Source organism: Hordeum vulgare, chromosome 6H (genome assembly GCF_904849725.1).
Source record: "Hordeum vulgare subsp. vulgare chromosome 6H, MorexV3_pseudomolecules_assembly, whole genome shotgun sequence".
Lineage (NCBI taxonomy): Eukaryota > Viridiplantae > Streptophyta > Magnoliopsida > Poales > Poaceae > Hordeum > Hordeum vulgare.
The window spans coordinates 208745553-208817641 of NC_058523.1; positions in this window are offsets into that span (position 1 = coordinate 208745553).

Consider the following 72089-nt stretch of genomic DNA (forward strand, 5'->3'; position numbering starts at 1 on the left):
GCTTTTAGCTTCAATACACAGTCATCATGGAGATTGGCAGATCGAGGACCTGCAGCAAGGAAACACAATCATAAGTCGCCGATGTGTTTTCAAAACATTACTTTACAAATAAGGACATCGGCGGATACTTACCAAACACAACATTAGCCATTTTGGAGATATGAAGTTTCAGCCCAGTCAGTTGCTGAACGGCGACTTTTATTTGATCTTCGGCTTGTTCGGCCCTTTTCAGCAAGGCGGCTTGCTCAGCCTCGGCTTTTTCTTAAAATTATTTGTGATACGCCTTCATTTTCTCCATATCAACAAGTGCAAGGTGGAGTTTTTCTTCAAAATTAGCTCGGGTATCTTGTTGATGTGCCAAGCTTTGCTTCAAGCCGGACACGGTTGAGTCGGCCTGGATCAACGATTCCTAAACAATCCAGATGTTTATGACAAGTTTCATGCAGATTGCAAGCAATCTCCCTGACACTTGGGGGCTAATGTATGATTCTATTTTCCATGGCTATACCTTAAGCAAGACCTGGCTCATCTTCAAGAAGATGACCCGACCCTTGGGGGCTACAGGTTGAAACTTTCTTATAATGTTACAGTTGTCTACAAAGCTTTGTCACAAAACTCCGACTCATCATTACAAAGATGAATCGCCTTTTGGAGGGCTAATGGGAGTACATGTAAAGGACGATGACAGGTATCATACCTAATGTTTTTTCTTCATCATGTTGACCAGCCTTGTTTCCATGTCGCAACTCGCCACCAGGCGACTCAGATAGCCAGAATGTAATTCATCAAAGTCTAGCTTCTCAATATTGGGAACCTTCAACTTGGTCATGCCCTTCTCTATAAGGGTTGGGGTATCCTTGGGCATATGCTTGGTCAACACTGTGGATGCAGGTTCAGAATAGCCTATTAAAGTAATAACAACTTGATATGGGTCAAGTGTCATGTCTTTAGTCGTTTTTTTGAGGGATTGGGGGTTGAGATCCTCAACAACTTCCTTCTATGGCATCAACGGCTCATCTTCAAAATCAGGGAGATCGTCAGGAGCTTTGGCATGAGTCTCAGCCGGCTCTTCCTCAGCTTCTCCAAAGAAAGTACTTATTCCCATTTTATCAAACGCCTTGGGGTTAGATGATGACTCGCCAGTTTTCTTCTTTTTGGCTTGAACCCTACAAGGGTGGTAGTTATGTTAAAATTGAAAGACTAACGTCCAAAGAACATATTGGCAACAGGGCTTACCCCTGGAGGCGGATTAAAGGAGGAAGAGTTGAAGAAGCTGAGTCGCCAAATGAAGGAGGTGAAACCTGTTAGACATAAGATTCAAAAGATTGAGAAAATCGTGAGAATTGGCTACACAGGAATGAAGGACATTTAATATAAACATATCTCGCTCTGTCGCTTGCGACCGGCCGTTTTCTCGGGCAAGCCGGACAAGACATCCCCATAATGGCTTCGAGTGTGACGTTTTGGTGTATAACCTGCCTTCTTTAAAAGGAAATTGGGATCCAGATGAGCATCTGGGTGAGACAGGGGGACTTTTCTACAGACTCGCCTTGCCGGCTTGGGAGAAGAATAATTTGAGTCGGAAGAAATGGAAATTACCTCGACGTCTTCATCTTGGCTCTCCATGTCATCACCCTATAAACGAAAACAGAAACGTTTAAGTACAGACTGTGTTGGAATAAGAAGAAGGACAAAAGCATTTACCTCCGAGTGTTCCTGTGCGGCCCAAGACTCGTCCACAATGGATGACTCTACTATGGCAGCTTTGCCCTTGGTTTTCTTCTTTGGGACGGTTTTCATCGGCACCTTCTTGACGGCGGTTTTCAGCTTTCGTTTCGAGAGATGCGAGTTTTTCTGATTAACATAATCAGAACCCGAGTCAGAAACAAAGTTATAAAAAAGCAAGACAGGCGAGTTGAATTATTTCACCTCTAGAGCTAGGTTGGAGAGGCAGAATGGCTTTAAACCAATCTTGGAGTAAGTCTCAAGTGGTTCTCCACACAGCTTCACAATATTGTCAATGTCTTCCTTGTCAAGCATGACGTTGGAGAAGCATTGCGGATGGTTTAAATCGTCCTTGTATTCGCACATTCAGCCATTCCGGTGGCTCAAAGGCATTATCCGCCAGTCCACCCAACAGCGGATCAAATCAACGCCGATAAGCCCGTTGGCATGCAAGGCCCTAAGCTTCGCAAATATAGGGTCGATTCAAATTTCTTCCTCATCAGTTAGCTTCTCGAGCAGCTTAAACTCCATAGGCACACGTTCCTGCCTAAAGCCTGGTAAGGGGTTCTTAGTGGTTGCAGCAATAAAACCAAGCCTTCCCCAACCTTTGGGGTGACTGGGCAGAGCAGCAGCCAGGAACCCGCATTCTCGTCGTCTCTGAATGTTGACCCCTCCGAGTTCCATGTAGGGGCTGTCGGCGAACTCAGTTTGGCGGTTAAAAAAAATAACTTCTTGAACAGGAGCACGATAGGCTCCATTTGCAATTAGGCTTCACAGAATACTTGGAATTGGCAGAGGTTGCTGATGGAGTTTGGGCCTAAGTCTTGGGGATGGAGATTCAAAAAGTGCAGGGCATCTCTGAAGAATTTTTAGTCGGGCGGTGAGAAGCCCCGCTCTATGTGGTCAGTAAAGACCACCACTTCCCCACTGGTGGGCTATGGACGTCGCTCTCCTAACACAGGTCACCAGCCGATTGCTTTGTGTGGTGCTAGAGTTCCCACCTTTACAAAATCCTCAAGGACGGTGTCGTTGATCTCTGATGGCAACCAATTACTTTTGGAGATGGTGCCCATGGCCGCAAACTCAAGAAACAGGGACAGAAATCTGCATAAAGGTGATTGGCGGGTCGTAAGGATCTAGAGAGTATTAACTCGCCAACAAATGGCTGGGGAAACATTTAAACAAAAGTTATGACTCGCCGCAACCTAAGGACGGGTTACATTTTAAATCTCCCTTAGAAAGTTTCCTGGATATGAGGCAAACACAATTTCAACATGGTGCTAGAAATTATGGATCTACATGTGGCTCTCAAAAGAAAAAAAATCGCAATTTCAAGAACATTGAGGATATAGGAGCACTGTAAAATCTGTGAGGTGGTCTTGCGAAGAAATAAAGGGAGCAACAGATATGCCGCAAACTATTGATGGATCTACCACAGTCCTTTACTAAATTACGAGATTCAAGTAATGCTATGACGTTAATGGCGCGATGGATGGGTGCTTAAAGAACTCCGGCGCCGCCCTAAGAATAGGGTGATTTGTGAACCAGATCTACAAGGGAGAAGAAACACACCTGATAAGTGCAAACGTTCGTGTCGGAAGGCTGCTGAGATCCGAGACGAGTATCACGCCTGACCGATCCGGGAAGCAGCACATCCGAAGTGGAAATTGTGCGATGGCGGATCGTTTGTAGCATGAGCTTGACAAGGAAGAAGAAGTGGAGCGATGATGTGGACGAAGGTGCGGGACCCCCCCCCCCCACGACTATTTAAAGACCCGAGGCTAAAACTGAAACGGCATTCGCGGGAGTCAAGGAGGCGCATTAAAAATCAAAAATGATGGTGCGTGGATTTTCGGGGTGACAGGATAAGTCAAAAGATCCGTTGAGATGACGTCTCTAAGATCGCTGAAATGATGGGGCAGATGACGTCATCCATAACTGATCCGGTGATTTAGACACAGCATGAAGATTGGCGGCTTATCACTTTTTTAAGAAGCCAAGTCAGAGATTCCATGTGAGTCGCCATGGTCAAGAATAAAGGTTTATTGGCATGAATGAATTCAGGTCAAATATGGGGCCTAATGTTGGGGATATTACCCGCTGTATGACCTGCCCTATTGGGCCGGGTCCGGTTCATGGCGACTCAATATTCATGATTCAAAGATGGGCTTAGACCCATCATGTGTAAGGCATGAGGTGATCTCCAGTGTGAACATGAATATTTTAAGTTCTTATTCAATGTTATCACTAGTTTTATCAAGGAGCAAGTCATCATCTCCTAACAAGTCATCCTCGTCACTATCAAAGTAAAAGTACTCGGGTGTGATACCTTGGGGCCTTTTGCCATGAATTAGTTTCCAAATCCTTCATTTGGTGAATCAAATAAGTCATAGGAGTCGGAGGACACGAGAAAATTGTCGACAACACCTTCATCTTGACTGTAGTCAGAGTTGAAGTGATAGCTTCTCTCGGATTGGTTGTCAGACTCGGAGCGAGAAACCCATTCACCAACGTGAGCTTGATGTCATCTTCTTGAACTGTTCTTTGTGTACTTGTCCTTCTTCTCCGATTCTTTTCCTCTCCGGGAGTGTCTTTGTTCATAATGATCTTCCCCACTCCTTCTCCTCTTCGAGGTGACTCATCTCTTGAGCTTTGTCTTCTAGGTGACTTTTCTCTTCATTTGTGGGGAGCTGAGCACTCATTGTGCTGGGGATATTACCCGCTGTATGACCGGCCCTATTTTACCAGGTCAGGTTCATGGCGACTCAACATTCAAGATTCAAATATGGGTTTAGACCCAGGATGTGCAATGCGTGAGGTGATCTCCACCAAAGAGTTGGCCGAGCCCGAGGGTCCAGATGGCGACTCCTGCCCAAGAGGAGGAAGACTCGCCGGGTAGTTTCCTTGCTTGAGAGACACGGCGGCTTAGAGATATGTCAAGTCACGGCTTATGATGTGGCATGGACTCTTGTAAGCGTAGGGCCTCGACCTGTATATAAAGGTGAGTCTCTAGGATAGATAGATTAAGTTACAATCCATCGAGAGCTAGGTTAGGCAAGTTACGCACCCTTATATTCGATTCCACCATCAACATACACAAAGCAGGACGTAGGCTTTTACCTCCATCGGAGGGGTCGAACCTGGGTAAACCAGAGTCTCTCTTCCGCTTAACCCCTTTGAGTCGCCACCAAGGTGCGATGGCTCCACGTCTAAGTCCTTTCACGAGGACATTTGCCATGACAAAACCACGACACATCAGAAAAGTGTTCGGTCTTTCCACAGTTCTAGATGTTTCGGTCACGACTAGACGAAGGCTTCTCATCATATCTTGAGCTTGAGCTTCTTTGTCTTCCTCTACTCTTGTATAACTTGTTGAATTTTGTGACCATGAGGCTGATCTCTTAACTGGTAACAAGGTTGTCACTTGAAGTAGTGGGAGCATCGATTGAAGCTTTGCCAGCACCGCCTGATGTGTTGTGCAGCTCATCTTTGTCCTTGAGAGAAATTTCATGAGCAACAATCCTTCCTATGACTTCAGTTGGCATGAGATCCTTATAGTTTGTCATTATTTGAATTAATGTGCACATGGTGTCGTATCTTGCATCTAAGGCTCTAAGTATCTTCTCAGTGATGAATTTGTCGGTCATCTCTTCACTTCCTAAGACGGCAATCTCATTTGTGATGAGAGCTAGCCTACAATGCATCTCAGCGACTCCTTCACCATCCTCCATCTTGAACTTGTCAAGCTGACTTTGAAGCAGATCCAACTTAGATTCTCTGACAGAATCAGTTCCTTCATGCATATATATCAAAGTATCCCAAATTTCCTTTGCAATCTCAAGGCGACTAATTTTGTTAAATTCTTCGGGACACATGCAGTTGAACAGGATAACACAGGCTTGAGCATTGTATTGTACCATCCTTAGCTCATCGTTGTCGCATCACGATCTGGTTCTTTTCCTTCTCCGAAGAAATCACCTTGCACACCAACACGAACAACAGCCCAAATGTGAGGATTATGACCAAGAATATGCATTTTCACCTTATGCTTCCAACAAGAAAATTTTGTGCCATTGAAATATGGACCTCTACAGTGATAATTTCTCTCACTAGGCGCCATACTCTCCTAGGTTGTGAAACCAATGCAATGGAGACCAAAGCTTTAATACCACGTGTAGGATTGAAAGTATGTCTAGAGGGGGTGATTAGACTACTTGACACGATAAAAACTTACCCTTTTCCAAATTTTGAGTGTCGTCCAGTTTAGCAATTATGACTAGTCAAGTACACCCTACACATGCACATCTAAAAGTATAGCAACGGGAAGTAAAACATGCAAGTATAAAGTAGAGAGTAAGGTAGGGAGATCAAATGAAGAGGTTGACACGGTGATTTTTGGCATGGTTCCGATACGTGGCGCTATATTACGTCTATATTAATGGAGACTTCAACTCACAGAGGGTAACGGCTGCGAAAGTCCACGGAGGGCTCCACCCACAAGGGGTCCACGAAGAAGCGACCTTGTCTATTTCACCATGGCTTCCGTCCATGCAGGACTAGCCTCACCCACGGTAGATCTTCATGAAGTAGGTGATCTCCTTTCCCTTACAAACAACTTGGTTCAACTCCACAACACGAAGTAGGAGGCTCACAAGCGACTATATATAGGCATCTCCCAAAATCCAACCGTTCCATCATGACTGCCCAACTCAGTGACACCGAAATTTATCTCGTTGGTACTGAGTTGCACTAAATGTGGCAACTTTTGAATTCTTGGTGAGACCGATATGGCAATCTCGATGGTACCTATATAATGACCTAGACCAGTTTCCAAGTCTTGTGAGACCGATTTCAACCTCGGAAATTATGATTCTTCAAATCTTCTCAACAGAAAGTTGGTCACTAAATCTCAGTGGCACCGATAGAAATGTTGGTGGTACCGAGATGGTAGGGTTTGGCATTGGTTCTATCAAGTGGAAAATCGGTAGGGCCGGAAGGAAATTGTTGGTGGCACCAATTTTGTTGGTTAGTTTTGGACAGTGAAATTTTGTGGGGAAGTGGTTGAGTATTTTTGGTGGCTATCTCTAAGCACTTGAGCAACCAATTTATCATAATACCTCATCCCCTTTTAATAGTATTGGCTTTCCTATGGACTCAAAGTGATTTCTCACAAAGTTTAAAATGAAGAGTCTTCTTGCTTGAAGCTTGAGCCAATCCTATTCCTTACTTCATCAAGGGTCACCTCCTCACAATCCTATAGTAAAAGCATCTAACTTATCGGAAATATACTTGGATAAATTCATTAATACAATGATGCTTATGTTGTGATTAATTACCAAAACCACCTTAGGGAGAAATTGTGCTTTCACATTCTTTAGGTTTCGTATATTTTGAAAGTTGATGAATGTGTTATTTATGTTTATGGATATTACTATGTTGATGTTTATTAGTTCATCGTTTCTCAATGATCATACATGAATAAGATTACATGTTAGGTAGCATGTCACATCAAAAATTCTGTTTTTATCATTTACCTACTCGAGGATGAGGAGGAATTAAGCTTCGGGATGCTGATACGTATGCAACGTATCTATATTCTTTTTATTGTCCCATGATATTATATTATCAATCTTGGATACTTTATATGAATTTTTATGTTGTCTTATATCATTTTTGGGAACTAACCTATTAACCCAATGCCTAGTGCCAGTTGTTATTTTCTACATGTTTTTAGCTTTTAAGGAAATCGGTACCAAACAAAGTCCAAATGCTACAAAAATATTTGATCATTTTTTCTAGACAAAAATAAGACCTAGAAGCTTCGGGGGGAAGACCAGACACCACAAGGAGTGGTGCCAAGCCAATAGGGTCCACCGAGGGGGTGGCTGCACCTTGATGGCTTGGGACCACCTCTCGCAGCCTCCTGACCTAATTCCACCTCTATAAATCCTAATATGTTGGGAAAACACCAGAGAGCCGCCCGAAACATTGTTTCCGCTGCCACAAGTCCTTGTTCTATCATGATCCCATCTGGATCCCTACTGTGGTGCCCCGCCGAAGGGGGGATCAATCACGGAGGGTATCTACATCAACCTCGCTGCTCTCATGGTGATGTGTGAGTACTCTACCGTAGACCTATGGGTCATTAGTTAGTACCTAGATGGCTATATCTCTCTTTATGATCTTCAATGCAAAGATCGCCATGATTCACGCGGTGATCTATCCTATATAATCTTCTTTGCGGTGTGTTTGTTGGGATCCGATGAATTGTGGGTTTATGATCAGATTATTCCTGAAAATATAATAAGTCTTCTCTGAATTCTTTATGCATGATTATGATAGCTTTGTATTTGTCTCTGGTCTATCGGTTTGGTTTGGCCAACTAGATTGATTTATCTTCCATGGTACTGGTACGATGTGATACGTTCAATCTTGTGGTGCTCAATCCGAGTGACTGAATCAGACATAACACATATTTGTATTATTTCCATTAAGGATAAAAAGATGGGGTTTATGCATATTAGTTGAGTTTACTTTGTCTACATCATGTCATCTTGCTTCAATCATTACTCTGTTTTTACTTAATACTCCACATGCATGTTGGATAGCGGTCCACGGGTGGAGTAATAGTAGTAGATGCACGCAGGAGTCGGTCTACTTTCTTATGGACGTGATACCTATATATATGATCATTGTTGTGAATAAATATTTCAACACTATGCGCTTTTCTATTAATTGTCCAACACTAATTTGTTTACCCACCAGATGCTTTCTTCGAGAGAGAAGCCCCTAGCGAAACTATGTCCCGGGTCTTGACAAATCATATTAGAAAAACACCAATAATATTGCTGCCATTTACTTTCTGTTATTTTATTTTATATTTATATTATCTCTTTATCACTACTTATCACTCTCAAGTAACATGTTCAAGGGGCTTGACAATCCTCTTTCCCGTGTTGGGTGCAAGTGTTTGCTCTTTCGTGGGTAGGTGCTGACGACGGGAATTTGCGTGGTCTTCCTATTGGTTCGTCAACCTTGGTTCTCACTGAGGGAAATACTTAACTCTATTATGTTGAATCTCCTCTACTCTTTGGGGAAAATACCAATGGATTTTATAAGTAGCATCTACGTATCCATGGGCGAAAAGAAAATAGGAAGGGTGGCTAGCCGACCCGAAAGGATTCGGTGTGGGCGTGCGCGCACGTGGGCTTCGCTAGTGCTCGGCCGTGGGGCTACATGGGCTTCGTCCATTTTTACTTTTCAAAATAAAGTATAGAAAATAAAAAGAATAAAAATTAAATAAATAAAGGTTTTATATAGACATATTACATATCAAAATTTTCACAAGAAAACTTCCTAAGACATGAACATGTTTTCAAGGAGAAATAAAATACTTCTAAAAAAGTTTTTGCATTAACTTCAAATTGGTTTTTAATTTGATTTTCAAATATTTTCCAAAAAAAATTCTATTTACAAATATTATTTCTTATAACGAAGGAGTCGTATTTTCCTTCTCTCATTATTTCATTTGAACATTGGAACTCATACTGTACACCAAAATGGGGAAAATGCATAGGAGGATCCAAATGGAATTTCCAAATGATTCCTCATTATTTCCCACTCTACTTATAAATTTTGAAGAAGTCATGTTATCTTACCTCACGAAAACCCTTGAGTGGCATGAAGTTTCTGATTTTGAAATTATTTCAAATGGAATTCAAATATTTTCAATCCCTTTTCATTTTTTAATGGAAGAATTCAGGTCATCTGCACTCCAGGGTTTTGTATTTGAAATGAATTTGAATTCATGAAGATCATACGAAAGAGTGGAAATTTTGGGGAAGTCTTTTTATTCCCTTTCACTTAACTTCCAAAATCTTTTCAAAATTCATGTAATCACTCACACAAGCAATCACAATTACTTTATTAATATAACATTCCAAAATTTAGAATTTTGGGATGTTACAAACAACCTCTGGGTTTCAAAGATCGCAAGTTCCCCAATCATGTGTACAAGCTCGGTAAGGAACTATGTTGCCTTAAAAAATGGGTCATTTACATGTGTGTCCCTAACTCAAACCCACTATTCAGATTTGCCCCTAATTACGAAGCCTGCTCAAATTTGCCCCTCTCTCTTCAAGTGCACTTATAGAATTACCCTTCCGTGTCTTTTGAATCTGGTCAATGGGTATTGAACGTCTCATGAACAGTAACATAGTGAACAGTAAATTCCAGAATAATAGCAAAGAAATTCATAAAAATGTGAAATTTTGTGGGATCAAATATAATCGGGTGCGCAAGGTTCGTGCAAATTTCCGTGCTATTTTTACATTCCAGGAGCTTGTACCAAAGGGAAAAAATAAAATTGTACGCTTGTGAATAGTAAATTCAAAAAATTCTGAAAATTTTCGGCGTCGAAGATTTTAGGTGCGCAAGGTGCACACAAATTTTTGTTGCGTTTGCACATTGTAGGAGCTGGTGGAGAAAAAACAAGTTTTGGCTCAACAAAAACTTTGAAAAGATGCACTATTTTGTTTTTTTTGCTCGAACTCCTCCCATGCTATTTTATCACAAAAATTTGCACAAAATCCAGATGTTTTTGAATTTCCTTGCTATTTTTTTGAATTTACTGTTCACACGTGTACAGTTTTAATTTTTTTCCTTTTGTACGAGCTCTTGCAATATCAAAATAGCACAAAACATTGCATGCACCTTGCGCACACGATTATCTTCGACCCCTCAAAATTTTAGATTTTAATGACTTTTTTGCTATTTTACTAATTTACTCTTTACCGAGTTACTATTCACCGAGACGGTCAAAACCCGTTAACCGGACAATAACGGCACAAAAGGGCATTTCTATAGCGGGGCTTGACTGGTGAGGGGACAATTTGAGCATAGCTAAAAATTAGCGGCAAATCTGAGTAGGTGGTTCCACTTAGCGACAGAAATGCAAATGGCCCTTAAAAACCCGTGTGTATGGTATGAGTACCTTACCAAGTTTTTGCAATATGGTGGGTTTGAAATTGGGAAAATCGATGCTACTCTTTTTACTAAGAGGCTTAAAGGGGATTTGTTCATATGCCAACTATGTGTTCATGATATTATCTTTGGATCTCCTAACAAATATTTCGATGATGAATTTGTCGCACTTATGACCAAAGAGTGTGAGAAGTCTATGGTGGGAGAGTTGGAGTTCTTCCTTGGATTCGAAGTCAAGAAACGTAGAGAAGGAACCTTCATCAACCAAGCAAAATATACTCAATACATGCCCATCAGGTTCAAGTTGGATGATGTCAAGCCGGCAAAGGCTCCTTTGCAACTCAAGTGCCAACTTGATATTGATCCCAACGGTGAAGTCGTGGATCAAAAGGTATATTGCTTCATGATTGGACCTTTGCTTTATATTTGTTCATCTAGGTCGGATATTATGTTTAGTGTGGGAATGTGCGCATGGTTTCAAGCTGCACCTAAGAAAAGCCACTTTGTGGCGGTCAACCGAATCTTTCTATATTTTGCTCATACCCCAAACTTTGGATCATGGTACCCCAAAGGTGCAAATTTTAATCTCATGGGACACTCGAACTTGGATTGGGCGGGATACTGTGCGGGTAGGAAGTCAACTTCAGGAGGGTGCCAATTCCTTGGTCACTCTTTGGTGAGTGGGTCTTCAAAGAAACAAAATTCTTATTCTCTCTCTACCACTACGGCCGAGTATGTAGCCTTCGCAAGTTGTTGCGCTCAATTGCTATGGATGAGGCAAACTTTAAAGGATTATAATGTCACTTGTTACAAAGTGCCTCTTTTCTGTAATAATGAAACTGTCATCAGGATCTCCCACAACTTGGTTCAACATTACAAGATGAAGCATATTGAGATTCGCCATCATTTTTTCTGGGACATAAAAAGCATGGATAGAATGATCTTATATATGGAAACACTCATGAGCAACTTGCACATATTTTCACCAAGCCATTAGATCAAGCAAGACTTCAAGAGTTAAGGCATGAGCTAAATATCATTGATTCGAGCAATGTGGCTTGAAGTAATCCACACCCCACCACACTCATCATTTTATCTTGTTTAGATGTAGGCATGGACATAGATGATTCTTGTTCTCTCCATGGACTCTCCCTCCCCCTATTATGCAGAAATAAGCCAAATCTTTCACATTGACCACTTTTTATGGTACTTGTGGTTCAAAGACAAGTTTTGGTCATGGACCCAATGTTAAAATCTTTGTGGTGCCATACCAATTATCTCAAACATAGGTGACTTCGGTCACCGCCCTCTCCTTGAGAGTTTTGGATCTGTTTGGTTTGACTTGTGTCTTCTCGGTTCTAGGATTTTGGATGTTGAACTACTCCATGTGTGCGCTCGTTTTAGTTGTTTTTAACCATGGAGTATCCCTTCCCATTTGATAGTTTTATTGATTCCAACACAATAATTGTCTCTCTCTCCATTTCTCTCAAACCTCCTAGAATTGCATAAGCCTTTTTTCAAAACTTGATCTTGGCAGTTTTCTAGGCTGCAAGCGGTACTACCATTGGTAGTAGCCGGTACTATCGTGCCTACCTCTGGTACTATGACTGAGGGAAGTGACGTTGGCCTCCAGTAATAGCACTCTGGGGGTACTGGCGTTGGTGTTGGCCGTTACTACCGCTCAAGCGGTACTACCGCTACCACCCATGGTACTACTACTTCGAGGACTCTTCGATGGGTTAAGTGGTGGGCAAGGGTAGTTTTAACTCCCCCATAGCCATTCACTTCTCCTTCTCTCGAGTTCTCTCTCTCACGCGATGAAGAACTACTCCAGAGACCAGCTTCAACCCTTAGATTTTGTATTATCTTCCTCATTTCCGATAGGTGGGACCGATCCCCATATTCTCCTCTTGCCATGAACGCCGGTACTGCCCTTGCTTTCCTCTCCTATGATTCAATTTTTTGAATCTTAGTTCTAGGGCAATGAATGTAGTCTTCATAGATTTCTGGCTAAGTCTTGGCATGATCAAGACATGGAATGACTGCTAGAAAGGAAAATAGATAAGACTTGCCGATAGTTTGAATTTTTACGTCACCGGTACTACCGGATCCATGTCGCGGATGTATTCCCTCGAGATGGGCGGTACTATACCACTTGAACCCAAACGATACTACCGCTTGTGTAGCGCGGTGCTACCACTAGAACCTGAATAGTACAACCTCTCTTGTACCGTGGTACTACCGCTTGTCCTCAGGCGGTACTACCACTGCTGGGCATGGTACTACCGCTTCTGATGCAGAATTCAACCTTTCTGCAGTGCCACCTCTATCCTCAATTTTGTTTCTCTTGGCTTATGCACTGGATTTACTCCTACTTTTCCTTTGTTATGTGTTGTGGGTTCTAGGTGGTGGTGGCTCCGCACACCAAGCTTGTTTCAAGAATCCATACTGTGAGGGTGGCTCCAAGTGCTTTCGTACCTTAGAAGATGTTGCTACCGGTTCCAGTAGCCCGCCCAAGAAAAATATCAAGAGGACTGCCAGCAAGCAGAAGAGAACGCGTCCCGATGAGACGTCTTCTAAGGAGTGTGTTGCCTTTTGTCAGCCCAGCTCTTGTTGGTCGTCCCTTCTAGACCAAGGAGCAATCTCTTATCTATGTGGACATCCTGAAGTAAAAGAAGTACATGTATGTGGATGTCATGTCCATCGACATGACTCACATGGAGACTTAGCATGCATAGTTTGGAGAGGCTCGTGCTTTGTGCCAAAAGTGGGATCTTTTTCCTATCATGGCTTTCAACAAGGACTTTGACTATGAGATCATGGCAAAATTATATGCCACAATTCACTTCCATTCCGATGAGGAAAGGACTATGACTTAGATGACTGGTGGGAGGAGGGCCGAATAGAAATTGTTCATGAATGTTCTGGGTTATGTTGATGAGGGGTGGACAAACCTCTTGGTCTCCGGCCTCACAAAGATAATGCACCGGCTCATAAGTCCAAGTTGATCCGCTACTCTAGGATGGTGATGACCACCAAGGGCCCTCTTTGCACTATGCTTATTCCTTTCCTGGACATTATGCATCGTGTCATTCGCAACACTCTATTCCCTCACGTTGGGAACCTGGGTTACACTCGTATCTCGTGGACTTGCTGCTACAATACATCAAGGAGAAGGGTCAAGATTCTACTTTGGATGTCCCACATTATGTGGCGTGAGCTTTGTTCAGCGGTGCTTGATACAAAGGTGCCCATCTATGGCCCTTATCTCTTTAAGTTGATTGAGGATACATGAGCTGCTGAATTTCCACAGGAGCCCCTTAACATTGAGCATATGGTGTCTCACAGTGTGCTCAAGTTGCGCCTCAAGGAGAATTAGGGAACTGCACCTCCTCTACCTGAGATGGAGATTTATCCCACTGACTCTAATGATGAGGTTGAGCAAGACTACGATTTTGTTCCCCCTCTGGAGACTAAACCATCATGGGCATCTAAACTCAAGTCGAAGAAAAAGAGGATTTTATGTGTTCATGCGCACACTCAGTACAAGGCTCACATGACAGGGAAGAAGGCTCATAGTCTTGACAATGCGATCATGAGGCAGCTTGGCCAAGAAATTGCGAGCGGGTGTGAGGACAAGATCACGGACGAGGAGGAGTGGACCGCAAAGCACTGCCATTGGACGGACTCAGAGGATGATCTGCCTACTACCACAGATGAGGAGTCCGACAAGCACGGGGAGTGGTGATGATGATGTGGAGGGTGGCTACCACCTTGGACCATTCTAGTGCTCTTTTCCCTTTTTGTGTCTCGATGCCAAAGGGGGGAGAGATTAGGTATTTGTCGAGTCAAGAGTGTGTCCTATTTGCCCGTGCTTTCTTCGCTCATGAACTATTTTATCATTTGCTTTGGTTTGTGGTTATGAGACCTTTGAGTACTTGTCATGCGAGTGAGACATATTCTACTCTAGTACTTATCTATTTATATCTACATACTTTGTTAGTGTGTGAGATTATGTCTATCTGGCGCTCTATCCTTATGCTCACATGCTATCTCTTGCATCCATGTTTATCTCTTATATTATGTTGTTGCAAGTGTTACCGTGTCTATAAAATATAGTGGGGGCGTTGATCCTAGGGTGTGCTATTTGCATTCCAAAAGCATACTCATATAGGTCACACATCTAGCGGGAGCCCGTCTATATTTTATAGATATGGCTTATGCTTAATGATTTATTAGAATATTTTGTGCAAATCTCATGTTGTCCTCAATCCACCAAAAGGGGGAGATTATTAGGGCATATTTCTCCCTAAGTGGCTTTGATGATTGATGACAATGCGCTTTGCGGACTAACCGTGTGCATTTACCTTTCATGATTATCAGATCGCATGTGACCATTTATTTCCCCTCGGTGTTTAAGAGAGAAGACGATTATTTTCTGATTATTTCTTTTTGGTGGATTTGAGTCATAGGAAATCTTTACTATCAAGAGAGGGTCCACTTTTGGAAAGTTTAGGGTGGAATCAACTTGTACACAGTCACTTCTGCACCCTTATTCCTTCCTGGCAACTTTGATCTACTCTTGTCTTCTGCTTACGGCTTTCCACAAGCACATAAGCGGAAGTACCATGCTATGCAGAAGTGGTACCGCTCCAGCGGTACTACCACCGTCTAGTGCTTCGGGAACTACCGCTTATGATTTTTTTTGTTAAAATGCGACAGTTGTGTGGTAGTCCAGAGCGGCAGTATAGCTCGTGCAGTGTTGCGGCTCTCATTACTACCTCACAACTGCAGATTCACTGAACCACAAAGTGTTAAGCAGAAGTATCATTGTTGTGGAGCACTAGTACCGCTTGAGTAGTACAATTGTCCTCCACATCCACTTCTACTACCTCTTAGTTTTCTCTTATGTAGTCCTTTTCCACTCGAGCACAAGTAGAATATTAGTATGCAGTGGTAGTACCGCTCGGTGCGGTACTTCCACACTACCTACCTCTACTACCGTGGGTCCACCTCTATGAGTAATGCTAAGTGGAAGTACTGCTCGCGGGAGCGGTAGTACCGTTTCGGCAGCACTACCATGTCCTTCTCTTTGTCAGTTGTATGTTGAGGACGAAACTGTCTTGCACGGTGGTAGTACCGCTCGCCAGAACTGTACCACTGCTTGTGGGCAGAAAACGGGCAAATTCCACCCCCCCACCACCACCACCACACACACAATATATAAAGGGGGGTCTTCTTCCCCAAATTGACCTACCTCTTTTCCCCCAAGCTCCATTATTGATCACAAGATCATTTTCACGATATTTCTCTTTTGCAATCGAAACATGTTGATGCTCTAGGGTTTGGAACGAAAGGCCTTGATCTACACTTCCACCAAGGGAAATTTGATTCCCCCACTAATTTTTTGCACATCGTATTACTCTTGGGTGTTTGAGCACCCTAGACGGAAGAGGTCACTTCGAATCCACAATCCATTATGATGAAGCTTCATGGTGGTGTTGGGAGCCTCCGATTGAGTTGTGGAGATTTCCCCACTAATGAGGACATCAATACAAACTGGACCAATTACTAGAGCTCGCACGCCAATTGAATTACCAGGTACTTTCGTTTCTTGCAAATCCTTCTAATGTTAATGAACATATGATGCTGCCTAAATTAGATACTATTGTTTTAATTATAAAAGAAAGACCTAGCATGGACAAGAAGCATGGCCATTGGAGCAGGATCAAGCATGGAGAAGAAGTTGCGTGCACGGGAAAAACAATGGAGTTTGAAGTGGTAATTTTTCACTTTGAAGCCACCATGATGAGAGCCTCAAGGCTTGGATGAAATATACAAGATGCCACTTCATAAGTTTGGCCATAGGATATTATAGGTGTTGCGTCACCTTATTATTGGGCCAGGTCCATGTAATTTCGAAATACCACATTATAGGTTGTTTTTAGAGTTTGTATGTGTGGGGAAACCAAGTTAGGGTTGCTTTCGGAGCCCTCCTCCAAGGGGTCACGAAATTCCCCTCTACTCCTCCATATATACAACCCTTAGGGAATCGCTTAGACTTGGGTTTTGTTTAGAATAAAATTTCATCATAGCTACAACTTCGTGTCCTATGCTTGTGTTCTACGACCAGACCAAGACGTCACAGAACCCCACTTTCATCAATAAAGCTCTCCTCTTATGTTCGCAATATTCATATTGCAATTTTAGTTTATTGCTTGTTATTAATATGCGTGTAGTAAATAGACCTTTGTGATCATGTTGATTGTGCTCATGTGTGGTCAATAACCTCTCGGAGTTAGTTTAGCGATTACTAAGGCGCGACGTCCTCGCATGTTCGTAGTCGGATTATGAAAGTCTACTCAACTGAAAACAATAGCCACCATCTCCTCGAAGACGGGACACCTTTGTCACTATCAAGAGGCATCATATTTCCAGGTTGCCATGGGAGATTTTACCAGCCTTTTGCAATTTTCTGTTCGGTGTCGTGCTTTGTTGAATTTGCGGTTGCAACGTCGTGTTGTGTTGCCGGTGTTAGCATCTAGTATTTTAGAGTTTTGAATTCTATTCACAAGTTGTCACGTTGCTGCCACACCATATTCATCGTCGCTGCCATATACCACCACCACACCATCGTCATCACCGTTGCTCTATACCACCAACACGCCATTATCATCATCGTTGCCATGTGTCTACCACCAATCTGAGTCCATCGCATATTAGGTTTGCTTTCGAGATTCTTCTGTTTCCAGTTTCGTGTTTCCATGCCTAAGTATGTTTTGGAAAAAAAAATTGCCTAGAAACCACCCTCCGTTCAGGCCCAGAATTTACGAAAAAACGCGTTTGTCAAAAAATGGCTATCCTATTTTTAGGTGTATTAGAGCATTTTGAGATAGTCGGTTTTATAGAAAAAAATTGAGCAATTTCCAATTTTTTCTCCATGCGTTCCAGAAGAAAAAAAAGTCAAAAAAAATTGTGTCTATCATGTTTTTAGATCTTCACAAGTGTTTTGAGACAATCACCATTATAGTGATTTTCTACAAAAAAGAGCACCAAAAAAGAGAAGAAAAATAAAAAAGTTAGAGTGTTCTTTTCCCTTGATTATGTGTCACACCATGATTTTGGTGGTGTTCTAGGCTCTAGTCTCCAGTTTAATCTAGCCTATGACCAACACAGTACCGTCATTGAGCTTTTCTTCAACTTTGCATCTTTGAACTGATTGTTGCTGACCCTTTTTCTACCATATTATAAGCCATCCCAGCTTCACATACATGTAGGTCGTGTGTTTGACATCACGTGGCAATCGCTTTATCAAAGCTTTGAGAGTTTTGACTACAATGAATGTCGATCATCGCCTGTTGTTGGGTAAGAATTTGATATTTGCATGACGGATTTGTGACATAGCACCACCACCACTTCCTAGTAGTCTGTAGGTTCATATTCCTATGTGTTCCTATTGCTCCTAACCATGCCACGATCACAAGCTGACGAGAACGACAACGAGAGCATGATGAATAAGTAGCTCCATGATAAATTTCAGGAACTGATGGGCGAACACATGCAAGACATGATGACCAGCCTTGGAGATGCCATGGAGAAGCTAGATGGTTTGGAGAAGGCATTCAACACCAAGATGGATGCCAAGTTAAATGATGAGCTTGCACGTATATCACCACCCACTACAGCTATCGTCCCTCTCCAACAACAACAACAACAACATCGCCTGAATTTCGTGGGACGAGCGCAGTGTGTGCCTATCGACCAAGCCCAAAATTCTAGTGTCGTTTCTACTGCTGCTACTGCTACTATCATTGAGCAAAATTAGGACTACAATGGTGATTACAATGATGAGGGAGAGGTTGCTCCAAATCAGAACCAATGGCAACCCCCGTCACAAGCACGAGGTCGTCCATATGGATACAGTCGCAATGGTAGGGCCGCACCACCCCCTTAGGTATGGGATCATGACCACCTCCCTAAACATAAATTGAATACTCCAACCTTTGAGGGTAGATATGTTCCTGGTATATATCTTACAATTTTCCTGGAAGTTAGAAATAGAACAACGTTCTACATGCTTACAATTTTCCTGAGGATAGACGTGTTGCTACTGTTGTTTGTGATTTCACTAGTTTGCTTGTGTTTGGTGGTGTGAACATTGTAAAATACATCATGATAATATCCCTGCTACTTGGGATGCTTTGAAAACTGATATGCGTACTCGATGGGTTCCACCATATTATCAATGTGAATTACTTCAAAAATTGAAGTGTTTAAGACAAGGAATTTCTTTGTAGAAGAATATTATCAAGAATTACAAACTGGCATGATTAGATGTGGTATTGTTGAGGAAAATGAAGCTATGATTACACGTTTTATGGGTGGATTAAATATATAGATTCATACTATTTTAGAATACAAGGAGTATAACACTATTACTCGTTTATTCCATCTTGCATGCAAAGCTGAACCTGAAGGGCGGCATCAACAAGCATTGGCAAGAACTAATTTTTCTACAGGTCACACTTCATCATGGATGCCACATACCTCATCTACTTCCACACGTCCTGCTGCAGCACTGCCTACTTTAGTCGCCAACTCCAATCGAGATACGAGGAAACATGCACCTCCACCACCCTCCACCAAGTACACAACTTCAGGGTCTGCACGGAGCTCTTTTTCATCCATGGCATCAACAGGGCAAACACATGAGCTTATATGTCGTCATTGCAAGGGTGGAGGGCACTACGACAGAGAACTCCCATCCAAGTGTGTGATGATTGTTACTGAGGATGGTGGATATGACTCCACTAGTGATTATGATGAGGTGGTGTTGGCTCTTAATACAAGTGACAGGGTGTCGAGGATACTGATCAAGGGATACAATACATGGTTGCTGAATACGCTGGCAGGTATGAAAGTCTAGTTTCTCAACATGTTTTGTGCAGGTTACACAGGCTAATAAAAATCATAGGCACAACTTGTTCCATAAAAAAGGAGCTGTGAAGGAACGTTCTATCAGCGTCATCATCGATGGAGGGAGTTGCAAAAACTTGGCTAGCATGGAGATGGTCGAGAAGTTGTGTGTCACAACCAGACCACATTCTCATCCTCATTACATCCAAAGTTTCAACAACAGTGGCAAGGTTAAGGTAACATTGTTCGTGTGAATTTTTGCATTACTACATATCCTGATTATGTTGATTGTGATGTGGTATCCATGCATGACCGGTCCTAAGGGTGTGCAACTTGTGCGGGAGCACAGGGGCCCATGTTTTTGGGGCCTCAAAAATTTTATGCAACACTGGTACTAATTGGCCTCATTAGCATTAGCGATAGATGTTGGGCCTTACACCTGCACACACGTACCACCTCTCGATTGCTACCCTCTCGGCTTCTCACGTCTCCCAGCGATCAAACCAAAGTGACTGTTGCTTCCACGCCTCTTCTACTCGTGATTTGCGACCGTTGTTGCCAGGCCTCTTCTGCTCGCAACCGCTGCCTCCTCTCCCGATCGACACCGATGGCTCTACCCAGGAAAAAATGTAGCGATCCAACCGAGTATGTTCTCCAGACTCTTCTTCTTTCTTCCCGTTTCTCTATCGTGCGGCCGGCAAGAACGTCTCAGTGGCACACTGCGATCCGACCAACAAGCAGCAACCCATGGTCCTAGGAGTGAGGACTCCTAGCAAGGCAGCGACCGGCTGGCACAAACTGAACGACATCCCCACCCCGTGGGAAGGTAGACAAGTTTGCACCATCTCCGATTACTCAAGCACTACTGCATCAACAACCGGTGATTCTATGAGACCTTTGTCTTTGCTATGAGTTTCAATTTCGATCATGTTTATTGTTGTGCTGAAACTTCATATATATTTCTATTATTCTCATAAATTAGGAGTCTAGCATGGCAAGATCTGAGTCATGTCTTCACTTAGAAAACATTATTGTTTTATAGGAGAGGTAGGGCCCATTTTCAAGTTTTGCACAGGGCCTTGGATTTTGCCGGCCCATCCATGTACCCATGCAAGCATGCTCCAATTTACTATGTAGACCATGGCAATAAGATAAAAAAATATGTACAAATGGTAGGACAAATCTATATACCCTTGTTCATAAGGATGAAAATATAACTTTGCTTCATATGTCTCCTGAACATATTGTGAAAGATGGCATTGGTAGATCTAGTAAACCAAAAAGGAGCATAGTAAGAGTGAAAATCATATTGTGGCAAAGGAATTTGAGCAACACAATAAGCCTAATAAACCATCATCTAGTGTAACATTTGAAATAAAATTGAAGAGTGGATGTTTAGTTGCCACTAAATTAGATATTACTAATATGGACTTTACTACATTTGTTTGCTATGCTTTTGTGTGCAAGGAGGTATTATTTTCATTTGAGGGCGTGCCTCCCTCTTTGCCTCCTGTTGTCACTAAAATTTGTAGGAGTTCGCTGACGTCTTTCCATAAGATGTGCCACCAGGATTACCACATATTAGAGGGATTGAGCATCAAATTGACTTAATTCCTGGTGCTTCACAACCTAACTGTGCGTCATACCGTACCAATCCAGAGGAGACGAAGGATATTATGTGTCAAGTATAGGAGTTGCTCGACAAAGGTTATATATGTGAATCCCTTAGTCATTGTGTTGTTCCTATTATTCGAGTGCAGAAAAAGGATGGTACATCATGTATATGTGTTGATTGTAGAGGCATTAATAATATTACCATTCATTGTTGTCATCTTATTTCTAGGCTAGATGATATGCTTGATGAATTAAGTGGCTCTACAATTTTCGCCAAAGTTGATTTGCATAGTGAATACCATCAAATTCGTATGAGACTGGGAGATGAATGGAAAAAAACATTTAAAACTATGTTTAAATTATATGAGTGGTTAGTCAGGCCTTTTTGGGCTAACCAATAATCCTAGAACCTTCATGAGATTAATGAAGGAGGTTTTATGCGCTTTCATTGGACGGTTTGTGGTAGTCTACTTGGATGATATACTGATTTAGAGTAGATCTTTGGAGGAACACTTGGAACATTTATGATGACCCACAAGTGTAGGGGATCTATCGTAGTCCTTTTGATAAGTAAGAGTGTTGAACCCAACGAGGAGCAGAAGGAACTGACAAGTGGTTTTCAGCAAGGTATTCTCTACAGGCACTGAAATTATCGGTAACAGATAGTTGTGTGATAAGATAATTCGTAGCGAGTAGCAAGTAAAAATAGTAACAAAGGTGCAGCAAGATGGCCCAATCCCTTTTGTAGCAAGGGACAAGCCTGGACAAACTCTTATATGAGGTAAAGCGCTCCGGAGGACACATGCGAATTTCTGTCAAGCTAGTTTTCATCATGTTCATATGATTCGCGTTCGCTACTTTGATAGTTTGATATGTGGGTGGACTGGTGCTTGGGTGCTTCCCTTACTTGGACAAACATCCCACTTATGATTAACCCCTCTCGCAAGCATCCGCAACTACCAAAGAAGAATTAAGACAAAGTCTAACCATAGCATTAAACTAGTGGATCCAAATCAGCCCCTTACGAAGCAACGCATAAACAAGGGTTTAAGCTTCTGTCACTCTAGCAACCCATCATCTACTTATTACTTCCCAATGCCTTCCTCTAGGCCAAAATAATGGTGAAGTGTTATGTAGTCGACGTTCACATAACACCACTAGAGGAAAGACAACATACAACGCATCAAAATATCGAACGAATACCAAATTCACATGACTACTTATAGCAAGACTTATCTCATGTCCTGAGGAACAAAAGTGACTACTCACAAAGCATAATTATGTTCATGATCAGAGAGGTATTGAATAGAATTAAGGATCTGAACATATGATCTTCCACCGAATAATCCAACTAGCATCAACTACAAAGAGTAATTAACACTAGCATCTCAAAGTCGCATACTACTAGCAAACCTTACAAGTACCAATCGGAGTCGCGAGATGGAGATTGGTTACAAGAGATGAACTAGGGTTTGGAGATGAGATGGTGTTGATGAAGATGTTGATGGAAATGAGTCCCCTCCGATGAGAGGAATGTTGGTGATGACGTTGGCGATGATTTCCCCCTCCGGGGGGGAGGGGGAGTTTCCCCGGCAGGACGGCCCTGCCGGAGCTCTAGATTGGTTCTGCTCAAGTTCAGCCTCGTGGCGGCGGCGATTCCTCCCAAAAGCCTTCTCCTGATTTTTTTGGGATGAAACCCTCCTTATTGCAGAAGATGGGAGCCGGAGGGTTAACAGGGGGCCCACAAGCCACCCAGGCGCAGCCACGGGGGTAGGTCGCGCCTGGCAGGCATGTGGCCTCCTGGTGGCTCCCCTCTAGTACTTCTTCCACCCAGTATTTTTTATATAATCCAAAATAATTCCTCGTTGATTTTCACGGCTTTTGGAGTTGTGTAGAATAGGTATCTCAAACTTGCTCCTTTTCCAGCCCAGAATTCCAGCTGCCGGCATTCTCCCTCTTCATGTAAACCTTATAAAATAAGAGAGAAAAGGCATAACTATTGTACCGTAATGTGTAATAACAGCCCATAATGGGATAAATATCAACATAAAAGCATGATGCAAAATGGATGTATCAATTTTCATGGTGTTCTTATTGCTCTACATGATGCACGTTTGTTTGGTAACCTTGGGAAGTACACCTTTTGCACCGACCAGGTATATTTTCTTGGCTATGTTGTTACTCCACATGGAATTGAAGTTGATAAAGCCAAGATTAAGTTATTGAGAGTTGGCCACAACCCAAAACGATCACACAAGTGAGAAGTTTTCTTTGCCTCACTGGTTTCTATAGGTGTTTTGTGCGAGATTTGAGCACCATTGTTGCACCTCTCAATGAGCTTACAAAGAAGGATGTGACATTTCTTGGGGTATCGCATAGTAAGAAACCTTCGCGGTATTGAAAGATAAGTTAACACATGCTCCCTTACTCCAACTTCCTGATTTTAATAAGACTTTCAAGCTTGAATGTGATGCTAGTGGAATTGGATTAGGAGGTGTGTTATTACAAGATGATAAACTTGTTGCATACTTTTCTGAAAAACTGAGTGGGCCTAGTCTGAATTGTTGAAACTTATGATAAGGAATTATATTATATGGTCTGGACTTTGGAAACATAGCAACATTATTTATGACCAAAAGAATTTGTTATACATTTTGATCATGAATCTTTGAAACATATTAGAAGTCAAGCAAAACTGAACCATAGACATGCTAAATGTATTGAATTCATTTAGACTTTCCCCTATGTCATTAAACACAAGAAGTGTAAATAAAATGTTATTGCTAATGCATTGTTTCATTGTTATACTATGCTTCAAGAACTTGACATTAAAATATTTGGTTTGGAGACCATCAAAGATCAATATGTGCATGATGTTGCATTTAACGATGTGATGTATAATTTTAAACAAGAGAGAAATGGAACAAGTTTCTCAATAATGATGGATTTGTGTTCTGTGCTAACAAGCTATGCATTCCGGCTAGCTCCATTCATCTTTTCTTGTTATAGAAGGCACATGGAAGAGGATTAATGGGACACTTTTGCATGAAGAAGATGGAGGACGTACTTTCTACACATTTATTTTGGCCAAAGATGGGACGGGATGTTGAGCGTTTTGTTGCTAATTGCACTACATGTCAAAAAGCTTAGTCACGACTGAATCCTTATGGTTTATATATGCCTTTTCCTATACCTAGTTTTCCATGGGAGGATATATCTATGGACCTTTTTCAGGTTTACCTCAAACAAAGAAGGGGGGATATCATATTTGTTGTCGTGGATAGATTTTTGAAAATGGCACACTTTATGCTATGTCATAAAAGTGAAGATGTTGTTATTGTTGCTGATATGTTCTTTCATGAAATTATTTGCTTGTATGGTGTGCCAAATACTATTTTTTAGATCATGATACTAAATTTCTTGGCCACTTTTGGAGACGTTTATGGGCTAAGTTGGGGACTAAACTACTTTTTAGTACTACATGTCACCCCCCAAACAAATGGACAAACTAATAGAACATTTTCTACTATGCTTGGGGTAGTTTTGAAGAATAACAGAAAAATGTAGGAAGAATGATTGCCTCATATTGAATTTGCTTATAATCGTTGACTGCATTCGACGACTAAGATTTTTCCCTTTTGAAATTGTGTATGGTTTCCTATTCCGTGCACCTATCGATTTGTTGCCTCTTCCATATTCGGAGAAGGTTATTTTTTATGCTAAACAACATGCTGAATTGATCTTAAAATGCATGGGTTAACAAAGGAAAATTGTGAGCGTATGAATGCTAAATATTAACTTACTAGAGATAAGGGTAGAAAAGATGTTGTCTTTGCACTTGGAGATCTTGTTTGGTTACATTTGCGTAAGGATAGGTTTCCTCATTTGCGCAAATCAAAGCTGATGCCATGTGTTGCTGCTCCTTTTAAGGTGTTAGAGAAAATAAATGATAATGCATATAAACTTTATTTGCCTGCATATTTTGGGGTTAGTCCCGCTTTTAACAATATAGATTTGAAGCCTTATTTGGTTGACGAAGATGAGCTTCAGTCAAGGACAACTTCATTTCAAGAAGGGGAGGCTGATGAGGACATCAATACCATTGTTCCACACACAACCCGTGCTGCTATACAAATTGGACCAATTACTAGAGCTCGCACATGCCAATTGAATTACCTGGTACTTTTGTTTCTTGGTCCTTCTAGTATTCATGAACATATGATGCTGCCTAAATTAGATTCTTTTGTTTTACTTAGGAATGAAGTACCTAGCATGGACAAGAAGGATGGCCATTGGAGTAGGATGAAGCATGGAGAAGAAGATGCGCATACGAGAAAGAACAAAGGAGTTTTGAGTGGTGATTTTCGCACTTTGAAGCCACCATAATGAGAGCATGAAGGCTTGGACGAAATATACAAGATGCCACTTCATAAATTTCCTCCATAGGCTATTATAGGTGTTGTGTCACCTTATTATTTGGCCAGGCCCATGTAATTTCTAAATACCACATTATAGGCAGTTTTTTGAGTCTGTATATGCAGGGAAACCAAGTTAGGGTTGCTTCGAACCCCTCCTCCAAGGGGTCACAAAATTCCCATCTATTCCCCCATATATATAGCCCTTAGGGTTTCTTTTAGACTTGGGTTTTGTTTAGATAAAAAGTTCACCATAGTTTCAACTTTGTGTCCTTCGTTTGTGTTCTACAACCACACCAACATGTCACAGAACCTCACTTCATTGATAAAGCGTTCCTTTATATTCACAATATTCAGATTGCAATTTTAGTTTCTTGCTCATTCTTATTTTGCATGCAGGAAATAGGTCTTCGTCGTTAGGTTGGTCGTGCTTCGTCATGGTCAACAACCTCTCAGATTTGGTTTAGTGATTGCTAAGAGGCAATGTCCTCACACGTTCGTAGTCGTGTTGTGAAAGTGTACTCCAACGAAAATGATAGCCGCCATCTCATCGAAAGACGGGACACATTTGCTACTATCACCCACCCTTGTTTGTAAATATTCATTCGTTGCCTTCAAGGTAACCACTAGTGGAATCACGGGACCACGTATTGTGTGAGGGCATGAGAACAATACGTTGGTCTTAGTGGCTTCTTGGGGAGCATCATGCCTCCGCATTGCTCCAACAAAAACATACTTCCTCTCAAAGGGAAGGAACTCCGGTAACACACCCTTGTCTACAACGGCTCCACTTGCGGTTACTTCTTACCTTTACTTTGTGCAAGATTTTATTGTGTTGTATCCTTTTCTTGCTAGGTAGTGTTGTTGTTGGAATCATATAGTTTGTTCACCTAGTAGCTTTATCTAGACAACCTTTTTGTTGTTAACCCTAATTTGATTAATATATCTAAAAATTAGTAGTTGTCTATCCAACCCACCCCCCTCCTCCTAGTGAACCATATCGATTCTTTTGATGTTGGGCAATAACACTGGAGGAGTATGGTGTGTTATCTTTCAGGGTGAAAATCAAAGGTGTGTCCTTAGTTGGTTGTACCTCGAAATAGCCTTGTTGAAGGCATTGTTTTCATAGCACGAACTTTCTTCATAGTGAAAACCTAAGATCTTTGATCGGGCGACGACGACGTTGGTGCATTGTTTCCTTCTTGCAGGCATACCTTGTGGATAATCTGGACTCCGGGTGTTGTCCTTGGTGATGGTTTGCACTTAGACTGCAAGGAGTTGTTCACTTAGGCAAGACCTTTCTTTTCTTTTTGTTCTTTGGTTGTGTGTGTCCATGATATGTTTTGAAATTTTGCTGATGCACAGATTGGGTGTAATTGTTATCTCCGCAATATTAATGTTTTCCCTTTTTCAAAAAGACAAAAATGTCTCAAGTGTATCAGAATGTAATTCAAAGTGGAGCGAGTTAACCTCGGTTTGAATAGCACATGCTTGAGATCTTGTCAAAGCCCCACGTGACACTTAGGGTATCAATGTAGATTTCATGACGACGACGGGTGCTCGACACCCCATCGGATTCCATACCATAAGTTATTAAAGATTCCCTCACAAAACAAAAAGTTACACGCAAACTCAAAACACTGCATCAGGAACTTGTTGAAGCCGATCGAAGATAAGGCTCAAAGCCTATGATATCACGAATGACTGGAAGCACATATGCTCCCCTGGTGGTTTAAATAATCCATGATAACATACATTGTCTCTTGGACTAATAGTTTTAACTAGTTTATTTCAGATGAAGTCCACAGAGAGAATTGGCTAGATTGTAAGAAGAAGCCCCAAGAAAGGACAAGAATAGGATTGGCCAAGCTTCAAGCTTCAATACTCTACATTTTGCATTTTGTGATAAATCACATTTGAGTCCATAGAAAAGCCAATACTATTAAAAGGGGGTGAGGTATCTATGATGATTTGGTTTCTCAAGTTCTTAGAGTTAGCCACCAAAAACCCTCATGAAATTCTCCCACAAAATATTTGTCCAAAGCCTAACACTGAAATTTGGTGCCACCAATATTTCCAATTAGTCCCTACCAAGTTTTACCCTAGACCAAGTTTTTACTTTGGTGCAACCAAAAAACAATGACAAACTCCCTACTTTCCATTTGCAGAAAATTGGAATTTCCGATTTTTGGAAACCGGTGCCACCGGGTTTGGGTAAGTACCTAGGTTCGTCAAATCAGACTCACCGTGATTTATATGTCGGTCTCACCAAACGCCAAAAATTGCCACATTTTGCACTAGTCGGTGCAACCGAGTTTTTGGTTCGGTTTCACCGAGCTGGGGAATAATGTTGTAACAGTTGGATTTATGGATATGCCTATATATACCCCTCCACGTACCTCTCATTTGTAGAGGAACCACTTAGAACAAACCAACACTTGCCGCATCTATTGCGTGAGAGAGAACCACCTACTCATGTGTTGAGATCAAGATATTCCACTCCAACCATATGAATATTTATTTGTAGCCTCCCCAAGTTGCTTTCCACCCAATCAATCTCTTCTACCCAAGACAAATCCATGAGAGAGTGACTGAGTGATGAGGATAATATCTTTGAAGCACAAGAGAAAGGAGTTCATTATACTTACCACACATATTAACTTTTGGAGAGTGTTGTCTAGTAGATTGGTTAAGTGTCGTTTGGGAGCCTCTGACTTCATGTGGAGTTGAACCAAGAAGTTTGTAAGGGAAAGGATATCACCTACTTCGTGAAAATCTACACTGAGTGAGGCTAGTACTCCGTTGACTAAAGCCATGGTGGAATAGACAAGGTTGCTTCTGCGTGGGCCCATTATGGGTGGTGCCCTCCATGTACTCCTGCAGCCGTTACCCTCTGTGGGTTGACGTCTCCCTCAACATGGACGTACGATAGCACCATGTATTGGAACCACGCCAAAGATCTTCGTGTCATCTTTGTGTTTGATTTTCCTATCCCTACCCTCTACTTACATGTGCATGTCTTTACTTTCCGGTGCTATACTCTTAGACTTGCATGTGTAGGGAGTGCTTGACTTGGTATAATTTCTAAAACTTGCTAGCTTAAAACTGGGGAAAGGCTAAGTTTTTATTTGGTCAAGAGTCTAATCAAACCCCCCCCCCCCCTCTAAATGTCCCTTCTATGATACCACAACAAACCATTCCTCGGACGATCCCCACAGGCGATCGAGGAGCCAAACCCTAGCTTCCACCTAGGCTCCCTCCCCGACCCTCCTCCGCTCGTCACCATTGTGTGCGCCGTCGGGCAAAGACCATGTTGCATCACGGGCGATGTGGTCGTCTTCCTCTCACCAGGCATAGGGCAGCGCAGGCTTCCCTGGCATGGAAAAGGCACAACACGAAGCAACTCCTCCGATGCGGAGGTGGTCTTCCAAAGGAGCCATGGATGGTGTCAACATGATGCACTGGTGATGTTTGTTGGCGGTGTGATGGGCTGGTCATGATATGTGGCGGTGGTGCGGCTGTGTGGTGGCTCCCAGATCTCATGGAGCGCTCACCCCTAGCAACTCGTGGTTCAAGTGGCGTGGGTGAAAGCACATATACTCCCTTGGTTGTTTTGATAATTCATGACAACATACATTGTCTCTTGGACTAACACTTTTACCTGGTGTATTTCAGGTATAGTCCATGGAGAGCATTGGCCAAAGGATTTTGAGGAGAAACCCCATGATTCAAGGAAAGGAATAGGATTGGCTCAAGCTTCAAGCAAGAGGACTCTACCTTTTACATTTGTGGGAAATCAAATTCGAGTCCATAGGAAAGCCAATACTATTAAAAGGGGTGGGGTATTACTATGAATTGGTTTCTCAAGTGCTTAGTGATAGCCACCAAAAATATTCAGCATTTCTCTCACAAATATCTCTATCCCAAGCCAAAACAGCAAAATCGGTGCCACCAAGTTTTCCCACTCGGCCCAGCCAATTTTCCCACACACAAATCCTTTGCCAAACCCTAATCTCTCAGTGCGACCAAGTTTCACATTGGTACTACCGAAAGAGAGTGACCAACTTTCTGGTGTCTCAATTTCAAAAATCGGAATTTCTGATATTGAAATAGGTACCACCGAGATTTGGAAAGTAACCTAGTTCATCATATCGGTACCACCAAGATCCATATATCTGTCTCACCGAGAATTCAAAAGTTGCCACATTTAGTGCAACTCGGTACCATCGAGATTCATTTCGGTGTCACCAAGTTGGACAATAATGTTGTAATAGTTGGATTTTCGGGGATGCCTATATATACCCCTCCACCTCCTCTCATACACAAAGGAAGGATTCAGAACACACACACAGACACACTTGCCAGATTTATTTTTTTGAGAGGGAGACACCTACTCATGTGTTCTGGTCAAGAGATTTCAATCCATCCATTTTAAACATGATCTCTAGCCTCCCCAAATTGCTTTCCACAAAATCAATCTCTCCTATCCATGACAAATATGTGAGAGGGTGATTGAGTGTTGAGGAGACTATCTTTTGAATCACAAGAGCAAGGAGTTCATCATTCTAGCCCATCTATTACCTTTTGAAGGGTGGGGCCTCCTAGATTGGTTAGGCATCGCTTGGGAGCCTCCTACTTCGTGTTGTGGAGTTGAACCAAGAAGTTCGTACAGGCAAGGACATCACCTACTTCGTGAAGATCTACCGCCAGTGAGGCTAGTCTTGTGTGGACGTAGGCCATGGTGGAATAGACAAGGCCGCTTCTTCATGGACCCTTGTGGGTGGATCCCTCTCTGGATTCTCACAGCCATTACCCTCCGTGGGTTGAAGTCTCCATGAACGTGGACGTACGATAGTGCCACCTATCAAAACCATGTCGAAAATCGTCGTGTTCGTATTTGTGTTTGATCTTCCTAAACTCTACTCCTTACTTACATGTGTAGTGTCTTTACTTTCTGCTACCATATTTTTGACTAGCATGTGTAGGGTGCACTGGACTTGTTAGAATTGCTAAAATCTGTCAACCATTAAAATTGGGAAAAGGCTAGGATTTTAATTTATGCATGTAGTCTATTCACCCCCCTCTAGACACCCCTTCTATCGATCCCACAATTGGTACGAGAGTTCTCATCTCCATAGCCTTGGTTTAATCACCATTGGAGGAATATGGATGTTTCTAATTTGGGGAATATTGGTTGTAGAGTGCCTATTCTCGATGGGGAGCAGTATAGACAACTGGAAAGGTGAAATGCTTGATATATTTGATGAATTCCATTTGCGCAAGTATGTTGAATATCCCTAGGTGCCTCCCATTGATCCCTTACATCCTTCTCATGATTAAGAACTTGGTATGCTTGGGAATCTTAAAACTATTGATATCATCATTAGAGAACTGCCAAGAAATGTGCTTAATCAAATGCAGGATTTTGAGTGTGCTTGTACTTTGTGGAAAAACTTGAAGAAAAGATATCCAAACTAGTCCTTGAAAAATATTGATATTATTTTCCATAAATTCATTGCCTTTCCCAAAATGAAGCCAAATGATCCTAATTTTGATAAATGTCTATTTGAGCTTCGTGACCTCATGCATGCTAAGGAGATGTCATTACCATTAATAATATCATTGTTGACGCTATTGTCGAAATTCTAATGAAATTCCTGATTTTTATGACAAGGATATTTCGTCTGACGATGACAATGTGGAGCATGGCTACTATGATGAATATGAGGAGTTCGAGATTGAGTATCAAAAGACCATGAGGAACCTTTGTCTTATGGCGAACCTTAGATACTACATGGCCGGAGGAAAAGAGTGGATACTTGACAGTGGATGCACCCATCACATGACCGGAGATAAAGACATGTTTCATGATATCACACCAAACGAAACACCTCGAAGGTCTGTGAGGTACTTGGTCTCGGTAAGGTACTTGGTCTCGGTAAGGTGGCATAGAAGGCTAGGATATGTTGGTATGTGTAACCTTGACAGGCTTATAAAAGGTGATCATATTCTTCGTGTTAAAGATGTTATCTTTGACAAAGATAGACTTTGTAGTGCTTGTGAAGCACGAAAGCAAGTCAATGGAAGTCATCCCGTGAAGAACATCATGACTACAAGAAGGCCACTTGATCTACTACAGATGGGTCTTTTTGGTCCCAATGCTTACAAGAGCCTCGGTCGAAATTATTATGGTTTAGTCATTGTTGATGATTTATCCAGATTTACATGAGTATTCTTTCTTGATGATAAGTCACACGTACAAAAGGTCTTCAAGAATTTCGCCCGGAAAGCCCAATATCAGTTTGAAGTGAAGATCAAGAAAGTTCAGAGCGACAATGGAATGGAGTTCAAGAACACAAATGTGGATATCTCTCTTGGCGAATAAGGTATCTCACATGAGTTCTTGGCGACGTACACTCCTCAACAAAATGGAGTTGCTGACAAGAAGAACTGGACTCTCATAAAGATGGCCGGAACGATGCTTGACAAATACAAGACGCCAAGACACTTTTGGGTAGAAGCCGTGGAAATCTCTTGTCATGCCATAAACTGACTCTCCTTACAAAGATTCTAGGTAAAACGGCATATGAGCTACTCACCGATAAAAAAATCCCAAGTTGGATAGTTTCGAGTATTTGGCTCTAAGTGCTACATTCTTGATAAGCATCATCGCTATAAATTTGCTCCTAAATCTCATGAAGGTTTCCGAGTTGGTTATGGGTCAAACTCTCACACTTAACGTGTCTACAACATCTTCACTCAAAAAGTTGAAGAGACGATAGATGTGAAGTTTGATGAATCTAATGGTTCGCAAATCGAACAATTGCCAAATAATGTAGGAGATAAGGAACCTTCAGAAGCCATCCAAGATTTACCTATCGGCAAGATTGGTCCAATGGAGGTGAAGCAAAGTACTTCATCAACTCAAGTGGAATCTCCTACTTCGTGTCAAGGCGAACCACAAAACGACATGGAGGCATCCACAAGCGGTACACGACATGATGAAGAAGAGGAAGAAGTACATTGTGATGATCCACCTCAACCTTCCTCACCACCACGTCAAGGATATGACACCATAAGCAACAAAAAACACGAATATGATGATGAGGAAGCTCCACCATCCGACAAGAAGAAGCTGTCACGAGTTCAACAAAGAGTGGACAAGGATCATCCGTTGAATCAAATCTTCGGTGACATACAAAGCAGGAGAATCACTCGCTCTAAATATCATTTAGCTAACTTTTGCGAGCATGACTACTAGAAAAAACCCTAGCAGTAGTGTGGGTTTTTGACTACGATTAGTGTAGGTTCCCACCCTACTGCTAGGACGCTACATCTATTTTTTAGCAGTAGCGCTTGTTTTACCCCACGCTATTGATAAGCAAACATACCAGTAGCGCTGGTGTCCGACGCTACTACTATTACTTACCCGTGCTACTACTAAGGGAATAGCAGCAGAGATTCTATAATAACCCCATGGTAGTAACTAATTAGGATTTTAAAAGAATCTACCTATTCGAGTTTACACATACATTTCATAGTACTTAGATACATGTGTTTTATAATAGTACATGTTATGCATACAGTCAATCATACATATGTGATATAGATAATTTATATATATATATATATAATACGACACACATAACATATAGGTCATCGGCGTCGCCGCCCGTGTTGATGGTGTTGATGTCGTCAACGTCGCCGCCGCCCAACACCGTGAAGATGTCGTCGTCGTCGTCATTGCAGCACCGCGATAATGTCATCATCGTCGTTGTCGACACCACGGTCATGTGTGGATGCCGATGTTTTAATCATCATTGCAGCCATAGCCCCATGTCTATATCATCGTCGTCACTGCCACAACTTCATGTCCATGTATTCCCTATTAGTTTTGTACAACTTACTGGACATGATCCTTAGAAAAGTGCTTTCTAGTTAGAGCTAGCACTTAGGACAACTAGAAATGGTACAATGATCCCTAAATAGAAACTTTAGGGATCAGTAACATAGCCAACTAAGAAACGGTGAAATGGCCACTAGGTTTATAAATAGAACACTACTAGGAACTCACAAATCGTGGAATTAAACAATGAACCAAGACCACTACTAGGAACTCACAAATAATCTAGAGCATCGGTACAGTATAACAGTAACCGATAGAGCACTAAGTAACAATAGTAGAAACAAAATAATCCTGGAATTTTGCGAAGTAAGAAGAGGAAAATAGTCATTTATAAAGACCACGGTATCTAGATATTTCAAATGTAAAACCACAAGAATAATGCACAAAAGCGGGTATGAGGAAAACCTTGGAATATTCTGTTAATCCAATACGGTAACTATCCAAGTTGTCGTCAGTAGCTGTATACAGTAGAGTTTACAAACTGGCCTTGAGCAGGTTAAGAATCATCCATACATTATTATCTAAAAAATCAAAGAAGTTTCTCCTTGTAGCTAAAGTAGGATTGAAGAGTTAGGACATAATGCAAGAAATAGAAGTGTGGGGAGTCTAATATAGTGAAAGATCAAATATGACAATGACAGAAAAATGCTCCAAGCCAAGGAGGTATACCTACTGCAAGTCCTAAAGGTAAAAGTCATACCCTAACCTGCAAAAAACAATGATATACTTAAATGAATATGGCCAGACATCTGCAAGTTAATTGTACTACAAATGTGTGTGCATAGTAAATAAACATGTCAATTTGGCAGCAAGTTTTGATGCCACAATAAAGGTAAGAACTCATGTTGGAGAAAGGTGTACCTTGCTAAGAAAGGATAGTTGGTTATCTGCTAAGTTGGAGACTGATTCTTCACAAGGTTGCCTAATTGCGGAACCCCAAGATAAAATTGCTTCACACAATTGCTATTCACTGGAAATGGTTAGTAAATTCATTTTTCAGCACACAGAGGAAAGCATAGCAATCTGGCCATAGAAAAAAACTATGAAAATACATAAAAACACACCTATCCATAGTGAGTGTAGGGATACAATGGTGGAACTTAGCAGATCATTTGGTATATTAGCAAATGATCTATTGGAGATAACATGTACTTGCATGAGATTCACACAACAGTAATAACAAATGAGTGTCATGAGATGCCAGAGCGATAACCATTGAACAACATGATGGGTCTACTTTGACAAAGAATCCTAGCTGGAACAGACTGAAAGTGCAAAAAAGGTATCATGTGTACATGGGACACATGGGTGGTGACCACACCAGTTGTGTACCAATTTTTAGGTTCACAATGAGCTGATTTTTTTTGTTATGTGAGTCAATTCATACAAGTCGGATAAGCAATTCTGCATGGCATTAAACCATTCGAGGGGTAACAATTTATTTACGTTGTGGCTCCAAAGTGTTAAATCACTAGAAACCTACAACACTCCTTCCTGCAACAAAATCCATATCTAAATACGATAGCAAACCAAGAATACAGTAAAGCATCCCCTAAGTACCTAGCGACACCTCTGTCTTATTGCCCCTTGGTCGTGAGCAGCTCAAGGATGCATCTTTTCACCAACGCATGCGCCCGCCATCCACCACAATCAACAATGAATTATCGACCACATATCACCTTTATCTCAGTACCGGAGTTGAGATTGGAAGGGACGGATAGGAGAAGAAGGTGAGGTGAGGATGATTGGGTAGACCCGAGGAAGGAAGGGGGAAGGGCCTACCTGGGCAACGACGATGACTGATCCCGCAAACTCCAGGCTCGCCATCGTTGATTGTGGTGGATTCTAGCAAGAACAAAGGGGCGCCCAAAACCCTACTGGTGGGCAAGGGTGCAACCATTGAAGAACGGTTCTGGACGAAGGGGAGGGACGGCAAATCTTGGGGATCTTGGGGGCGTGTTGCATGCGGACGGAGCTTTGACAGAATCGGCTGGCATGGGTGTGGCAACAGCAAGGAAATCATGGGGGAGAGGAGCTGGACCGAGGGGTGGGGGTGAGGTTCATGAAAGAGTTTTTTAGGGATTTGGGAGAGACGGGGTTTAGTGGAGTGGGAGTGGATCGGGGATTGGTGGTGCGGCGGTGGACAAGCTCAGTGACGTCAGCTGTGCTTCCCCGGCAATGGCTCTAGAAAAGTGATGATCCTGCAATCTCTAGTGTTAGCTAGACGAATGCTTATAACAACTAACCTTCTCCTGCAACGGCACCAGAAGAATGATGCTAGCACTCCCCGACAATGAAACTGGAAGAATGTTGTTGATGGCCCACCAGCGCGTGGGTTCGCACCAGTTTTCGAGGGTAGAATATTCGACCCAAATTTGTAGGTAAACCTTAGGAGGTGAGAGTATACTCCCAAGTATTAGCAGCTGAATGTGTCAGATTCAACCACACCTGAAAGATTAGTATCTGCAAGCACAATAGTTACAACGAAGTAGTAACAGCGAAGTAGCAGGTATCGGCAGTGTAACGAGCAATAGCAGTGGCAAGGAACAGTAGTAGTGACAGCAGTAGCAAGTAGCAACAATAGCAAGCGACAGTAGTAGCAACAGTAGCAGCAGAGCAAGACAAGTAACAGCAGTAGCAACAGTAGTAGCAGCAGAGCAAGACAAGTAACAGCAGTAGCAACACTAGTAGCAGCAGAGCAAGACAAGTAACGGCAGTAGCAACAGTAGTAGCAGCAGAGCAAGACAAGTAACGGCAGTAGCAACAGTAGGACAAACTCGTAGGCATTGGGTCGGTGATTTGTTTGGATGATATTCATCATGCAACAGCTATAACACGAAGAGATGTGTGGCTAGCTCCCGTTCGTCAATGTGATGTAGGCATGCATTCCGTGTGTCGTCATACGTGCTTAGGGAAAAGAACTTGCATGACATCTATTGTCCATCCCTCTCGTGGCAGCGGGGTCCAAAAGGAAACTACGGGATATTAAGGTTCTCCTTTTAATAAAGAACTGGACCAACGAATTAGCACTTGGTGAACACATGAACTCAAACTATGGTCATCACCGGGAGTGGTTTCGGTTATTTTCACTACGGGGTTGCCGGATCATAACACATAGTAGGTAACTACAACTTGCAAGATCAGATCTAAAACACACATATATTGGTGACAACATAATAATTTCGGATCTGAAATCATGGCACTCGGGCCCTAGTGACAAGCATTAAGCATGGCAAAGTAGTAGCAACATCAAATCTCAGAACATAGTGGATACGAGGGATCAATCCCCATCAAAACTAACTCGATTACATGATAGATCTCATCCTACTCATCACCGTCCAGCGAGCCTACGAATAGATTACTCATGAACGACGAAGAGCTTCATGGAATTGGAGAGGGAAGAAGGTTGATGATGACAATGGTGACGATTTCCCCTCTCTGGAGCCCAAGACGGACTCCAGATCTGCCCTCCAGATGAAGAACAGGTAGTGGCGGCGCCTCCGTATCGAAAACGCGACGAAAACTTCTCTTCTTATTTTTTCTCGGACAAAAGACAACTTATAGAGCTGGAATTGGGGACGGCAGGTGCCTGTGGGCCCCACAAGCCTGCCCACCGCCACCGGGGGGGTGGTGGCAGAGCAGGGGCTTGTGGCCCACTGGCCCACCCCCTCAGGTGGATTCTGGCGCAAGTATTTTTGATATTTTCCAAAACTTCTCCCCGTAAATTTTCAGAACGTTTGGAGAACTTTGATTTCTGCACAAAAATAACACCAAGGCAATTCTGCTGAAAACATCATCAGTCCAGGTTAGTTCCATTCAAATCATGCAAATTATAGTCCAAAACAAGGGCAAAAGAGTTTGGAAAAGTAGATACGTTGGAGACGTATCACTCAGTAGTAGCGTAGGTGTCTCACATGCGCTTTAGCTATTCCCTTAGTAGAACCGCAAGTTTTACAACCTACGCTACTACTATGCCTTGTTCATGAGAGATATTTACTAATAGCGTGTGTTTTCATGAGGCATTACTAGTAATATTTACTAGTAGCGAGGGATAAATGTAGCGTGCTACTAGTAATTAGAAGTAGCGTGAGTCAATAGTGTGCGCTACTAGGAAGCGTCTACCTATAAGCTATTTCCTAGTAGTGCATTACTCATTTATCTCTAGCATTGAGCCTATGAAGGTTGAAGAATCCCTTAAAGACCCGTATTGGGTGAATGCCATGCATGAAGAGCTGCACAACTTCGAGAGGAACGAAGTTTGGACACTTGTGGAAAAGCCCAAGGACGAGCACAACATCATCGTTACAAAATGGGTGTTTCGGAACAAGCAAGATGAAGATGGTAAAGTTATACGCAACAAGGCGCGCCTCATAGAGCAAGGTTACACGAAAGTCAAAGGTATGGATTATGGTGAGACCTATGCCCCCATTGTTAGACTTGAAGCCATTCACATTCTTCTTACTTATGCTAATCACCATGATATTACTCTTTACCAAATGGATATCAAAAGTGCTTTTCTAAATGGTGAAATTGAGGAGGAAGTTTGTTTCAAACAACCTCCCTGCTTTGTGAACCCAAAGAAACCAAATTATGTCTAGAAACTTTGTAAAGCTTTATATGGTCTTAAACAAGCCCCTAGAACATGGTACAAATGCCTAACGAAGTTTCTCATTGAAAAGGGTTTTGAGACTTGTAAAATTGATGCAACCTTATTCACGAAAAGTGTTAATGGCGAACTATTTGTGTGCCAAATATATGTGGATGATATTATCTTTGGTTCTGCTAACCCACATTTTAGTGAGAAATTTGTAAGGTTGATGTTCGAGAAGTATGAGATGTCTATGATGTGTGAGCTAAAATTCTTCCTTAATTTGGACATCAAACAATCAACAGAAGGTATGCTTATCTCTCAAACCAAGTACACCAAGGACTTAATCAAGAAGTTCAACATACAAGAGTGCAAAGGTACGAGAACCCCCATGCCTACTAGTGGACATCTTGACCTCACTAAGGAGGACAAACGGGTTGATCAAAAGGTTTTTCGATGATTGATCAGTTCATTGATATATCTATGTGCCTCACTCCCCGATATCATATTGAGTGTTTGCATGTGTGCCCAATATCAAGCGTCACCCAAAGAGTGTGATCTAAAGGTTGTGAAAAGAATTGTGAGATACTTGATACATACACTAAACTTTGGCATATGGTATCCCAAGGGATATTCTTTTAATCTTGCTAGCTATTCTAACTCTGACTATGCCAGAGACAAGGTTGATAGAAATTCCACCTCAGGTACATGTCAATTTCTTGGGAGATCTGTTGTGTCTTGGACATCCAAGAAACAAAACTTGGTATATTTATCTACTACCGAAGTGGAATACATAGCCGTCGGTTCATGTTGTGTACAATTACTATGGATGACACAAACTCTTAAGGATTATGGCATCCATGTGACACATGTTCCATTGTTCTCTGACAATGAAAGTGCTATTAAAATTTCCAATAATCATGTGCAACATTCTAGAACTAAATATATTCAAGTGCGACATGAGTTCATTCGTGATCATGTTGGTAAAGGAGATATAAATCTCAAGCATGTTCTTACTGACATATAATTGGTTGATATATTTACCAAACCTCTTGATGTGAAAGTACTTTGTCATTTGAGGAGTGAGTTGAACATCATAGATGCTTCAAACTTGCGCTAGACTCACTCGTTGCATGCAAGGACATGAGCGTACTTGACTATTCCATGATGCTAATGATATGACACTATCTTATATCTTGGAAAACTATGCTCCCTCGTACTGCAACTAATTTTTTGTAGGTACTTGGAATAACTACACTCCACAAGATTGCCATCAACTCACAGCAAAACCAATCTTGACATAGCCAAGTATCAACAACCCCTTCTTCGAAGATGATGGAAGAAGACAACAAAATCATATCCTTGACAACTAGTTGATGAAAACAATCACTCATGTTAATTGGATATACTATGTTCTTCCTTGCATGACTAACCAATGTAGGTGAAAAGTGAACCAAAACAACAAGGATTGCTCCAAATTCGAGATGATATTCATCAGCATTAAGCATCCACAAAAATTTCACCTACATGCCACATCATCAACATCATTCGAAGGTATGTACTCATATCCTTGATAAAGCTTTCCATCAAGTCATAGGAAAAGCAACTCAAGTGATATGAAGACATTAAAATGCTTAATAAAAAATGCTAACCCCATTTTGCGCTTAACGATGAGTATGACATATGATCAAGCATTCTTGCTTGACTCCTCAAGTCAATATACTCTAATATAGGTGACCTAGTCATTGCCCAACATCTAGATGGAGATTCTTGTATGGTTTGTATCTTTGTTGCATGCTTTCTTCGAACCATTCAACTCTCATTTGTATGTCTGTATATATTTACACAAAAAAATTATTTTCTCTTATTATTTTTCAAGTCTTTGGATATTTCCTTTTTCAAAATTTTGTGGATTTCATTGCTACTCAGTCTCACCGATCTGGGAAACTCGGCCTAACCTATTGCTTCCAAAGGGGGACATAATCTTGTTTCCCACAATTTTCAAAGAGAATAAAAAGTTTGAAGGAGGAGAAAACTTCAATGATCCTACAATATAAGAGGGAGAAATTTCTATGATCCCTAACATAGTTGGACATGGTTAAAGGAACTCTTATCAATACTTAAGGGGGAGAAAAATTCAAGGAACCCTTATCATAGAGAGAAGAATCCACGATCCCTTACTATCAATGAGCCCTTACCCTCTCACCTTTTTGGAAATTAATGCTAAAGGGGGAGAAATATCAAAGCTTCCAATAAGCTTCGGTCAAAGGGGGAGACATATACTCAGGGTGAGAAATACCATTAAGAGGGAGAGATATAAAACTTAAATAAATTGTTTTATTGCCATCTCTGGATTGAACTTGTCTCACCCTACCTACTCCCAATATCTACATGTTGTGATTCAGGGGGAGAGGTAATCTTACATGTTCATTCTAAGGAGAGAAAGTTCCAAATATTCTTGGAGACATGTCTATCATCAAATCAGATTTCTCATATGTTCTCCATATCTTGGTACTTTCGAAGCTCTTTGAATCTTTACAATAGAGTACTCTTGTGTTATCTAACATTTGTTTTCCCAAGTGTACACCCACTGCTAAGACGCTCAAGAACCTCCATGTAAGTATATGCATCATATCCTTGTTCAGGATGATCTCTTGTCTCTTGCACATATTGTTTGGAAGAGTAAGACTTCAACATGTAAGTCCTTCATTCACATATATTTTGATGCTTATAACCAAGATTTACATGACTTGTCTTGTCCTTCTACCATATGTGTGCCCATGCAGTCCAAAGCAAATATCCTTTAAAAAGGGGATTGAAAACATTTAGGGGGAGCATGTATTAGTCATGTATCGCTCAAAGTTGTCATATTCTAATGCCTATCTTTATTTGAAGCTTTGATAGTTTGTTGTCATCAATTACCAAAAAGGGGGAGATTGAAATAACATATGTTCCCTTTGTGGTTTTGGTAATTCATGACAACATACATTGTCTCTAGGACTAACACATTTACCTAGTGTATTTTAGGTATAGTACACAAAGAGCATTGGCCAAAGGATTGTGCGGAGAAACCCCTTGATGAAATGAAAGGAACACGATTGGCTCAAGCTTCAAGCAAGAGGACTCTACATTTTGCATTTGTGATAAATCACTTTTGAGTCCATATGAAAGCCAATATTGTTAAAAGGGGGTGAAGTATTATGATGAATTGGTTGCTCAAGTGGTTAGAATTAGCCACCAAAAATACTCAGCATTTCTCTCACAAATATATCTCTCCCAATCCAAAACATCAAAATCAGTGCGTGATAAGTCCATTTTGAATCATGTTTTCCTATTTTTATTTATAACATTTTATGAATAATAATGCTTTTGGGAGTATTTCTAATGCATTTTCTCTCATAATATACAAGGTTTGCACAAAAGGGAGGAATACCAGGAGCTGGAAATCTGGACCTGAAAAAGCTACTTCAAGTTACCTATTCAACACAACTCTAAATGAGTTGAAACTTCACAGAGATTTTTTTGGTAATATGTAAAAAATGTTGGAGCAAAGAGCTACCGGAGGGGGTCCACTTGGTGAGCACAAGACACAAGGGCACACTAGGCCCCTCAAGTGCTCCATGGTGGGTGGTGCTCAACCATGCCCACCTTCGGTGCCCCCTTTCTCGTATATATTTTGGTTTTGACCTAAAAATTTAAGAGGAGGACTTACATGACGAGGCGCCGCCATCTCGAGGCGGAATTCGGGCAGGAGCACTTTTGCTCTTCGGCGGAGCGATTACGCCGGGGGAACTTCCCTCCCAGAGGGGGAAATCATCGTCATCGTCATCACCAACAACCCTCTCATCTTGGGGAGGCCAACCTTCATCAACATGTTCAATAGCACTATCTCCTCTCAAACCCTAATTCAACTCTTGTTTTCAATCTTTGCACTCGAACCTTAGATTTTTGCTTCTGAAGGGCTAGTAGTGTTGATTACATCTTGTAGTTGATTACTACATGGTTTATTTGGTGGAAGCCAAAATGTTTAGATACTTTATGAAAATAAATACTGGTCTGATCTTGAGCATGTCTATCATTTGTGAGTAGTTAATTTTGTTCTTGAGGCCACTGGAGAAATCGTGTTGCAAGTAATCATGTGAACTTGATATGTGATCAATATTTTGATGGTATGTATGTTGTGATTCCCTTAGTGGTGTCATATGAACGTAGACTACATGACACTTCACCATATTTAGAACTAAGGGAATGCATTCTAGAGTAGTTATTAGATGATGGGTTGCTAGAGTGACAGAAACTTAAACCCTAGTTTACGCGCTACTTCGTAAGGGGCCGATTTGGATCCAAAAGTTTAATGCTATGGTTAGATATGTGTCTTCATACTTTTCTCCTAGTTGTGGATGCTTGCGAGGGAGTTAATCATAAGTAGGAGGTTTGTTCAAGTAAGAACATCACCTAAGCACCGGTCCACCCACATATCAAACTATCAAAGTATCGAACACGAATCAAGCTATCATGGTGAAAGTAACTAGATGAAATTCCCGTGTGGCCTCAAGAACACTTTACCTATTATAAGAAACCACTTTGGCTTGTCCTTTGCCACAAAAGGATTGGGCTACTTTTCTGCACTTATTGTTACTCTTACTACTCATTACTTGTTACAACTATCTTGCTATCAAACAACTTGTTACCGCTATTTCAGTGCTTGCAAAAATTATCTTTTTTAAAACCACTTGTCATTCCCTTCTGCTCCTCGTTGGGTTCGACACTCTTACTTATCCAAAGGACTACAATTGATCCCCTATAATTGTGGGCCATCAGTGCCACCAAGTTTTCTCACCCATCCCTGCCGATTTTCCTAGAGACACATCCTTTGCCAAACCCTAATCTCTCGGTACGAGCAAGTTTGACATCGGTGCCACCGAAAGACACTGACCAACTTTCTGGTGTCTCCATTTTGAGAATCAGAATATCCGAGATTGAAATCGGTACCACCGAGATTTGGAAACTTCCCTGGGCCATCATATAGGTACCACAGAGACTCATATATTGGTCTCACCAAGAATTCAAAAGTTGCCACATTTAGTGCAACTCGGTACCACCGAGATTCATTTTGGTGTCATCGACTTGGGCAATAATGTTGTAACGGTTGGATTGTTGTAACGGTTGGATTTGGGGGACGCCTATATTTAAGCCTCCACCTCATCTCATACACAAAGGAACGACTCAGAACACACACAAACACACTTGCCACATCCATTTTTCTAAGAGAGATCCACCTACTCATGTGTTGAAATCAAGAGATTTCAATCCATCCATTTGAAAATTTATCTCTAGCCTCCCCAAGTTACTTTCCACAAAATCAATCTCTCCTACCCATGCAAAATCTATGAGATAGTGATTGAGTGTTGAGGAGACTATCATTTGAAGCACAAGACCAAGGAGTTCATCATTCTACCGCATCTATTAGCTTTTGAAAGGTGGTGCCTCCTAGGTTGCTTAGGTGTCGCTTGGTAACCTCCTACTTTGTGTACTGGAGTTGAAGAAAGAAGTTTGTACGGGTGATATGTCCATTTTGCATCATGTTTTTTACTATTATTTATATTGTTTTTATGCTTTTAGACACTTGGTGGAGTAATTCTAATGCATTTTCTCTCATAATATGCAAGGTCTACATCAAGTGGGAGAATACAGGCAGATGGAATTCTGGACCTGAAAAAGCTACATTAGAGATACCTATTCTATACACCTCCAATTGAGTTGAAAATTTACATGGATTTATTTTAGAATAAATAAAAAATACAAGAACGAAGAAGTGCCGGAGGGGGTCACTAGGCGGCGACTAGAGACCAGGGTGCGCCATGGACCCCTAGCGCAGCCTCATATCTAGTGGGCCACCTCGCCCACCTCTAGCACCTATCTTCTGGTATATATTCTCCTTTGACCTATAAAATTAGAGATAGTATTTTCGGGACGAAGCGCCGCTGTCTCGAGGCAGAACCTAGGCAGGACCACTTTTTCCCTCCACCGGAGTGATTCCGCTGCAGGAACTTCCCTCCCGGAGTGGGAAATCGAGGCCATCGTCATCACCATCAACCCTCTCATCTTGTGGAGGCCAATATCCATCAACATCTTCACCAGCACCATCTCCTATCAAAACCCTAGTTCATCTCTTGTACCAAAACCTCGGATTGGTACGTGGGGTGTGTCTAGTAGTGTTAACTACATCTTGTAGTTCATGCTTTATGGTTTACTTGGTGCAAGATCATATGTTCACATCCATTATGCTATTCAATACCTCTCTCATCATGCACATGTGTATCACTTGTAAGTAGTTACTTTTGTTCTTGAGGCCACGGGATAAATCATGTTGCAAGTAGTCATGTGAACTTGATATTCATTCGATATTTTGATGACATGAATGTTGTGATTCTCTTAGTTTTGTTATGTGAACATCGACTAAATCACACTTCACCATATTTTGGGCCTAAGGGAATGCATTGTGTAGTAGTAATTAGAGGGTGGATCGCGAGAGTGACAGAAACATAAACCCGAGTCTATGCACTACTTCGTAAGGGCCTGATTTGGATCCCTATGTTTAATTCTATGGTTAGAATTTACTCTTAATACTTTTCTCATGGTTGGGGATGCTTGCGGGAGGGTTAATCATAAGTGGGAAGTTTGTTCAAGTAATAATAGCACCCAACCACCGGTCCACCCACATAACAAATTATCAAAATACCGAATGTGAATTAACCCAACATGACGAAAGTAACTAGATGAAATCCATGTGTGCCCTCAAGAATGTTTTGCCTATTATAAGAACTTGGTTTGGCCTATCCTTTGCCACAAAAGGATTGAAGTACCTTGCTGGACCTATTGTAACTATTGATACTTGTCACTTGTTACAATTATATTGCTATAAAACAACTTGTTACCACTATTTGAGTGCTTGCAGAAATTACCTTGTTGAAAACCTCTTGTTATTTCCTCCTCATTGGGTTCGACACTTTTACTTATCGAAAGGACTACTATTGATCCCTATACTGTTGGGTCATCAAGACTCTTTTCTCGCGCCATTGTCCGGGAGTGAAGTGCCTTTGGTAAGCGGAATTCGGTAAGGGGAAATTTGTATTACATGCTGAAATTTACTGTTAATTGTCACTATGGAAAGTAATCCTTTGAGGGGCTTTTTCGGGGTATCTTCACCTTGACTGGAAACACCAACGGTGCGTTTGGATGTTTGCATTCAGGCCTAGTATTGGGCATTGGCATTCATATAGGCCGAATGTCCCGAATATCACCATTTGGGTGACTTTGTCATGCAACCGTGGCATTCGGGCTCATTATTGAGCGCCTTGTCCCTAATGCAAATAGTCCCTGGCCCAATTCGGAGGGTATGAGCTCGACATCGCTAGGTATTAAAATCAGCCTCCACCCCCAAGCTTCGGCTGCCGGCAGCCCTCCCTCACGCCCCGGCTCAAGCCCAAGATCCGGCGATCGGCGGCCTTCCACCCCAAGCTCCGGCGATCAGTGGCCCTCCACCCCAAGCTCCGGCGGCCCTCCACCCTCCCACACCGCCTCGCCCGTGAGATCCAGTGGCCGACGGCCCTCCCTCCCGCCCCTCCTCCAACCCGAGATACGGCGGCCGGCGGACCTCCACCCCAAGCTCCGGTGGCCGGCGGCCCTCCACCCTCCCGCACCTCCTCTCCCCTGAGATCCAGCGGTCGGCGGCCCTCCACCCCAAGCTTTGGCGGCCGGCGGTGCTCCACCCTCCCGCACCGCCTCCCCTATCCCCTCTCTCCTCTTGGCAAAGCCATCTTCGACCTAATTCCTCTGTTTGACCATCCAAACAGAATTTGGCATTCAACCTCAATATCAAATCATGTTCCAGATACATAAACATCCAAACAGAAATATTGGCATTCAATCTCAATACCAATATACTGTGGTATTGATATTTAACCCAATGCAATGCCAAGACTCTCAATGCAAACATCCAAACGCACTGCAAGAGTTGTGCCTCAACCTTTTGCACCTACTAAAAATGTTTATTATGAAATTCCTTTGGGTATGATAGAGAAACTGCTAGCTAATCCTAACGCAGGAGATGGAACAAAACATCCCGATTGGCACCTAATCTATGTGGATGAAGTTTTTGGTTTATTTAACTTCAACGCTTATCCAGAGACGAAGTCAAGAAGAATGTTTTCCCTTTATCTTTGGGGGGAAAGGCATTGACATTGTATAGGCTATGTGATGATGTAGGATCTTGGAACTGGAATCGATTGCAATTGGAGTTTCACCAAAAAAATATGCTAAGCATCTTGTTCATCGTGATCGGAATTTTATCTATAATTTTTGGCCTCGGGAAGGAGAAAGTACCACTCTAGTTTGGGGGAGGCTGAAGTCAATGTTATATTCATGCCCCAATCATGATCTCTCGAGAGAAATTATTGTTCGGAATTTTTATGCTCGTTTTTCTCGTAATGATCAAATCATCCTTGATACTTCTTGCTCTGGTTCTTTTATGGAGATGACTATTGAGTTCAGGTGGGATCTCTAGGAAAGTGTTAAACACAACTCTGAAGATTGGGAGCTCGACGAAGGTAAAAAGTCGGGTATAAAACCCAACTTTGATTGTGTTAAATCTTTTACGAATGCTGGTGCTTTCAATGAATTTAGCACTAAGTATGGACTTGACTCTAAGATAGTAGTCTCATTGTGTGGAACACTTTCTGATCATTTTGATCTCCCTAGAGAGAAGTGGTTTAAATATCATCCACCTATTAAAGAAGAAACTGAAGAACAAATTAAAGTAGAAGCTGAAACTATTATTTACAACGTTGACCCAGTTGTGCCTACTACTTACATTGAGAAACCACATTTCCCTGTTAGGATAAAGGAACATGCTAAAGCATCAAATGTGATTACTAAAAGTTATGTTAGAACAAACTAACCCTCTGAGAAAATTAAGATAGAACCTAGTACTACTATGGTTAAAGATCTCTTGGTAGACAATATTGATGTGCATGTTATTTATTTCTATAATGAAGCTGCTAGAATTGCCAAACCCGATACTAAAGACAATAATATACCTCTTGTTGGCATGTGTGTCGTTTCACTCAAAATAGGAGATCATTGCTATCATGGCTTATGTGATATGGGTTGTAGTGTTAGTGCTATCCCTTTTGCCTTATATCAATAAATTATGCGTGAGATAGCACCCACTGAGATAAAATACATAGATGTTACTATTAAATTTCTTAATAGAGACACCATCACACCACTTGGGATTGTTAGAGATGTTGAAGTCTTGTGTGGGAAAGTAAAATACCCTACTGATTTTCTAGTACTTAGCTCACTACAAGATAATTTTTGTCCCATAATATTTGGTAGACCCTTCTTGAACACTGTTAATTCTCAAATAGATTTTCTTGTACGTCTCATGAGTTTCATTTCTCCAAGTTTAGTAAGCAACCCCATGATAAATAATTTCCTAATAAAGATGATGAAAGGACGTGGATGTCGCGTAGAGGGAGGTGAATAGGAGCTTTAAAATAATTACAGTTCAGGCTTGAACAAATGTGTAATAAAACTAACGTTTAATTTGTCAAGCACAAAACCTAAAACAATTAGGCTCACCTATGTGCACCAACAACTTATGCTAAGCAAGATAAACAACTAAGTGATAACAAGATATACAACAAGAAACAATATGGGTATCACAAAGTAAAGTGCATAAGTAAAAAAGCTCGGGTGAGAGATAACCAACGCACGCGGAGACATTGATATATCCCGAAGTTTACACCCTTGCGGATGCTAACCTCCGTTTGGAGCGGTGTGGAGGCAAAATTCTCCCCAAGATGTCCCTAAGGCCACCGTAATCTCCTCACGCCCTCGTATAATGCAAGATGTCGTGATTCCACTAAGGGACCCTTGAGGGCGGTCACCGAACCTGTACAAACAAGGTTGGGGCAATCTCCACAACTTAATTGGAGGCTCCCAACAACACCACGAAGCTTCACCACAAAGGCATATGGCTTTGATGTGACCACAAATGCTCGGGGCAATCTCCATAACTTAATTGGAGACCCCGATGCTTGCCCGGAACTTTACACCACAATGATTGAGCTCTAAGGCACCACCAAGCTTCTAGGACGCCAAAGCATCCACGAAGAACAATCTCTAGGGTACCAAGTACCAAAGGGTAATAAGCTTCTCAAACTTCACTTCCACGTATCACCGTCGAGAACTCAAACCTATGCACCAAATGCAATGCCAAGGGCATGCGGAGTTCCCAAGTCCTTCACTCCCAAATCCCACCACAACAAATAATGCTATGGTGGAAAATGAGAGTAAGAACTAAGAAGAACACCAAGAACTCCAAGAACTAGATCCAAGGGGTTCCCCTCACTTAGAGGAGAAAGTGATTGGTGGAAATGTGGATCTAGATCTCCTCTCTCTTTTCCCTCAAGAAGGAGCAAGAATCATTGGAGGGATTGAGAGTTAGCAAGCTCGAAGAATGTCAATAATGGGGGGAGAACACGAGCTCAACGGATAAGAACCATTGGAGAAAAAGACCCCCTTATATAGTGGGGGAAAGAATCCAACCGTTACCCCCACTTAAAGCCCGAGCAAAGCAGTACTACCGCTTCCCCGTGCGGTACTACCGCACGCACGATAGTGGTAGAGGGAGGAACTACTGCACGGGGCGACGAGCGGTAGAACCGCCAGAGCGGTACTACCGCATGCCGTTATGGTACTACCGCATGGTAGTATCAACTGCCACAGGAGGTACACGAAAGTAAAAAAATACTTCCATGTCTACCTCCGCTGAGGCTACGGGTGTGCAAAAATCCGACACGATAGTATCGGACACAGTTTCGCGGTACTACCGCCTGAGGGCGCTAGTAAAAAACTGTGTCCGCTCTTTACACAACGGAAGTACTGCCCAAGCGGTACTACCGGCTGTTTAGAGAAAAACAGCTCTAGTACTAAAACTGCCATAACTTTCGCATACGAGCACCGAATCGAGCAAACTCAAGCTTGTTGAAATCTTAAGAACATGAAGTTATGAAAAATGCCAATGATATTGAGATGTGTGTCACGCCCACGATGCGACCCTATCCTCAATTTGCCACGGGGGCCTCGTCAGGGATAGAAGCGCATCTCGTCGTGTCGCAAGAATGGATATCGTTACAAGTACATGTACTGAAAAGAAGAGATATATATATAGAGTTGTCTTACACTCGACACAAGATACATCAGAGTCACATCAGTACATTACATAATCATCAAGAGTGAGAGCAGAGTCCGACTACGGATGAAAACAAACGAGAAAATAAGAACGACGTCCATCCTTGCTATCCCAGGCTGCCAACCTGGAACCCATCCTAGATCGACGAAGAAGAAGAAGAAGAAGCAACTCCAAATGAACAATCAATGCGCTCGCGTCAAATAACCTTTACCTATACCTGCAACTGGTGTTGTAGTAATCTGTGAGCCACAGGGGACTCAGCAATCTCATTTCCAAAGGTATCAAGACTAGCAAAGCTTATTGGGTGAGGCATGGTTAAGTGGTGAGGTTGTAGCAGCGGCTAAGCATATTTTTGGTGGCTAAACTTACGAGTACAAGAAATAAGAGGGGGATGATCTACGCACAATGGACGTGAACTACGGATGATCAAATGAATGATCCTGAACACCTACCTACGTCAGACATAACCCCACCTTGTCCTCGATCGGAGAAGGAACTCACGAAAGAGACAGTCACGGTTACGCACACAGTTGGCATATTTTAATTAAGTTAACTTCAAGTTATCTAGACCCAGTGTTAAACAAAGTTTCCACGTTGCCACATAACTGCGGGCACGGCTTTCCGAAAGATTTAACCCTGCAGGGGTGCTCCAACTAGTCCATCACAAATTACCACAAGCCGCATAGAAAACCTCAATCACGAAGCTCGCGATCTCGTCGGATTCCCTAGTAGAAAACCTCAACTGTGAGATTACCCAAAGCATCACCGGAATCCCGATGCACAAGATATCTCGTCAAAGGTAAAACTAATCCAGCAAGGCCGCCCGGCGTGTCGACGATCCTGATAGGAGCCGCGTATCTCGTTCTCAGGACACGACGGATAAGCACAGCGTACGGTGGCCTGATAGAAATCTCCCGAGTTTCCCCGGGTTGGCCCCGCAAACGGCTCTAGTTTTGCACCAGCACCAACAGCACTGCCCCCCCTGTATTATGTGAAATTACTCCTCGGGTTCATGACGCCCTATGCTTTCAGTATTAACAAAATTATTATGTTGGGCAAATGTAGTACCAATGTTGGGCCTTGCTAGACCAGCTTTAATCTAAAACGAATTATCAAGGGGGTCCCCATAACAACCCCGATCGTGTTAGGAGCGCTCATTTATGGAACATAACACTGGTAGCCGAAACTAAGGGGGCAAAGGTGGAACAAAACACCAGGCTAGAAAGGCCGAGCCTTCCACCTTTTACCAAGTATATAGGTGCTTTAAATTAAATAGCATTTAATATGGTGATATAACAAAGAACCCATGTTTTCACATGGAAGCATCTGCACCTGCAACTAGCAACGCTAACAACAGGGTTAAGCAAGCGGTAACATAGCCAATCAGTGGTTTGCTAGGTCGAACAGGTTGAAGGTAATCATGGCATTGTTGAGAGGTTGATATTTAACATGTGATAGGCAACGAGATGTAATCGATAGAAGCGATAAAACTAACATGGCAATGATAGTAATGGTATCTGGGAAATTGTCATCTTGCCTGAGATCCCTCTTGTGAGAAGAATGACTTTGAGAAATCGGCGAACCAACGTAGTCGAACGGGTCCTCACAGTCCGACACGCTTGCGGCACTCTATCGAGACGGAGCAAACCGAAAACAACAATCAACACAAATATTCACCACACGATGCACAACATGATGCAAACCTAATATGATGCATGATCAGATCATTGGTGCAAGGGATGGCATGGCAATTCACCTCACGCAACTCTACACATTAAATGAAGCTCGATATGCAACGGGTTGCATGTCTACAAAACTCCACGATTGATTATTTAATTCACTCCCGTTTATTTAACACGCAATATTAAATGTTGTTAACATGGCAAGGGGTGAAGCGATGATCCTACATGTCATCCTAGTCGGTTTAACTCGCGGAACATAGAACGGAGCTACGGCACAAGAGGCATGCAACAGATGATATATTATGCCATGAATGCGTCATGCATGCGAGTTCAAACATCACGGGCAAGAAGAGAAAGAAACAGGTGTCGCCACGGCGAGCGAGAGGGAACCATGGCGGCAAGTCGGAAACGATGCCACGGCAACGTTCCTACCACGATACTCGTCGAGATATCGTGCCAACGTACTGGGAACGCGTGCGGGAACGGTAAGTAAAGATGGGGTGATCCCGGTTACCGGGTTCCCATGTGTCGGGGCACAACATAACAGGAACACAACGTGCAACAGCCAACACACGGTGCAACACACGATAAAACTGATACATCACATACTTCGTTACATGACACGTTCTCACGGTATACCTTCGACGCGTGCGAATTGGAGTGGTTCGGTTCGGAGAAGGAGACCAACAGTCGTCGTGGAAGTCGTGGTCATAGTGGAAGTAGTTGTACACGATCTCGTCGATGGTAGTCGTTCGCTCGGCATCGTGGTTCCCGGGTCTTCGGCGTCGGTAGTTGATCACGTCTCCGTCGATGTTCGGGGTTCGTCGGGGACGTCGTTGTACTCGCCGATCTTGTCAATGACCCACGGCGGCGGGGATGGTGCACGCGGTCTTCGTGACGTCGAGGACGTCGTGGTAGTCGTGAACTCGTTGATTCCATGAAGGAGGGGTTGGTACACGCGGCGACGGCAGGCGACACAACAGCAACAGCAAACGTGCATCGGCGGCACAAAGAAAAACATCAACATCTAGCAGCAGCAGGCTTTGACTAGCACCGGCAGCAAGCTTCAGCTAGCAACCTAGCAGCAAGCTAGCATGGCAAGCAAGATTCTACAGCCAGCAACAGCTATAGCAGTAGGAACAGCAAAACGACATCTACAGCTCAAGCAGCAACTAAGCATCTAGCCTAGCAGCAACGAGCAACTATCAGCATCGCTAACAACAACAACCTACAGCACCTAGCAGGCAAGCAGCTAGCAGTAACAGCAACAGCAAACGGCTGCAGGCTTCGGATCTTCAGCAACAGCAACAGGCACAGCGACAGGCAAGCAAGAAGCAGCTCGGCACAGCAACAGGCATGGCAGCAGCGGCGCAGCACCAGCAAGCTCGGCAGCAGCAACGGCGACACGGCAGCGACGCAGCCACTTTGCGCAACAGTAGCAAAACTTGGCAGGGCAGCAGCAAAACGCACGAGGAGGTCGGTGTAGTGCCCCACATGTAAACCTTCCCTATTTGGAACCTATCTCATGTGGGTCCACCTTGTCATGCTATGAGAGAGCCCATGCTCTTTATTTCATGTGATGTCACCTTAGTATTTTTTTTCTCTTCCTTTGCATGCATGCATTCCTTATCATCCCATGTGTTCTTGTTGTTGCATGGTGTTCTTGTGATTTCATGTGTTGCCTTGTGATGATGTTGCATGTGGTGTATGGCTTGTGTGGGGTAATGCTTGTGAAAGTATTTGTATAGGGTTCAAACCAACTCCACCCCTCCTCTCTATTTCTCCTATGTCAAGATTCTCTTCTCCCTTCCCTCTTTTAAAAATGCCCATGGTTTAGCTTGTTTGTGGTGGATGTAAAGAGGTGTATTTGCTGATTTGAAACTTAGTTTTAAAGGTGCATATATTCACAAAACAGACCCAACAAAAATTCTGTTTTGGAAATATTTGATGGCTCCAAACATTTATTTTCTATTTTATTCAAATAGGCCATAATTTCTAATGACCAGGGGTATTTCTATTTTAATTTTTGTTGCCATAGTTTTTCCCTGGGAGATTGTTTTGCTAGTGTTGTTTTTAAAATGGAAAAGCCCCAGGAGTCTTTCTCTTACCACGCGCCAGATGGGCCACTTCTCCCTCCCGAGGCCCATCCTCTCCTCCCTGTTTTCCCTGCGACGGCCCAACTCGCCCCTCCTTCTCCCACCTGACGCCCCCCCCCCCCCCCCCGCGCGCACCTTCTTCCGTCAGTATCTGTGAGAGAGAGAGAGTAGCGCCATCTGGCACAGACGTCGAGGGGGCATATAACTTGGGCGTCTGTGCCCCCCATCGCCTAGGGTTCCTCTCCATCCCCTCCTGCCGCCGCCACCTCTCCCCATCTCCATCTCATCTTCTTCCTCCCTCCTCTGGTAAGTTATGTAGATAGGCCAGAGAAGGTGCCCGCGTCTACCCCGTCGTCATCGTCGTCTCCGGCGACGTCCGCCATGTCCGGGAGCTCGGGGAAGATGCCCACGCTCCATTCCCGGCGCTAGGAGCCCCGGGGAACGACTGCACCGACGGCCCCGAGCTCGTCAAGGGCGCGCCCACGGTGTCCTCTCCCTCTGCTTCGGTTCGGCGACAGGGAACCTCCCCGACCTTCTTCTTCCTCTCCGGCGGCGCCAACGTCTCCGACTCGAAACTCTACTGCCTCCCGAAGGTGAGGATCATCGCCCCCTTGCCTCCTCCTTGGTTTGGTCTAGATCCGAGGAAGGGCTCATCGCGTCCTCTCTGTTGCCGTTCGTCATAGTGTAGCGAGGTATGTGTTTGCAGTAGCATTAGCGCACCGGAAGCGTGTTGTCGATGTGTGTGGGTAGAAGTAGAGTAGGAGCTCGTCTCCCTGGCTTAGTTGCCTCCGGTAGCAGCTCTATAAGCAGGGTACGACGATCCCCCTGCTGCCATGATCTCTGTCGAGCTGAGCGTAGCAGAGCAGCAGTGGTGTTCGTGGGCATGTGTTTGTGGGTGCTGTGGTGGTGTGGACGCAGAGTAGGGGGCCCCTCCCCTCTCGTAGTGCCATCCCGTGGGTTGTCGAAGGGAGCCCTCGTGTAGCGCAATGGATGCACAAACGTCCCGGCGTCTTCTCTGTCGTCGGCATGCAGAGCACAGGTATATGCGCATAGGGATAGCTTATGTGACCAGGGCCCCCATCTCTATCAGTATTCGAGTAGTAGCGCAGTGGTGGGTGTCTGAGTGTGGTATACCAGAGGTGCAGGGTTCGATCCCTAGTTGATGCACTCCCCCCTTTTTTGTTTATACTTGACAGTGCCTAGCGCAGCAGAGCAGGGTATCTTGCTATGTAGCCCTGTTCTGTTAAAGTCTGATCCTTAGCAGAGTGGTAGTGATGTTGTTGTTTAACAGGGGAGGTGCAGAGTTCGAATTTTCTTCCCCCCATTTTATTTTTGGTTGTGTGTTTCTTCCATGTGTTGTTCCTGGGCATGCATATGTACTGTGTGCACTAGGTAGAGTGGAGGCATTATTTTTGTTGCTATCATCAGCTTGTGGTTTCTGTTTCTTTTGCTCCAAGTCACATATCTTGAGGTTGAGCTTGTGGATTCCTGGGCATGTGTAGGGGAGTGTTGCATGCAAGTGTGTGTTTTACTTGAGAGTTTACTTGTGTGCCTTGCTAGGCTAGAGCATGTGGGTGCTAGTAATCCTGATGATGGTGGCCTTGTGCAAGTTTGTGTGTGAGTGAAGGGTACCCTCCCTCACCACATATTCCTTGTGTGTGTGAGCTTGTTCTAGTGTTTATTGCTATCATAACATGTGTAGGTATGTGATTTGATCTAGAGCATTATGAGCTTGTGGGTGATGTGGAGTAGATGTGTGTGTGAGAAGCATTCCACCTTTGCAAGCAACCTTTGCACCTTCACATGACCATGTGTGAGAGGGCATGGTATGTTGTTTGTGTGGATAGCTTGGTAGTAGTGGTTATGAAGTTGATCTGCATGACACAAACATGGGGTTCAAACCCCCATGTCACTTTGTCATTGTGCACATGAGCTCAACCATGTGGTAGTTGATATAGAGGAACTACATGAAATGATGCACTATTCCCTAGTCATGATTTGGAGTAGTTTCCTCTTCCTTAATTTGTGGTCACTTGTTCCAAGTAAGTGTCCACATATTATATATGATTTTGGGGTAGAATCTCCCAAGGAATCCAGTAGTGAAGTTCGTTTTGCCATTAGGATACTTTATGGAGTTGACATATTCAGATTTGTTGCAAGTTTGCTCCTTGTTTCCATGGAATAGGTGGAGCCCAAGGGCATGAGCTTTTGTGTGGAAGTAGTAGGGGTTTTGATTTACACCATGGTGGTGTCATTTATCACTTGGTGTTACTTGTGTGCAAGCTATGCCTAGACAAAGTGGGCATGTGGCTGAAAATTCCAGCTTAGTGAAATCTGGAATTTCACTAAGTCTGGGAATCTAGAAACATTTTCTTCTCCTGTAGATGACGTTGTGCTGGTCATTGTGTTGTGATCTAGCCTTAGTTCAGTGCTAGGAATTTGGACCTGATATGTTTGTGAAGCTCCCTGTTAAATTTCATCCTATTTGGAATCTTGTAGGTTATGTTTTGGTTGCGTCAAAAAGCTTCAGAACTAAGACAGAAAGTCAGGTGCAGGAATTTTCACTAAGTCCCTGAGATCTGATGGTTTTGGGAAATTTTGTGGCCTTGTATCTTCCTGTGTTGAAATCCTTTTGGTGTGATTCTTGCTTGTTCTTGTATTATTCTTGGTTGGCTACAGCCACATATATTATTTGTCATATTCGGAGGGTTGTAGCTATGTTGCATGTAGCTCACAAAGTGCTAAGATGCAGCTTATGGCAGATTGTGTAGAATTGTCATTTTGATGTTTGTGGGTGCTTAGTTGATGTTGTGAAGTTCTTCCTTGATCCAATCCATTCATGTTGGGTTGTTATATGTATGGGCAACCTGGGAATACCAGATTTGTGCCATTGGAGTGTGTGGTGTTGATTTTGACACGTAGGGCTTCATATCTTGTTTCGTTGATTCCCGTTGATCCGTAGCTCCGATTGTAATGTTCTTTATATGGTTTTGCATCGTTTTCACGAGAAGTATCTGATCATGTCATTCTCATGCATGTCAAAATATCTTAGTGTACAGTTCTTCCAAGAAACTTGTAGTAGTTTCTTTTGCTTGTGCTAGTGATAGAAATAGTGTTGCATGCTCATTTCTCATCCCATGCATCATGTGCTTGTTGCATCTTGAGGTGATGTTGTTCATTGGATGTTATTCTTATGTTGGGTAGCACCGGGATCGGTGAACGAGTACGTGGATCCGGGAGAGTACGTGCAGGACGAACAAGAACCATTCCAAGCTGAGGATATCACAGGCAAGATGATATGACCTTGATTCCATCTCTAGACTTGTTATGCTAGTTTGCGTTTCCATGTCATATTGCTCGCTGCCTACCACTGAATTAAATTGCCTCTTGATATGCCATGAACCCAAACACAGATCTCTTCCTAGCAAAAAACTTGTATGGCTACGTAGGCTTTGCTCAGCTGCTAATGTTAGCGTTGCTAGATGCAGGTGCTTTGACTCATGTGAAAACATGAGCTTGATATCATCATCCTAAATTCTGTTATTTAATTAATGCACCTATATACTTGGTAAATGACGGAAGGCCTAGCCTTTTGCCGGGTGCTTTGTTCCGTTATTGCCGCCTTAGTTACCGGCTACAGGTGTTTGATTCCATATTGATCGCTCCTAACATGTTCGGGGTTGTTATGGGGACCCCCTCGATAAATCGCGTAGTGCTAAGGCTTGTCCGGCAGGACCCAACATCGGTTTTATTTGCTAATCACCTAATAACCTCCATAGGGAATAGCTACCCCGAGGAATTTAATCAACAACCCGGGCCAGTGCTCCCCATGAGTGTTGGTCCAATCACCTAGCAGTCGGCAAGACCACCCCAGGGAAACTTGAGGTTTGGTCCTTGTCCACTTTGCATAGACGGTGTTGTCCTGAGACTGAGATACGCGGCTCTTATCGGGTCGTCAACACACCGGGAGATCCTACTAGCCTTGTCTTACCTTAGCGGTATATCTTGCGTATAGGAATCCCAGTGAAGCTTTGGTTTCCCCCAGAGTTGAGGTTTTCCTCTAAGGAATCCAACGAGATCACGAGATTCGTGATAGAGGATGCCTTTGCGGCCTGTGTACGTTTGTGATGGACTAGTTGGAGCACCCCTGCAGGGTTTAATCTTTCGGAAAGCCGTGCCCGCGGTTATGTGGCAACTTGGAATATTTTGTTAACATCCGGTATTAGAGAACTTAAACATAAGCTAATAAAATTGCCAACTGTGTGCGTAACCGTGACTGTCCCCCTCGAAGATCTCTCTTCGATCGGGAAAACGGTGGGATTATGAATGTCGTAGGTAGGTGTTCAGGATCACTTAGTGATCAAGTAATCACGACCGCTAGTATAGACCACCTTCATACTTGTTCTACGTAAGATAGCCACTAAATCAAGCTTAGGATGCTGCAACCTTATACACTACACCTTACCCTAGCTAATAACTTGACTAGTTCTGGCACCAAGGTCTTAGATTGCTGAGTCCCCATGGCTCATAGATTCCTCCAAAACTCCCAACAGGTACAGGTACCCCAGAGACAGATGATCCCGACGGCACTCAGCTGGCGTGGCAGTACGACAAGGCGACAGACCGCCTTTACGTGAACTATCCAGAGGATTTAGGCGTGGTCGTGATCGTGGGCCTGCAGGCAGGGTAGCATAGCATTTCTTTGTTTTGTAGTCTGTAGCGGAACTACCTTGGTTGTATGTGTGATGTACTCTGAGTTATTTATGAGAAGACAATTGAATCCCGGATTGTCTACTTTTATTATTATTTGTGTTGTGTTACCTGTTTGCGAAACGCTTAGATGCGCTTCTTTCCTATTCGGGGCCTCGATCCCCAGATCGGAAAGGACCGCATCTTGGTCGTTACAGTCGGGGTCCTGGAGGCGGCGAGGCGGCGCGGCGCACCGGCGAGACGGGCACGCGTCGACGGGAGGCGCGGCCGGGCCGAGGGCGGCGCGCAACGGCTGAGAGCGCGGCAGCGCGGGAGGCGAGTCCGAGGCGAGGCGAGGGGGCCTGGAGGCGGCGCGGCAAGGGGAGGAGCACGGCGGGGCGAAGCAGACAGCGAGGCACGGGCGAGGCATCGAGGCGCGAGCTGGTGGTGCGCGGCAGAGGTCGGCCATGGCGGTGCGGGGACGAGGAGAGACGGCGAGGTGGGCGCGAGGAGGAGCTGCTGCGCTGGTGCGGGGCTTCTCGGCCACGAACTTGGGCGACGACCGGGGGCTGCGCGCGGGGTGGAGCTGGCGGCGGCAGGGGAGCAAGCCGACGGGGAAATCGGGCAGAACGGGGAGAGGAGAGGGAGGAGCGGCGCACACAGAGGACGAGGCTCATGGTCGAGCCGAGCAAGGCCTCCTGCTCGCTAGGGTAGCGGGGGTAGGTGGGCCGGCCTGGAGGCCCAAGTGGTCGGCTGAGCCTTGGGCAAATATCTCCTCCCTCAAAAAAAAGGATACGCGAAAAAAGCTGATTTTAAAATAATACCAGAGGCAAAAGAAAAGGAAATAAAAAAATAAAAATTTACTTTTGGGCTCCTTAAAACATGCACCAATTTATAAAAATAGATCGGGTTTTTTTTCAAGAATAATAATAAAACCTTTTTATATAAAATGGGGCTCTGATTTGATATAAGGCAACAGGAGAAAACAAAGTAGAAACTAGAGTGTTGCCCCAAAATAATAAGAATGTTTTTTAAAAGAGGAGGAACATTTTATTAGGCCCCAAATAGAGACTTTAAACTCAGCCACTAAATAAATTGGAAGAAGGGGTTTTTTGGAGCTTTGGAGCAACAATGGGTTTTGAGAAGAATCCTTGAGGCACCCAATCACACAACAAACACAATGGCACACTCACAAAGCACTCACACTCACAATCACCAAGGTGCAACTAGACACCGAGGCAAGCACGCAAGAGAAATGATGACATGCATGATGCGATGATGATGCGACAAATAAAATAATCATACGTCAGCAACGGAAAAGAGGGGAATCTTCTGGGGCGTCGGTCTCGGGCTGTCATAACTCTCCTACACTACAAGATGATCTCACCCCGAGATCCAAGAATGAAAGGGGGAGAGGATGAGAAAGAACAAGAGGTAATAACTTAGTCGCTTCTTTGCCAAAGGAGTGAAACCAACGATCCTTGAAGGTTGGAAAGAGATGAGGAATGAAATGGGAAACAAGCAAGAATTCACGGAAAATTTCGGCATCACTTCGGTAGGAAAATGGGACAAAAAAATCGATAAGAAGATAGAATTATACAATATTCACAACAAAAAAGTAAATAGAACAAGGGAACACCATGATCTTGATAGAACAACATAATAGACCCAAAAGAGCAACATCACAATGCCTCCGGAACAACAGAATAGGAACTAACTCATACGAAAGAAGAGAATGAAGAGAGAATGACAACTACTAACTCCAATGAACTTGGCAAGCATCCTTGCAAGAAGAATTGGACGGAGTTGTTGGAAAAACAACAACAAAAAGAACAAGATAGTAGTGGGCTTATGGAAACCTTTTCAAATTAATGAAGTGACAACCAGCCACTAACAGAAACAAGGATTGATTGGGAGAAACAAGATATGAACAATTCTTACACCAAAAGGATACATTGAGAACTTGGATAAATGACAAGTACCATGATAGCAACAATCCATAGGAAAAGCTTTAGGTGAAATCCAAACCAAGATAGCTCAATGAAGAAATCATTGGTTGCAAATATCTCATGATCATAGAATTGGTGGGTTTAATTATCTCATTTTTGAAAGAAAAACTCTTCAAGGCTCCTACACTAACAAGAATGCTATAATACCACCTCAAAGGATGAAGGAAGAACAAATGCACTGAAAATGGAAGAGAAAGAATACTTGAGGTATTCCAATAGGAATCTTGAAAACACTTCAGAATGAATGAAACCTTGATGAACCACCATGAATGACCTTCGTATACAAATGAATGATGCAACGATATGAAGGTAGACAAGAATAAGATTGAAGCCTTACAAAGTCTTCGATGAAGCTTCATGAAGAGATACTTGAGAAAACTTGGAACTCCAGAAAATAAAAGATAATAACAGTTGAGAAAAAGGAATTGATATCATGAGCCACTCCGGAAGAAGAATTCAGATTACTAAGAACAAGAATAAGAATTATGTTATGTTTATCCTTCATCAAGTTTAATTGATGACAAGCACGGAATTAGCATACAACTTATTCTTCTAGAAATGAATCTTGGAGAGACGGAGAGAAAAACACCACTTGAGGCATAATAGAAGGAAGCACCGGTAAGAATTCACAAATAAATGGGAACACCACGAATCAACGGAGATACATGAGAATGAAGAGATCATGAGCCACCTGAGAGGGAGCTAAAACAAGGCAGGGGATAAATGAGAGACGAACGAAGAGACAACAGTGGAGACGAATTGAGGACGAAAGTTGAAAGCTGAGGACGAGGAATCTTCTAAAATGATGGCCTTCGGAGGAACGAGAAATAAAAACAACTCAGAGAAGCACCGGATAGCACGAAAGGGATTACTCATGATTGACAACAATTAAGATGATGGCACAAAGCTAAAATGACGAATCTCCAAGAGAATAGACCAAGATTGAGAGAAACACTCCTTTGGATTTGCAAGTTGAGAATGATGACGAGAAACAACACCAAGAATACTGAGACACTCTGGAATAATGAGGAATGAAAGGTTGAACCAATATGAGAATTAATTCAAATAGATCTTGACGAAGGGATATGACTGATCAAAATCGTACTTACGTCATAGTTGAAAAGAATTTATGATCTCCGGGAAAAGATTAAAAGAGCCAGGAAAGATCCTGGGAAAGAACCTGTGGGTTATGGGTCCACTCAAAGAAACCACCGTTGAAACAATTACTAACAAAGAAAGATACTGCACCGGTAGAGATGAAAACTTGATGAGGTTGAGCACCTCCAAATAATGAAAGATCTGAAAACAAGAAAAACTCTGAGATATCTTCAACGCTCCGGATGAAAAGAGAGGAATGAAAAACAAGATAGGCTCATAAGAATTTAACATAGGAAAGAATTACAAGGATGAAAAGGATGTGATGAATCACAGAAAACTGAATTAAAATCACCGGAAAAGATGACAAGAATGAATAAAGATGAACATGAAGCTCCTGAGAATGTTCACCATGAATCACCGGTTACGAAAGGAAGAAGAGATAGCGGAAGCATCACTGAAATGAAATGCAGTTGGATGAAATCCAATCACTGAAGAAAAAGGGCGGGAGGGCGGGAAAAAACGAAGACAACTTGGGACAGATGAGATGAACTCCGGAATAAATGAGAGAACGATCTTGCAAAATTCGGAAATGATAGAATTCACTTGGAGAAAAACACACCGGTTGAAAAGAATTAACATGACGACTCCGGTTGACAAGAATTGATATGAAAATAGATTGAACAAAAGAATTTGCATTCACACAAAAATATGAGAACACCGCTTAGAGAAGATCTGAAATCACCACTTGACATCGAAGCAACTTGAATTACCATATTCCAACAAAAACAAAGGTGCGGCTTGCAATTAGCCAGAACAAACTCATGAGAAAGATTTCATCCGATATTTTCGTGGACAGGAATCCACTAGATGTCAAACCCCAACATAACATCATGCATTTGTTGGAAGATTGTCCTATAAGCAACTACTTGAATTCCCACCTATGAATTCCCAACATATTTGGTCATGCAATCTGGTACACGGATACAAGGAGTAATAACACACAACTCCTATACTAACCCGTCATTTGTATCACATCCATCAACACACAACCAGAATCTCGGACCTTCATCTACAACAGACCCTCGTGATCACAACGATACAAAGTATGGCAGTACTCCCGAACAATCTGCACCAGTACTAGGGACATCGGGGTTATCTCGCCACTACTAGTATTGAAGCAATTACGAACATCCTTCGTTCTGAGATACTAAGAAATATGAATGATAACGATGTGCTCAAGAATCCCGTGGAGCTCAACTCCCCTGAAACTCAAAGCAGATAGGAGGCACCAAGACAGAACTCCGTTACATCGGCATCATATAGATTCCAAAAATATCCGCGTGATCCTAAAAAAATTGAGTGAGAAGAGGAGTAGAATAAATTATTACGTCAAGATTCCTCACCAGAGCATAGAAGAGGAGAAAAAAGAATCCTACTCTCCGATATATAACTAGACTCAAAGCAGTTTTTCACTAGACTCGACTCGGCCAAGTTTGATCAATCAAGGGGGCTCCTAGGTCGGTACTGCTCCGATACCAACTTGTCACGCCCAGGATGCGACCCTATCCTCAATTTGGCACGGGGGCCTCGTCAGGGATAGAAGCGCATCTCGTCGTGTCGCAAGAATGGATATTGTTACAAGTACATGTACTGAAAAGAAGATATATATATATATATATATATATATATATATATATAGAATTGGCTTACACTCGCCACAAGATACATCAAAGTCACATCGGTACATTACATAATCATTAAGAGTAAGAGCAGAGTCCGACTACGGATGAAAACAAACGAGAAAATAAGAACGACGTCCATCCTTGCTATCCCAGGCTGCCGGCCTGGAACCCATCCTAGATCGACGAAGAAGAAGAAGAAGAAGCAACTCCAAATGAACAATCAATGCGCTCGCGTCAAATAACCTTTACCTGTACCTGCAACTGGTGTTGTAGTAATCTGTGAGCCACAGGGGACTCAGCAATCTCATGTCCAAAGGTATCAAGACTACCAAAGCTTAATGGGTGAGGCATGGTTAAGTGGTGAGGTTGCAGCAGCGGCTAAGCATATTTTTGGTGGCTAAACTTACGAGTACAAGAAATAAGAGGGGGATCATCTACGCACAACGGACGTGAAATACGGATGATCAAATGAATGATCCTGAACACGTACCTACGTCAGACATAACCCCACCTTGTCCTCGATCGGAGAAGGAACTCATGAAAGAGACAGTCAAGGTTACGCACACAGTTGGCATATTTTCATTAAGTTAACTTCAAGTTATCTAGAACCAGTGTTAAACAAAGTTTCCACGTTTCCACATAACCGCGGGCATGGCTTTCCGAAAGATTTAACCCTGCAGGGGTGTTCCAACTAGTTCATCACAAATTACCACAAGCCGCATAGAAATCCTCAATCACGAAGCTCGCGATCTCGTTGGATTCCCTAGTGGAAAACCTCAACTCTGAGATTACCCAAAGCATCACCGGAATCCCGATGCACAAGATATCTCGTCAAAGGTAAAATTAATCCAGCAAGGCCGCCCGGCGTGTCGACGATCCCGATAGGAGCCGCGTGTCTCGTTCTCGGGACACAACGATAAGCACAGCGTACGGTGGCCTGATAGAAATCTCCCATGTTGCCCCGGGTTGGCCCCGCAAACGGCTCTAGTTTTGGACCAGCACCAACAGCACTGCCCCCCTGTATTATGTGAAATTACTCCTCGGGTTCATGACGCCCTATGCTTTCAGTATTAACAAAATTATTATGTTGGGCAAATGTAGTACCAATGTTGGGCCTTGCCAGACCAGCTTTAATCTAAAACGAATTATCAAGGGGGTCCCCATAACAACCCCGATCGTGTTAGGAGCGCTCATTTATGGAACGTAACACCGGTAGCCGAAACTAAGGGGGCAAAGGTGGAACAAAACACCAGGCTAGAAAGGTCGAGCCTCCCACCTTTTACCAAGTATATAGGTGCTTTAAATTAAATAGCATTTAATATGGTGATATAACAAAGAACCCATGTTTTAACATGGAAGCATCTGCACCTGCAACTAGCAACGCTAACAACAGGGTTAAGCAAGCGGTAACATAGCCAATCAGTGGTTTGCTAGGTCGAACAGGTTGAAGGTAATCATGGCATTGTTGAGAGGCTGATATTTAACATGTGGTAGGCAACGAGACATAATCGATAGAAGCGATAAAACTAGCATGGAAATGATAGTAATGGTATCTGGGGAAATGGCCATCTTGCCTGAGATCCCGCTTGTGAGAAGAATGAATCCGAGAAATCGGCGAACCAACGTAGTCGAACGGGTCCTCACAGTCCGACACGCTTGCGGAACTCTATCGAGACGGAGCAAACCGAAAACAACCATCAACACAAATATTCACCACACGGTGCACAACATGATGCAAACCTAATATGATGCTTGATCAGATCATTGGTGCAAGGGATGGCATGGAACTCACCTCACGCAACTCAAGGGATGGCATGGAACTCACCTCACGCAACTCTACACATTAAATGAAGCTCGATATGCAACGGGTTGCATATTGGCGAAACTCCACGATTGATTATTTAATTCACTCCCGTTTATTTAACACGCAATATTAAATGTTGTTAACATGGCAAGGGGTGAAGCGATGATCCTACGTGTCATCCTAGTCGGTTTAACTCGCGGAACATAGAACGGAGCTACGGCACAAGAGGCATGCAACACACGATATATTATGCCATGAATGCGTCATGCATGCGAGTTCAAACATCACGGGCAAGAAGAGAAAGAAACAGGTGTCGTCACGGTGAGCGAGAGGGAACCATGGCGGCAAGTCTGAAACGATGACACGGCAATGTTCCTACCATGATACTCGTCGAGATATCGTGCCAACGTACTGGGAACGCGTGCGGGAACGGTAAGTAAAGATGGGGTGATCCCGGTTACCGGGTTCCCATGTGTCGGGGCACAACATAAGAGGAACACAACGTGCAACCGCCAACACACGGTGCAACACAATATACAACTCATACATCACATTCTTCGTTACACGACACGTTCTCACGGTATACCTTCGACGCATGCGAATTGGAGCGGTTCGGTTCGGAGAAGGAGACCAACGGTCGTCATGGAAGTAGTCGTACACGGTCTCGTCAACGGTAGTCGTTCGCTCGGTGTCTTGGTTCTCGGGTCTTCGGCGTCGGTAGTCGATCACGTCTCCGTCGATGTTCGGGGTTCGTCGAGAACGTCGTTGCACTCGCCGATCTTGTCAACGACCCACGACGGCGGGGATGGTGCACGCGGTCTTCGCGATGTCGAGGACATCGTGGTAGTCGTGAACTCGTTGATTCCATGAAGGAGGTGTTGGTGCACGCGGCGACGGCAGGCGACACAACAGCAACAGCAAACGTGCACCGGCGGCACAACGAAAAACAGCAACATCTAGCAGCAGCAGGCTTTGACTAGCACCGGCAGCAAGCTTCAGCTAGCAACCTAGCAGCAAGCTAGCATGGCAAGCAAGCTTCTACAGCCAGCAACAGCTATAGCAGCAAGAACAACAAAACGGCATCTACAGCTCAAGCAACAACTAAGCATCTAGCCTAGCAGCAGCGAGCAACTATCAGCATCGCTAACAACAACAACCTACAGCACCTAGCAGGCAAGAAGCTAGCAGTAACAGCAACAGCAAACGGCTACAGGTTTCGACTCTTTAGCAACAGCAACAGGCGCAGCGACACGCAAGCAAGCAGCAGCTCGGCACAGCAACAGGCACGGCAGCAGTGGCGCAGCACCAGCAAGCTCGGCAGCAGCAACGGCGACACGGCAACGACGCAGCCACTTCACGCAACAGCAGCAAAACTTGGCAGGGCATCAGCAAAACGCACGAGAAGGTCGGGGTCCTGGAGGCGGAGACGCGGCACGGCGCACCGGCGAGACGGGCACGCGACGACGGGAGGCACGGCCGGGCCGAGGGCAACGCGGGAGGCGAGTCCGATGCGAGGCGAGGGAGCCTGGAGGCGGCGCGGCAAGGGGAGGAGCACGGCGGGGCGGAGCAGGTGGCGAGGCGCGGGCGAGGCAGCGAGGCGCGGGCTGGCGGCGCGCAGTAGAGGTCAACCATGGCGGCGCGGGGACGAGGAGAGGCGGCGAGGTGGGCGCGAGGAGGAGCTGCTGCGCTCGTGCGGGGCTGCACGGCCACGAACTTGGGCGACGACCGGGGGCTGTGCGCGGGGTGGAGCCGGCGGCAGCAGGGGAGCAAGCCGATGGGGAAATCGGGCAGAACGGGGAGAGGAGAGGGAGGAGCGGCGCACAGGGAGGACGAGGCTCGGGGTCGAGCCGAGCGAGGCCTCCTGCTCACTAGGGTAGCGGGGGTAGGTGGGCCGGCCTGGAGGCCCAAGTGGCCGGCTGAGCCTTGGGCAGATATCTCCACCCTCAAAAAAAAGGATACGCGAAAAAAGCTAATTTTAAAATAATGCCAGAGGCAAAAGAAAAGGAAATAAACAAAATAAAAAAATACTTTTGGGCTCCTTAAAACATGCACCAATTTATAAAAAATAGATCGGGTTTTTTTTGAAGAATAAAGATAAAACCTTTTTATATAAAATGGGGCTCTGATTTGATATAAGGCAATAGGAGAAAACAAAGTAGAAACTAGAGTGTTGCCCCAAAATAATAAGAATGTTTTTTAAAAGAGGAGGAACATTTTATTAGGCCCCAAATAAAGACTTTAAACTCAGTCACTAAATAAATTGGAAGAAGGGGTTTTTTGGAGCTTTGGAGGAACAATGGGTTTTGAGAAGAATCCTTGAGGCACCCAATCACACAACAAACACAATGGCACACTCACAAAGCACTCACACTCACAATCACCAAGGTGCAACTAGACACCGAGGCAAGCACGCAAGAGAAATGATGACATGCATGATGCGATGATGATGCGACAAATAAAATAATCATACGTCAGCAACGGAAAAGAGGGGAATCTTCTGGGGTGTCGGTCTCGGACTGTCACAATGTGATACCTCTATGAATGAAGAACCGGTAAAAACTTCCAACATCAAAAACATCATAGAAGATGCATATGGACTCCATTTTCGATGAACTCGAGCTTGTCATGAAGATGACCATAAGCTCTAAAACTCACGAAGAGAAACACCAAACAAGAACCAAGAAATATGATGCAAGGATGCAAATGGTTTGATCTCTCAGCAAACGATACGATCAACCTACTCACTTGAGAGCCCCCCTTGACAATACGGCAATCTATCCTAAAATAGAAAAACCTATCAAGGGCAAACCTGTACCTTGCACCTAGTCCTCTTGAGCTAGATGACGATGATCTTGGCTTCCTCGAGATGGACCCCATTTCTTGATTTCATTGGTTTGATGAAGACTAGTTGATTGCTCCCCCATACTCACTATGGGTGAGCCACTCTTCAGCACATCTTCACAAGTCCATTGCCACCACAATGGACGGCAAGCTTCAAGCATGATATCTTCGTGATGCTCCACTTGAACTTGCACACCGCAATCTTGATGACGATCACCACTTGATGTCATCCTTCATAGGTTGAATGAGACCTTCCTCTTGCGACAAACTCATGGAAACACACCTAACCCCACATAGAACTCTCACGAAGACCATGGGTTAGTACACAAAAGCGTTATGTACAATGCTTACCATACCATGGGATAACTTGATCCCTCTTGGTACATCTTGTACACTTTTTGTGTTGATCATCTTGATTTACTATTTTCTTAGTATTGATCAACCTTGTGTATTTATGACCAATCTTTGGGTAATACTTTGAATACCACCTTGGTCATCATATAAACTCCTTGAAACCAACAGATGGACTTCAAGAAGTGCCTATGGACAAATCCTTCAAATATAACTCAATGCAACCATTAGTCCATAGGGATTGTCATCAATTACCAAAACCACATACGGAGAAATATGCTCTAACAGATGAAGTAATTGGTCTTGCTTCTATTTCCATTCCTCCCACAGATCCATTAGAACATTTTTTGCTAGACCATGAAAATGATATGCATATGCATGAAAGAAATGAAATAGATAATATGTTATTTGAGCAAAAACATATTCTTAAGCACAACTTGCATGTTGAAACTCCAAGAGGTCCTCCTCCACCCAAGGGTGATCCTGTGTTTGAATTAAAGCAATTGACTAACACTTCGAAATAAGCTTATCTTTATGAAAAGAAGATATATCATGTTATTATCAGTGCTAATCTTACAAAGCATGAAGACAAAAAGATCACTATTTTTTTAAGGAAGCACCAAGATGCTATTAGGTATACTCTTGATGATCTTACGGCCATTAGTCCCACTCTCTGTTTGCACAAGATTAATCCAGAACCAGATGTTAAAGCAGTTGTTGATCCCGAACGAAGACTGGATCCCAAAATGAAAGAAGTGGTGAGAAATGAAATATTAAAGCTTCTAGAAGCAGGTATAATCTATCCCATAGTTGATAGTATATGGATAAGTCCCGTTCATTGTGTTCCTAAGTAAGGAGGTATCACTGTTGTTCCTAATGATAAAAATGAACTCATTCCACAAAGAATTGTGACTGGCTATAGAATGTTGACTGATTTTAGAAAGTTAAACAAAGCTACTAGAAAATATCATTATCCTTTATCGTTCATAGACCAAATGCTAGAAATATTATCAAAGCACACACTTTTTTGCTTTCTGGATGGCTACTCCGGTTTCTCTCATATACCTCTGCCACAACCTCATCAAGAGAAAACCACCTTTACTTGTCCTTTTGGAACCTATGCTTGTAGATGCATGCCTTTTGGATTGTGCAATGCACCCGCCACCTTACAAAGACGTATGACTGCTATATTCTATGATTTTTGTGAAAAAATAGTTGAGGTCTTCATGGATGATTTTTCCATTTATGAAACTTCTTTTGATGATTGCTTAAGCAACCTTGATCGAGTTTTGCCGAGATATGAGCAAACTAACCTTGTCGTGAATTGGGAGAAGTGCCACTTTATGCTGAACGAAGCCATTGTCTTGGGCCATAAAATTTCTGAACGGGGTATTGAGGCGGATAAGGCTAAAGTTGATGCAATTGAGAAGATGCCATGTCCTAATATATTAAAGGTATTCGTAGTTTCCTTGGTCATGTTGGTTACTATAGGAGGTTTATTAAAGACTTCACTAAAATTTCTAGGCCTCTTACTAATTTACTACAAAAGGACGTTCCCTTTGTTTTTTATGATGATTGTGTGGAAGCCTTCGAAACACTTAGGAAATCCTTAACTTCTGCACCTATTGTTCAACCACGTAATTGGAACTTGCCTTTTAAAATTATGTGTGATGCTAGTGATTATGGTGTTGGTGTTGTTCTAGGACAAAGTGTTGATAAGAAACTAAATGTCATTATTATCCTAGTAACACTCTAGACAGTGCCTAGAGAAATTATGCTACCACTGAAAAAGAATTCTTAGCGGTTGTATTTGCTAGTGATAAATTCAGATCTTACATTGCTGATTCTAAAGTAATTGTTCACACTAATCACGCTGCTATTAAATATCTTATGGAAAAGAAAGATGCTAAGCCTAGACTTATTAGGTGGGTTCTCTTCCTACAAGAATTTGATCTACACATCATTGATAGGAAAGGAGATGAGAACCCCCTTGCTGTTAACTTATCTAGGTTAGAAAATGTTCTTGATAACCCACTACCTATTGATGATAACTTTCCTGATGAACAACTAGTTGTACTCAATATTTCTCATAATACACTGTGGTTTGCTGATTATGCTAATTACATTGTTGCTAAATACATACCAGCTAGTTTCACCTATCAACAAAATAAAAAATTCTTCTTTGATTTAAGACATTATTTTTTTGATGACCAACATCTTTATAAAGAGGGAGTAGATGGTATTATTGGACATTGTATAACTGAGCATGAACAGGAAAAAATCCTTCGCAAGTGTCACTCCGAGGCTTATGTAGGACACCATGTGGGAGATAGAACTACACACAAGGTATTACAGTCTAGATTTTATTGGCCTACTATCTTCGAATATGCTCGTAAATTTGTCCTCTCTTGTGATGAATGTCAAAGAATTGGTAAGATTAGTAGACTTCAGGACTGGCTATGAATTACTCACTTGTTATTGAACCACTTGATGTTTGGGGATTTGATTATATGGGATTTTTTGCTTCCTCCAATGGGTATACACATATTTTGGTTGTTGTTGATAATGTCACTAAATGGGTAGACCCTATTCCAACCAAGAGTGTTGATCATAAGACCTATATGAAGATGCTTAAGGAAGTTATTTTCCAACATTTTGGAGTCCCTAGATATTTAATTATTGATGGTGGTTCACATTTTATTCATGGTGCTTTCCGTAAGCTGCTTGCTAGATATGATGTTAATCGTAGAATTGCATCTCCCTATCATCCTCAGTCAAATGGTTAAGTAGAATTAACCAATAGAGAAATAAAATTAATATTGCAAAAGACTGTCAATAGGTCCCAAAAGAATTGGTCTAAGAAATTAGATGATGCATTGTGGTCATATAGAACAGCTTATAAAAATCCTATGCGTATGTCTCCTTACAAAATGGTCTATGGGAAAGCATATCATTTACCTCTTGAGTTAGAACATAAAGCTTATTGGGCAATTAAGGAACTCAGCTATGATTTCAAATTTGCTGGTGAAAAGAGGTTATTCGATATTAGCTCATTAGATGAATGGAGAACCCAAGATTATGAAAATGCCAAACTATTCAAAGAAAAGGTTAAAAGATAGCATGACAAGAGAATACAAAAGCGAGATTTCGAAGTTGGTGAATATGTTCTATTGTACAATTCTCATCTTAGATTCTTTGCAAGAAAACTTCTATCCAAATGGGAAGGACCATATAAAGTTTAACAGTCTGGAGCTATTAAGATCAATAATCCCGAAGGCACTAAACCGAAGGAAGTCAATGGACAAAGGACAAAGCACTATATCTCATGTACACCAATTAATGTTGAAACAAATATTATCCAAACCATGACACCGGAGGAGCACATTAGGGAGACCTTCGAGAACACTCGAGAACCTTTAAAAGGAAGAGGTATGTCATACGATAAGTAAACATGCTTAGAAAAATTTGCAAAAATATTTTCCGTCAGTTTTGGAATTTTAGAAAAAATAGGAAACTGGGAAACACACGGGAAGGCAACCTAGGTGTCCACTAGACACCCAGGCGCACGAGGTCCCCCTGACGCGGCCTGATGTCTAGTGGGCCCCTCGGGTACCTTCCCGACCCCATTTTCTTGTGGATCACGTATTCCTTTATATAAATATTCTCTATATATATATCTCGATGATTTGACGCCAGCACCATGGATAAATCCTCTGTTCTTGTTTCAATCTGTTTTGCTAGAAGATCTAGAATTATGTTGTCTCAAGACTCCAAGGAGAGAGCTACATCACTGATTTTGTCGCGAACCCTAAGGTCTATGGAGAGGTGGATCATTATGGCTGGACTACGGAGGAGGAAGACGAGGATATGAAAGAAGCAAAGGGGGGTAGCTCTGAGGAAGAGCAAGATCCACTGCCTCAACCTAGAGATATGCACGTGGAATTCAAGAAGTCAAGCCTCCCCAACAAGTAGATCCACTGCGTCAAACCTAAGGTCCAATTTAACCCTTCCCATTTCCTACAGGAGAGTAAGACAGCATTATGTGAAAAGATATTAAAGCTGGTGCTCGAGAATGAGGGTCACGGGGAGGATAATTTTAGCCTGAAACGCAAGTTGGAGAAGAAAAACACACCACCACCTCCATCTTCATCACCAAAGAAGGAGACTTGAGTTCACGGGTGTGGGCACTCCCCTTGGCTTTTGCCAAGCTTGGGGGAGGCGCCCAGGTATCGTATCACCATCACCCTTCTTTTTCTTTATCCACCCTAGTTTGTTCTTTAGCTGTTTTGAGATCTAATCAAATAAAAGTTTAGTTAAATCTTTTTCTTTTGAGTGCTAGTTTCGTGATCTATCTATCTATGTATGTAATCGAGTGAGAGTTATATAATAAATTTTAGTGTCAGTTTTGCTTCTCTACTTTCTTGCTGCAAT